Raw genomic sequence first — 72,089 nt, 5'->3', positions numbered from 1 at the left:
GGTCATTACATTTATATGGCAAATGGAAGGATAAAATTTACTTCTGCTGTTTGCATCATATAGTTTATTATTAGGTTTCTTAATGGTGATGGGACAGAATTCCATGCTAGGAAAATGATATTTTTGCAAATGATGATAGAAGCTGGCTATCCAACTTCAATTTTAACACAATATAACTGTAAATAATTCTGTCAGAATTTATTCCAGGTCAGAGAGAAATTAAAACTAGAAGATGTAAGTTTGGGTTTGCACCTACCTTCCTTCCTTCCTTCCTTCCTTCCTTCCTTCCTTCCTTCCTTCCTTCCTTCCTTCCTTCCTTCCTTCCCTCCATACAAGCCATTTGAAATACATAAGATTTTATATAGTAAAAGAAGAGTAAACCCTGACAGACAACCTTTGGAGTTTTTTCATGACTGAAGGCATAATAAAACAAGAAACTGTTAAGCTATATTGTAAATAAGCTATCTGACAAAGTAAGGCATTTTTATGATAACAGATTATTTGTGAACCAGTACAGGTTTCTACAAATGTATTATTTAGCTGTGAATAGCTCCCATGGAAAAATGAAATAAAATGCAGTCTGTGAGTGTTCTTACACTTCTGTAGTTATTCCCTATTGCCATTTTCTGTTTCAGTGCAGGACAGTTCACCTAGGTGACACATAATCTTTTTTGTGATTGCGTAACTGAAACTCTTAAAATGGGAAAATAAGCAAACGAATAATGAATAACAAATGAAAAAAGAATGCAGCTGTCCACATGAAAAATGAATAGTTTTTAATGAGGATATTAATTCCCTAACTATGTGTGAGAACAGTGTTCGTACAGGATTATTCAGAAAATGAAAAATAAAATGTACAAATATGTCTTAAGTGGAATTTGAATGAATCTGTCTAAAGTTGACTTATGTATTATTCAGGCAGTTCTAATCCTTAATGTTTAAGGATTACATGTTATTTTTAACAATTAATGTGTTATATTTTTTTGCATCTGATTTTGAACAATAGGTAGGAGAGGACTGTTCCCCTCTTTATGAACTAGAATACAGTGAGAATACTCATTTCACAGTGACAAATAAGGGAGTTGGAACATAAATAGCTTCTAGCTATTTTTTGGAAAACACTGTTTTGTTAGATAGCTATGAAAGAACCACTACAAACAATCTGTTGTGTTTTTACAAAGTTGTCAGCTACACTTTTTATGAGTCCGGATTGCTCTTTATGAGTATCATAAAAGCAAACTAGTGTTCATGTGTGTCTTTGGTTCAGTGCAGGCAGTGTAATACTGCAAACATAATGAGGTCTTCGAGTTCCCTTAGTACAGCTGAGTGGCTGTGTTCTTTTTACTCATTATTTTTTCTTATAACTATAAATAAACTTAAAATACACAGAAATAAAATGTATGTGAATGTTCAATATTATATTAATTTTAAGCAACACCACTAACCTCACAAATTACTGAGTAACTGGGAGGTTTTGCTGTTGATACTTTAACTGCACCACTTGAAACATGTTACATATGGCTCTCATACAAAATATTTCTCAGGAAAAGTTGTCAGTGAACACATTTAATTTTATGGGGACTTTTTTTCTTCCCCATTATCTCAGGCAAGAAAAGGAAAATCAAGCTTGTATACCTTGAAATTGTTTTACCTATAAATTTTTGTGCATCATGTTTGACCCTGCATCAAGCTGTTTCAGATCTTTAAATTAAAATACTGGTATGTGAGCCCTCACAATCTTATTGTCAAGTGAGTTCGGCTGGGTTCATTTTCTGTGCCTTCAAACCTCAAATTCTCCCTTAGGCATCTGACAAGAAAGAAAACGTACTGCATTATTAGTATCAGACCAAATAAATTCATATTGTTTCTGATTACAGGAGTTATTTACAATATAAAATAATATTCACAACAAGGTCATAATTATGAGTGTTTGATTCCCTTTTATCCTATTTTTCCAATCATGTTTTAGGTGAATCTAACTACTGATTATAAAAGCCCCTTTAAGGAGAATGACTGCCTGATAGTAAAGACCTTGTCAAGATATCCCACATCTGTATTCTGGATCTCCAATGACTGTATAAGGAACATAAGGTAGCAAGGCTTTTTTATGTGACCTGAATTGCATGAGATGAATGCCCCACTAATGATTCACATGCTAACAAGTCTTCATGATTCTGGATGATTTTTTGTTGTAAATAAAAAAGTAGATAAAATTAATTGACATCAGATTGATACTGCTGATGCAGTTTAGATATTATATCTGTATAATTTTATTTTTACCTATTTCCTACAAAATGTTCTTACCAAGTCTAATAGATATTCAGATATACAAAGATATCCAAAGCACTTCAGAGATGTTGCAAACTTTGACCTCCGTTTAAATCTCTCTGTAAAATATCCAAACTTTTTAATGCTTGGTGGCATGCAGTAGGAATTATTCTATTAAGCACATGTTGTTGAAGAATATATTATGGACAATTTATTGAAAAGGAGATGTGTATATGAGATAGAAATGGGTACAATATAACACTGATAATTACAGTAGTCAGGGCAAACATACAAGAAACATAACTACATGGTCATTTTGGCACAACCCAAAGCCACGGAAAAAGGTATTATTTAAATTTCATGGGTTTAGTATAGCTGGATCAACAGACTGACAGTGCTGTCTCTGGACTTGGAAAGTAACTAAAATTTTCAGTTTTATGTATACCACCTCATTAATTTTCTTCCTTATTAATTTTAAAAGGAAAATAGATAATTATTCATACTTCATATTTTGTAAAATTTTTATTTCTCTCTCCCAAATTATATTTAATGTCTTCAGTTGCTCTGTGCCTAAACCTGGACATAGTATCTGCAGAAAGGCACATTTGAGCTAACTGTGTGAGAACCTCATGTATTCCTATGTGTGCATAATAATCTTTATGACTTTGAAGAAGATACTGATATAACTTATGACAAATGTATGCTAAAAAAATAATAATTGTAATTCAAAATATGATTTGTTGTGTTTATTTGAATAATTGGTAACATGTTATTGTAAGAGTTTCATGGAAACTTACCCATACTTTAGAAGTGAACATTTTGAGCAAGAATATTTAAACATATTTAACTATTTTCAAAAGATAATTGAACTGTTTTATGCAAAGAAAACCACTAATTATTAGAAAATGTTGAAAGTTTAATAGCATTAGTGACTAGATACATTGGTCATTAGGATGCCAGATAGAACAAAGTTGTGAAATGTATTTCTTTTGCAGATGGTAGAATAGATCTTAGTATGTAACTCCTATAAAATAAAGAGCATTTCAATACATATGTGAAATAAGTATATTTTTAATATACAAAATTGATACTGATTTAGTTGAATATATGATGATCTGTCATAATTCTGGAAAATTAAGTCCTCATAAAAATGATAGTTTTGAAATTATTTTTCTTCCCAACTTGTTAACTTAGAATAATACTCATCTGCCAATTAATATTTTTTTTAATGATTGTGCACTTAATATTAGTGTTTGAATATCCATAGTTACTGAGAGATAAAAAGAAAAAATAACCTGCTTAAGGTCATAGAGTTCCCAAAGGGTGCTCTCATTAGGCCAGCTACAAATGTCTGAACCACATTCAAAAAAACCAAACCAACCTAACTAATCAACAACAACAAAAAAGAATAAAAAGTAAAAATTTCTTGTATTAATAAAATAATTTAAAAAAATAAACCACACAGAAAATAGTTTCTAAATTGTTAAAATATATATCAGTAATAGTTATAAAATATTTATTTGTTAAAGTTGCTGTTTCATTAGTCACTTCTTGGAGGCATGATTTGCTACCTTAATTCCCCATTAATTTAATTCACGATGTAGCCCTCTTCCACTCTCATATCAACCCATAGCCACAGTCATACCCCATCCCACTTCACTGTTGAGTGAAATCTTTAATAAAAAAAAACCTTTTTTGCACACACTACTGCTATTTTTCCTCAGTTTCCACATTAAAAACATATACCGCATGTGCTTCAACAATGATTTTTAATATACTATATGTATACTAATTAATTTTATGTGATATCTCTGTTGCTTACTGGATGCATATTCTTTCTAAGATACTAATCTTTTTTAAAATTATTTCTATTTCTGCATGTTCATAAGCATATTTGAAAGATCTCCACTAACTTTTAAAGTCATAATTTCAGTTAGTTTAATAATGTCCTTCACTGTAACAGGCTGATTCATTTATCATTGCCCTGACACTCTCTACATTTAAGTTAGTAAACAAGCCTTGTAAGATTGCTGGTGGCAAAGATATATGATGACTTGAAAAGCATTTATTAGAGCCTTTCACACTGTATCTGCACTAATATTAAATTGGTTTATAAGCAGAAGCAGCTTGTTATTTTGCCAGCAGAGAGGAACAAGAGGAAATCATTGAGTCTGCAGTCATCAAAAACACAGGTTATCTTATCAGTCTATATGTTGTACTAATAGTAATTAAAAGATTATATATTCTTTCACTGCTATAATATTTATAAAATACAGATCTGTTTCTTTTGTTATATGATGTATTTTGAAATAATATGTTAATGCTGTGAGAGCAAGTACTTTTATTTTGTTTCCTATTTTGCTTTTAAAATATTTATAAATATTTTAAAAGAAAAATATTATAAATATTTTAAATATTTATAATATTTTAAATTTAAATATTATAAATATTTTAAAAGCAAAATTCCCTGCTATTAGGGAAATCTGTACCTTATAAGGTTATGTATTTATCCTGTATTCTACATATTTGAGAGTTTTCCAGCCATGCCATGAAGTAAAATACCTAAACTACTTTAGTAATGTCTGCATTGAAAAAGGAACTTGCCCAATTGCAAATTTTCCTCCAAAGACATATTACCCTTGTGCCTTTGAAGCAATGTGAGGGCAGATGATGCCCTCCTAGTTTATTATAGTTGGTACAGTTATGTAATTTTTGAAAAATTAAGGTATGTAGTTTTGAGGTAACTGTTGGCTTTTTTCATATATCCTGTCAATGACCATTAGAAACACTAGTTGTCCTAGGGCATTCACTAATACAGTTAAAATCAGAAGAAATACCGATGTTAATAATTGCACTGATTTTTAACTGCTTCATCCAGAACAGCAAACCAGCTCAGATGTGGAAGATTGAAAAAGCCCTTAACATTACGTTCATTTAAAGGATCTCAGAGAGTAGTGCAACACACTGAAGTAGAGATTTAAAGCTCAGTTCAGTTGCTTAAACATGTCCACCTGGCACCATTTGAGATGCTACAGAATATTCAAGAAACTTCCGGTCACAGACAAATAAGAAAGATGATGCATGGAAAACCCACCCTCCTGGAGAGGCAGCTGGAGGCCAGGCAGGATGAATTAAGAGGTCCCAACGGATATTAAAAACCACCTAAATCTTGGCAAATATATTGTGTCCCCTATTGGCTACAACAGAAGCTTAGATATCTTGCTTATTTCTAGACTCCTACAACAGAAACCTGAATTAAGTTGTCTTAATCTTGAGGTGAATTCCTCCTGAAGCTCAGTTTCATAGTACTATTTAACTCCTCAGCTTTGTCATAGCAGAACTGTCTGCTAGTTCTTCTCTCCTGCAATGATAGCTATGTGTCCTCTTGTTAGCCATATTCTTAAATCTTGGAGGAAAATCAAAAGATCAAAATATGCTGCAATACTCCTGGGGAATAAAAATAGATTATTCTAGACAGTATCTAGTGGAGCTGTCATATATAATCATAAGAATGACTTAAAATTGGATGTATCCTACAGAGCACTAATATCTTACAATAAAAAGTTACAATGGATATTCTTATGTTATCTTTTCCAGACACCTGAGTGCAAAATATTTAATCTGCAGGTCAGGGTACAGGGTTAGAAAGAAACCTAGCCAATTAAAAGGTACATCTAGCCTGCACACAGGATTATTGTTCCAGGGTCAGATTCAGTTCACTGAATGTAGGTATATGTATCAAATTCAAACGCACATTTTAGTCAATGGAGGAAGTAGGCAGGTTTAAGGAGAGAATAAACATGCTCTAAAATAGATATATATAGCCTAGGATAGCATAGTATAGGATAGCATAGTATAGTGTAAGTGAACAACCTCTCTAAAGTGTTATTTTCTCCCTGTTGTCAAGGAGACACAAATAATGTGGAAATCTGAAGATACAAATAGATTAGACAGATAAATGTTATCTTAATAGTTATTAGGACTACCCAGACATTTCTGTATCAAGATAGAAGATGAAATATGGTTATATGTATGCATGTATGTATGTGTGTACAATTGTACATGCACAGTCATGTACACACTCACGTTTACATGCTATGAAAGCAGTCTTCTCATAGATGACAAGAAGCAGTCTGAGATGAAAACTGAGGCTGAGAATAGAATTGCCAAATCATGCCAAATCACGTAAATCAACATGGCTGACTGAAACCAAGACATATGTTTTCAGTTCTTCAAATGGTATGGAAAGGCATCAACAGCGAGGCATAAATGGGAAGGACAGGCAGAGGAAGTGGGGTAACAGAGAAAATCCAGATATTCAGAAGTACCTTTGGGCACACTGGATAAGTGCAATATTAATGCATCTTATTAATTCATGATTTCATTTTCTCTGGGCAAGCAGAGTCTGAAACCAGTTGGTACACCAAATAATGGTCTCAGTTTGTGAGAATTTCAGAAATTCATAGTTCTAGAGTTCTATGAGAATGAACTATGGAGTTCTCTGAGAATGAGAAAAGACTGAAAATCTGTCCCTGTTACATCTGAATGTGCTAAACAAAAGGCAATTAATTCCATCCACCCAAATCCAAATGTGTAATTTCCAAATGAAATTAATAATTATGTAAGTAAGGCCTTATAATTTGGAGGGGCAGAAGGATACTGCTGATGACTTTTTAAAAAGTTTGGCGTTTATTGCTTCTTGGAGGCAATGGTTCCTGGTTTCAGCATTAGGGACATTAGGTTGTTTATGTTTCAACCCTGACTACACTGTACATCTGACGAACAGTGGGGCACACAATGACCCTCTGCAAGTAATCATACTTCCTGACTAAATAAAGACATTTGGCCATTCTTATGATGTTTTATAATCCATCATGCAATCCATTTCATAATTGTGTTGGGTTTGTGTGTGTAATCACACACATTGAATTTTATTATATATTTTTTACTATTGGTATATTAATTTGGAAAAAATATTTAATAACATCATTATGAATAATTTGTTCTTTTCATATTGCCTTAAGTGTTTTTTTGCTTTTGATCCTGTGTTGATTTAATTTTCAATGCTTGAAGATCCTCATTGATGATTCAATGCTTATTTTGGACTTTATTGGGTTTTTTAACTAGTAGTGGTTAGGATTTAAATACAAAGGTAATGACACAAAAAGAGAAAATGTAATGGTAGGAAATGTAAATTTTAAAGAATGGAGATTGGAAATAGAATGGAGAGAAGAGAGAAATAACAAAATGAAAATACGTTAAATCATATGAAAAAACATGTACATCAGTTAAAGAATTGTAATGAGTAAACTGAGGTTATAAAGAAGAAAATAGCCAACTTTCAGTTTTAAAAAAATATAATTCATAAATAGTGAATCTAAATACCTGTTAAAATCAGGTATAATCACTTTTTATAGTCCTTAATTTCAACCGTGAAATACCTACCCTAAAACTTTGACATTTTATATCAGGCATATGAAAGTCTGTTTTCAATAAGTGTTAGAAAGCTTATTCAGCAGCACTTCTACTGAATTATACACCAAACTAAATTTTATAGAACTAAGTATTTAATCTATCCTAATCCATAGTATCAATTTTAGTTGGGTTTTTTTTTTTCCATTTTTATAATATGCTTAATTAAATACATTTAAATATAGCACATTCTAAAGAATATATCTTCCTGAACTACTCTGGTGGGTTGACCTTGGCCAAAGGCTAAGCCCCCACCCAGTCACTCACTCACTTCTGCAGCGGTGGGATGGAGGAGAGAATAAGAGCAAGAGCTGAATACTCATGGGTTGAGATAAAGACACTTTAACAAGTGAAACAAAGCTTTATACACAAGCAAATCAAAAAAGGAATTCATTCACTACTTCTTTTCAGCAGACAGATATCCAGACACTTCCTGGAAAGCGGAAAGCTTCAGCACACAGAACAGGCACAAATGACATAATCACGAACATGCTCCCTTCCTCCTGAGATTTTACTGCTGAGTGTGATGTCATATAATATGGGATATTCCTTTGGTCAGTTGGGATCGGCTGTCCTGGCTGTGTTCCCTTCCAGCCTCTTGTGCACCTTCAGCCTAATTGATGGTAAGACAGGGGGAGAAAAAGAAAGTCCTTGATGCTGTGTAAGCACTCTTCAGCAACAGCTACAACAAATATTGTCAACACTTCTTTTGTTACAAATCCAAAACACAACAGCACATTGGCTGCTATGAAGAAGTTTGACTAACCTGCTCACCCCCTGTGAGTTTAAGGAGAAAATTTGAATAAAAAAATAATGTATGTTTTCTTTTGTTTTGTACTCATTAATATCTTCCAGGTCAGCATCCAAAACACATGTCAGACACTAGACATTATTTCTATTATTTGAGCACCTAAGAATTAAGAGCAGATGAATCTTTCTATTTCTCCAAATATTTTATTGCAGTTTTCACTACATACTTATATTCAAATTTCCGAAGAACCCTCTGTTCCTCTCTTCTGTCTTTCAGAAAAATTGGCCTACTTTTCAGCAGTTTCTAAAAAAGATATTTCAAAGTGCTGTGAAGGAAATGAATCTTAAATTTCAAGGAGACATTACTGTGTGGAATATATGAGAAATGTTAACACCTATCTGCTCTACAACTACTGTCATGTCTTGTAGTTTCATGGCTTAAAATTGATAGATGAGCAGGGAACTGTAAGAGGAGGATTCTCATTTTACAGGCATGCCTGAAGAAAATAAACAGCATTTATTGAATTGGTTTTGGTTGTCATGGATATAAGAAACAGTAGCTACTCTTTCCATAGCCTATAACTGAACAAAAATCAAAGAAGCCAAAAGCCAGTGTAAACACTGTGGCAATGATGAAAGATAATGATAAGAAATATAAGATCAGACTGAATCTTAAAATCAGTGACCTTTTCTGCAGACATGCATGATCCAGAGCCTTATCTTCTGATTACAACAGACTTCTCTGGTCAGCATGAGTTTTTAGGTCACACTTCTTTTCAGTTCTTCAGTCCTTCCTCAGTATTCCTTGTAGGTCTTCTTCATTTTGTTTTGATGTCTAGACAAATACCCTTCCTCATGACTGTGCAAAGGAAGAGCAATTATTTGCTGTAGGTCAAGGACATTTGTTACACATTTTGTTAAAAATATCAAGACATTTATTTCAGATCAGGAATTTATGATTTCTCTATACAGTGGGCTTGACCCTGAATCCACCTTAACATTAGGAATTTTAGACAAAGACCTTGAGTTTGGAGCACCAGATGTTAATAATCAATGGCTTAGCTACCCACAGGCAGAAAATAGCAGACTCCCTCATCTTCATCAGCATGAGAAGACAGAATGCACCCTCACAAATTTGAGAAAAATAAGAAATGTGAGGGAAAGAAAAGACTTGATATTCCAAATAGAAGACCCTCATCCCAGAGAGACTGTGAGAAACTTGAGCATTGAGCCAGTAGAAACCTCATGAAGTTTAATGAGCAGAAATGTAAAGATCTGCACCTGAGAGGGAATAAGGACACACACCAGCAGAGGAGTCTGGGAAGCACCTGGCTGAACAGCAGTCCTGATGGACAGGACAAGGGAGATACAGTGGACAGTAGGCTGAATATGAGCTAACAGTTTGCTCTTATCTCAAATAAAGCAAATCTTGCCCTGCTATGGTACATGAGGGGAAGTACAATCAGCTGAATGAACAAAGTTATTCCTCTCTACTCAGCCCTGGGGAGACTGCTTCTGGAATACTGTGTCCAGTTTTAGGACCTCCCAATCAATAGAAATGTGGAGAAACTGGAAAAGGGTCTCAAGATGTTCTGAAACCTAGAGGACATAAATACAAACAGAGATTGAGAGAGATGGTCTTCCTCAGTCTTGCATACAGGAGGCTAAGGCATGATTTAACAATGGCCCACAGCTACCTGAAGACAGCTTCCAAGACACATTTGATTTTAATTATATTAGAATATAAATTACTGAATAATAATTAATATGCTAACTGCTTTTTATTAAAAGAACGTTATTTTAGTGCATGATAATTGTAGTACAGAGTAATAGTCTTTCGATGTTTTGATATGTTTGCACTACAGTTGAGGACTTTTGCATTATTTATAAAACTCTTGAGAATTGTTAAGAGCAATTACTTCTTTCAGAAAGTGTATTCATGTTTTGGTCCTACATATTCATATTTTTCAGACCCTGAAAACAGAATTATATGACAATAAATGGTAAAAATAATTACTCTGGAAGATGCCCTAAAATTCCTGTTTCCTTCCATCTGAGATAACTTATTCTATTTGTAAGATGATTTATATGTAAGTCTAACATTTTCCTTGGGTATTGTCTCTTATTCTTATCTTTTTGGGGGATATTAACAACCATTATCTGGGGGGCCTATGATAAAAATCACAATATCTCTTATGATTAAAATAATTTATACATATTTTACAGTGATTGTAAATGATAGAGCTTTCAGGTATTTATGGCTTTAGTAACCATTTAGTAGAAATTCTTTAATATATTACATTTTTAATATTATTTGAATTACCTAGATACTGAGGCTTTCACCTTAGGCAATTGCTCCTCCAACAAATAATTTTCTTGGCCAGGTAATTATTCATTAATAATCAAAATCATAAACAGTTGTAATGTTACTTCTATAAATATCAAGATATTATTTTGCATTATATTGTCTTATTCCATCCTGGATAATATAATTTTGCATGCAGTATTTTTTTAACTAATATTTCTTCAGTTAGCTATACAATATGGATGTATTAAAAAGATTTGAATTCTATATTCAGACCAGGTTGAGGTTCAAAAAAAAAAATATCTTTCTATTAAATTGCCTGCCTTTCAGTATAATTTCACCTCTCATTAGGATCTTAAAAGTTCAGCATGGCAGTCTGGGTTGCATTTCAGAACAGAAAGATATTCACCTTGGGAACCCTTCAGATTTGTTTTCTCCCTCTTTCTTTCCCTTCTTCTATAACTATAGAGATAACATAGGTTAACTTAGCTTTGGAACCATACTGAAAAAAATATTTCATTGACTGCAGATAAGATAAACATCAGCTGGGATTTACTATAACTGTTCAGTAAATGAAAACTACATTTTGCACAAGTTAGCAATATCTCTCAATATGATTCTGTTCCAAATTATAACATAAATTAAAATATGAAATATAAATGACCTCTTCCTACAGTTAGACAACCTTCTAATATTCTGAATTAACCCAAGGCAGAGAGGCTCCTTTTGGCTCTCTTACACATTATATACATTCTGAATACACTAACACAGATTTGTCTTTAATAGGAAGGAAGGAAGGAAGGAAGGAAGGAAGGAAGGAAGGAAGGAAGGAAGGAAGGAAGGAAGGAAGGAAGGAAGGAAGGAAGGAAGGAAGGAAGAGTGGGATAGGGGCTGAGTAAAAGAGAGGGAGGCAAGCAGTCACACGGGCCAGCATGTTTGCTCACTCTATGGCAATGGAGCTAGAGTAAAACATTACTAACAAAAAAATCTGCAAAGTATTCCTAATTTGTTAATGTGTTGTTTTCTTGTGTACTTTCTTCTAAACACATGAAAGGGATACACTACCCTAAAGTGCCAAAGTGAAAATTTTCCAAATTACATGCTAGTCAATGCAGGCTCGTGATGTAGTTAAAACCTGTGAAAAACATAAGAGAGTGGATATTAAAAAAATGCTAAACATCTGCAAAACTACTTATGCAATCTAGTTGAATGAGATTAATAGCAATTGATTGAAGTTTTGTAGATGCTAAACATAGAAAATGAATATTACTTTTGCTTTTACTTCTTGACATCCAGCCCCTAGGGAAAAAAAAAAAAAAAAAAACAAAAAAAAAACCAACCAAAACCACACAAAAAACCCCATACAAACAAACAAACTCAACAAAATGCTAAGTGAAACATGGAGACTGACTTTACTATTAGAAATTAATCTTCCTTCTACAAAATGCATGAGTGAGCCCTGTGGTCACAGTGTAGTTTATTACTCAGAATTAATAAATTGGTAAGAACATGCAAGCATTCTTAATGTATGACAAGGTATAGCTTCACCTCTTACTACAGCATGGAACATTATAGACATCTATGGTAAAAGAGTTTGGAGAAATATAGGTTTTTTTCACATTTCCTTATTTTTACACTTGACAGATTTTATGAGCATTCCAATTCCCATATGACTTTCTCAATCATTAATTAACTGTCTTTTTAATATCATGGTCGACAGATGTGGTGGTTTAGGCTTGGCTAGCAGTTAAACTCCCACCCAGATGCACAGTCACTACCCCTCCTCAACAGGAGGGGGAAAAAAAAATAGGATGAGAAGTCTTTTGGGTTTAGAGAACAAGGAGATTGCTTACCAATTACTATCTGAGACATAAAAGGCTCAACTTGGGCAAAATTAATTACCAATTAAAATAGATTCAGGTAGTGAGAAACAGAAAGACAAACATTAAACCAACACCTTTCCTCTACCCTTTCCTAGGCTCAACTTTTCTCTTCACTCCAGACCCTCCTAAATAGTTCAGGGAGGCTGTGGAGGGTGTGGGTATGATCAGTACATAGAAGTGTCTCTCAGATGCTCCTTTTTTCTCACACTTTTCCTTTGCTTCAGTCAGTGAGTACTCTCCACAGGCTGCATTTCTTTCAGGAATACCCAGCTGATCCAGCATGTGGTCCTCCATGGACTGCATCGGGAATATCTGCCTGGCATCATGGAGCATCCCTTCCTTCTCCTCTGAACTTGGTGTTCCCTCTGCTTTTTCTCATTCTTTTTTTTCCTCCTCTTCCTCTGCCTGTTTATTGCTTTCTGGCCTTTCCTAAAAATGCTACCCCAGAGGCACTACCATCCCGGCTAATGGGCTCCGCTGTGCCCTGTGGGGGGTCCATTTTGGAGAAAGCTGGAACTGGCTGTGTCTGGCATGGGGCAGCTCCTGACATCCTCTCATGGAGGCCATCACTGCTACCCACACTACTAAAACCATCATACCTACACCAAATACGGTGGAGTAGACTTTGGAAAAAAAGGGGGGGGGGGGGGGGGGGCGGGGGGGGAAGCAACACTTAAATTTTTATAATCATTTTATAATGAGTATAAAAGAAAGTAAGATTTTATAAAACAAAACATAAGGTACCCAATTCTTATCTATAATCAACATTTCTCTTAATAACTAAGTCAAGAAAACCGTGCTGAGGAATATATGTGAAATGTGCAGCATGTGAAACAGATTTTCTTTATGTAACTGAATGGATGGAGACTATGTAGAGAAGATTTATCTCTTTATCCTAACTGAATATTATTTCATTCCATCGATAGTTTGAAAATTTATTGAAACACTTGTGGCTTTTAGCACTATGCTACATTTAGGAAACGTATTTGAATATGACCAAAACATGTAATAAATGATTCACAGTGACTCCTTGTTACTGAAGGCACACAGCTGAAGCACAAAGGACACCTATAACCTATTTAACTTTCTTGTTTATGAAAATGCTATGATTAATGAAAAATATTTCTTCAGTTCCTGGGCTTTGGGAAGAATGCCGTTATGTATCATTTTGACTGTGGCAGGGTTAGATTGTCCTGATGTGGAAGGTAAAACACAGACACTGAAGAAGATATCAGAGAGATTACATGACTGGCTAGGTCACTAGTGCAGCTGCAGAAAGTCCTCCTGTTAAACTGAAGCAAAAATGTAAAGTGAGGGTGGCCGCTAGGTTTATTGCAGCAAAAAGCAAAAGCTAATGAATGACCAAAACACAGGTCTGGGTCAGTAAAGTCTTTTAGTAATTTCACCAAGCATGTTCCACTGGGATTATTACAATGATTAAAATCACGAAGCCACATCTACATATATATTTATAGCAATAAACACTTGGTGAAATAATGGATTTAATTTAGTAACATTCACAAAACTTTGATGAGTCTGAATGCTTAGAATTTTCCAATATTGAGTTAAAAAATTACAGTATACTTTGTGGCATGGTAACATAAATAATACTGTATCAAGTTCACACATAAAACCATATTCTTCTGACAAAGCAATAGCATGGATGGAGATTTCCGGCACCAGACAGTGATATCTGCTCTACGACTTCAGCTGTACAAAAGCAGTACAACAGTCCTGTTCTTCACAGGAATTTCTGCTCAGAAGTTCTTAGTTCATTAATGGTCAGAACAACTTTTTCAAAACTAATCTTGGAACATACCTACAGCACAATTCAATTGCTCTTAGATATCGAGCCTGAATTGTCTGTGCCTGACAGCCTTCAAAAACACAGTGACTTTTTCATGTAACTGAAAGCTTGTCTATTGTTTCAAACTGTATTTGTTGGTCCAATAAAAATCTTATACGTCTTTAAACCGACAGTGCATAATTTAGACAAGGCATCATTTTCTTAAGCAGCTGGGCTGATGAAACCTGACAGAATTCAAAACATACTAATTTTTGCAGATTTTTAATCTCTAGTTGTCAAAATATCCCCTTGGCATCAGGAATCACTAGTACAACTTGGTTTTAACAGTATTTCATAAAACTTAAAGCTATTCTTTAGCTGATGAGAACAGCTTTTAGCTTTTCATTAGATCTCTATTTGTTCTCAAAAGTACCAAGAAAATATATAATTTAGCACTGAAATATCCTAACTGTTTAAATAACTCTTCATTTGAAAATGCAGCGAATAAATACAGGCACTAAAACACTATCATATTTTGCTTCTGCTAAAAAAAGAATTCAACATAATAGACTATTACTTTATATAAAAAAGTGTGAATTTCAATTTATTCACTACAGTCAGGAATTTTAAGAGCTTTTTAATGTTCCTGTAGATATAAGAATTGAATAACATTACATGACCTCAGTCAAGACATGTTTTGTCTGATGTAAGTTGATACCTTGTACAATTACAACTGAAACTCACAGAATTTTGACCTGGTAGACACATCTTCATATCATGTAGTTCCTTGGAGCAGTTAAAAGATGTATTCATTTTCTTAATGGTCTATATTTTTTGGAGTCTATCAAAACAAATGTAACTCTTTGAAATTAGTAAAACAGAGACACCCACATAAGTAGTCATTCAGACTATCATACAAAACACTCTATTCTCAGAAAAAAGAAAAAAAAATAAAAAATCTTATACAAAACAAAAACCAAGAAACAAAAACCACAACAAAATTAAAACCCCAAATAAGAAAAAGCTCCACCCTTAATCATAGAACTATATAATACCAGGTTGGAAGGGTCCTCAAGGATCACCTTGTCCAAACTTTCTGGGCAAAAGCACGGTATAGACAAGATGGGCCAGCACCCTGTTCAGCTGAATCTTAAAAGTGTCCAATGTTGGGGAATCCACCACTTCCCTGGGGAGATTATTTCAATGGCTGACTCTTCTCACTGTGAAAAAGTTTCCTTGTGTTCAGCTGGAATCTACTCAGGAGTAACTTGTATGCATGACATGGTTTAAGCCCAGAGGACAGCTGAGCACCACACAGCTGCTCAATCACTCCTTCCCCCTCATGGATGGGGAGAAGAAAATAAAACAAAAGGCTCAGCAATCGAGAAAAGGACAGGGAGAGATGTTTCACCAGTTACGGTCAGGGGCAAAAGACAGATTCAAATGGGAAAGAAGGAACATCAATTTATGTGAATACCAACAACAACACTAGTTTACCAGAGTAGGACAGTGAGAAATTACAACCACCTCTGAAAACACCTTTCCCCTCACTCCTCCCTTGTTCCAAAGCTCACCTTTTCTCCCTATTTCTCTACCTCCTCCCTGACAATGCAGCAGTGAGGTAGGGAATTTGGGTTGTGGTCAGTTCATCACCCACTGTCTCTGCTGCTCCTTCCTCCTTGAGGAGGACTCCTCATACTCTTCCTCTACTCCAGTATGGGATCCCTCTCATAGGAGACAGTCCTCTGTGAACTTCCTCTGATGTGAGTCTTTCCCATAGGACTGCTGCTGTTCAGAAACTGCTCCAGTGTGTGTCCCTTCCCACAAGCTGCAGTCCTCCCAGCAACAGAGAACTCCAGCGTGGGCTTCCCTCAGAGTCATGGCTTTCTTGGGTGCAGTCACCAGCACTGATGTGGGGTCCATGAGCTGCAGGTGAGAATCTGCTCCACCGTGGACCGCTATGGGCTGCAAGGGGACAGCCTGCTCTCACCCCAGGCTTCAGGAGAAATTCTGCTTCACCACACCCTTCTCCCTTCCTCCTCCTCTCTTCATCTGACCTCAATGTTTGCATATGTTTTCCTCACAACTCCACCTCTTCTCCATTTGCCCTTCTTAAATATGTTATCACAGAGATGCTGCCATCATCACTAATTGGCTCAGCCTTGGCCAGTGGCAGGTCCGACTTGTGGCCAGGGGAGATTCTAGAAGTTTCTCACAGGAGTCACCTCTGTAGCCCCTACCTCTCTACTGAAACCCCACCACACACAAACCCAGCACAACCTATTACTCCTCGTCTTTTCCATGTGACTCCTTGTAAAAAGGGTGTCTCCATCTTCTTTGTAGACACCCTATAAATCCTGAAACTTGGTGATAAGGTCTCCCCTAAGCCTTCTCTTCTCAAGTCTGAACAAACTCAGTTCTCTGCCTTTCCTCATATGGCAGGCTTCCCAGTCCTTTGATCATCTTTGTGGCCCTTCTCTGGACCCTCTTGTGAGAGACAAGAAAACAGGCCTGTGAGAAACTAAGAAAAACAACCTGGGAAAGCAAAAGTTGAGGCTGATTGAAGAAATGCCTCAAACACTCACAAGACAAAACTCTGAGTCACAGGGTGCATTCTGTGGAGGCTGAAGCTGATAACGCTGCCCGATGCAGCTGGGGGAGAGAGCTCTGTGGAGACAGGACGGCTCTGCTCTGGAGCACCTGGGCAGATTTCAAGGGCCATGTGTCCGGTGAATGAACTTTGCTTCATTATCCACGAAACACATATTAAAGTTAACACCCCACAATATGCTAACGAGGGTTGTCATGATCATGCTAATAACATCATCCCATGAAACACCTTACCCCTCCCTGTACATGGGATACGTACGTATGTGGATTGACCTAGGGGACAGACCCAAGGAAAGTGGGTATAAATCAAAGGGGGGAAGAAAGGGCTCACTCTCTCTCTCTGCCCCTCTCTCTGCGCCCCCCTCTGCCCCCCCCGGCTGCCTGGACAGAGCAGTGAAGTGAAGAAGACAGATGCCAGCGAAAAAGATGGCCGCCTCCTGGAACCCTCACTGGCAGGATCAGTGCAGGAACCCAGACCGGTGATCTGTATTTTCCCATTCCCTCTATCTCCCTCTTCTCCTTTTTCCATTACGAAATGCAAGGCATACTATATTGCTCACCACAACTTGCTATGCACTTAGCCAGTTATTGTGTGTTCAATTAGTACATTGTGGGTAGTTAATGAATGCTTGAACTTGGAGACTTGTTGTCCGCTCCATTGTGGATCTGCAAATCTGAGTCACTTGTCCCCCTTGTCTGAGCCGGACATGACACCTCTCCAGCCTGTCCACATCTTTTTTGTATGGCAGGGACCAAAACTGAACACAGTATTCCAGGTGTGCCCTAAAAAGCACTGAGTAAAGTGGGATAATGACTTCTTTATGTCTGGTGGTTCTGCCCTTGTTGATGTAAATGAAGCCATTACAGTTTAAAAAAATCTTTCTGACAGTGATAATTAATTATTTATGATATTACTACTGTTCCTAAGCCTTTATTTTCAACCTACCTTTTGTGTTGAGTTTACATGGCAAGGTTTTGTTAGAAAGGGGAGCTGCATGGGTAGCTTCTGTGAGAAGACACCAGGAACTGCCCCCGTGTTGGACAGAGCCAGTTCCAGTGTCTCCCAGATGAACCTACCATTGGCCAAAGATGAGCCCATCAGTGATATTGGCAGTGTCTCTGTTATAACATATTTCAGAAAGTGTAAAAACTGCTGGACAACATCAACTAGGAGAGAGGAGAGAGAAAATGTGAGAGAAACAACACTGCAGACACCAAGGTCAGTGGAGAAGAAAGGGGGGGGGAGGTATTCTGGGCGCTGGAGTAAAGATTCCCCTGCAGATTGTGATGAAGACCATGGTGAGTCAAGTTGTCCCCCTGCAGACCACAGAGGTCCATGGTGGTAAAGATATCCACACTGCAGCCAGTGGAGGACCAGATACTGCAGGACATGGATATGCCCTGGAGGAAACTGCAGCCTGGGGAAAGCCCACACAGGAGCAGACTCCTGGCAGGACCTGTGGCTCTGTGGACAGGAGCCCATGAAGAAGCAGGTTTTCTGGCAGGACCTGTGTCCCCCATGAGGGACCCATGCTGGAGCAGTCTTTCTCTAAAGGACTGTACTTATGGAAAGGACCCATGCTGGAGCAGTTCTTGAAGAACTGCAGCTCCTGGGAAGGACCCACATTGGAGCAGTTTGTGAAGGACTGTATCCCACAGGAGAGACCCCATGCTGCATCAGGGGAACAGTGTGAGGAGGAAGGAGACAACATGTTATAGACTGACCGCAACCCCCATTCCCCATCCCCCTGTGCCATTTGGCAGGGAGAAGGTAGAAGAGTCAAGAGCTGAGCCTCGAAAGGAGTGGTGAAGGGAAGGTGGTTTTGCTTTTGGTTTTATTTCTCACTGTCTCGGTAGTGACAGACAAAACAACTTTTTTTGCAGCAGAATCGCCATCCTAATTGTTCCTTCATCTCTTATATACTTTATTATTTTATCCATACATCATTCTTATTGGTTACACGGCTGTTTGTCTACTACTTCATTGGCTACTTTTCTTAAAATCCCCCACTCTTTGGGTATGTGACAAACACAGTGTTTTGATTCTTTCTCTCTATCTTCAGTTCCTTTCTCAGGCTGACACAGCACTCCTCCAAGACTTTTCCAGCTGCTCAGGGGTACACAACAAGCTGGTCAAAGTCAAACTGTTCTCTCTCTGTCAGGCATTCGGCAAGCCCTCTGCTTCCCCCAACATCTCACTATCCTACTCTATTATTAATTGGCAATAAATTACATTAATTTCTCCAAGCTGAGTGTGTTTTGCCTGTGACAGTAACTGGTGAATGATCTCCGTGCCCGTATCTTGACCCATGAGCTTTTCAATCGTATTTTCTTCCACCATCCTGTTGAGAAAGGAGAGTGATAGAGCAGGTTGGTGGGAACCTGGTGGCCAGCCAAGGTCAACACATCATACCCTCCTATTTGATTTCCTTTGCCTGCTACTATCCAGCAAGTCTTATCATCACTGTCCAGAGGACTAAGCTCTTTACATTTTATTTAAATTAATAGATAACTCAGAGATTTTACATTGCAGTAAAATGTCTAACTTCCTTGATTCTGTAAGTGGGAATTACTTTTTCATTTAATATCTTATCAGAAGTACAATAGGAAAACCTTTTGGATTCCAGCACCAAATAGGATGTCTTTTATGGAGACAGATGTAGAAAACTGCAGAAAATTTTCACTACAGGAAACACTAAAATAAGTATTTGTTTTTGTGCTAAGAAGCTGATGTCAGCATATTGCAAATGACATACAACTTAGTTACTTATGATACATAACATATGGTACCTAAATCAGGAACTCATGTTAGTAATCTAATTACATTTTAAGGCATCTTTTTTGTCACTTCATATAGTCTAGAGAGAGGGAAGGGAAAGGCTTTTGCAAGGGATGATGAAAAGCAGAATACCTTACAATCTTATTAATTTATACAGCTCATGAACTTTTATATCTGACATGACTAAAACAGTATAGTTGCTATCTTAGATTCATCAGTCTGCCAGATAAATGAGAATCTTTCTATAGCCATTTAAAAGAAACTCAACATTTTGTCCTCATCCGAATAATAGTAATACCCAATTCTTTATGTTAGTCTTACAGTATTCACACTCTTCATAGCACCAATTAATTCTATAAATGTCTGTTATCCATATGCTCAAAATCTTGTCAAAATTTAATTTATGTGTACATGTATGAAGTTAATACAACTGTGTGAATGAAAAATTCTGAAGTATGAATACTGAGATAAAAGTTTTTGATATGCACATCGAGCCTAAGTATCATGTCTTCGAAACACCAGTATTAACAGCATTCCCATGAAAGTAATAAAGCTATTCACACACACACACACACACACATATATGTGGCAGATTAGAACACCCCTGTCATAGAAGAAAGAAGGCTCAGAAGAGATGAGCACAGGTGATGCACTTGTGAAGCTCGGGGTAGACTATGGGAAGTGATCACAGGTGCTGTAAAGAAAGATTAACTTATCCCAATACAAAGGGGACCAGAGTGTGGCCAGAAGAACATTTCTTAGAATTAATGCATCAGCTGTCTCTTCACCAGTTGGGCAGATCAGCTGATTGTGTAGAAGTCCTTCCCTGAGTTAATCATCAAATGTTGTGAATGTCTTCCTGATTCAGGCAGACCAGAAGGGGAGAAGTGTGTATACGTCTCAGTCAAACCTAGAGTAAAAATTCCAAGCAACCAACAAAATTAATTTTGAAGAGAGCAACAGGCTTGAATCCATGTATTCCTTCCCAATGATTGAGGCTGCACAGTGTTATGATAGTGAGAATACAGAGACTGGTAAAGGGAATCATGTCGGTATTGTGATCTAACTGCATATTACAGTTGCTATGTAGTGCTTATGTTGTGATTTCACTGTGTTGCTGTATGACTCTACTAAATCAAGTGATGCATCAAATATCTTCAAATAAGTAAATTTGGTGTTAAAACATTAAACCCTCTCTGTGCAGAATATCTAAAAGAACCTGGTCAGAGAATACTGAACTCTGACAATGTATGCGTGTTCCCTTTGGGAAAAACAAAATTCACGTAACAGTAATTCCATTAAACCCAATGTATTATTTAGAGAAATGTGATTTTTGCAAGGGCTGGTTCTTAAGCATTTGAATTATTTTGGGTTTTTTTTTCTGTCTTATTTTAATATTTGCTTTTCAGTGAGGCCTTTAAGCACATTATTTTCAACTAAAAGATATTAAAGCCCTACACTTAGTGTAAAACTACTTAATTTTTAGCCTAAAGTTCTTATATTCATTTCAGTAAGTATGAATTTGCAGGAACAAAGATTAAGTTATTTGCAAAAATGTGAAGTATTTGAGTTCAAGGATAGTTATGGGGTTTGCTTTCTTATTCTGTTCTTGTCAATGTATCATATTTTTTTTCAACCTAAGGAAAAAGCCACCTCAACTTTAAAATTTGTAGTATCTGCTGCCCTCTAAACTGTTCCATGGTCCTGGATTAGATTATATCTCTAAAAGAACTCAAGCATAGAGCTAGCCTTCCCATCTCCCCAGATACTTATCTAAATGTTGATTATTTAACACTGAGGATAAACATATTTTTTGCATCAGATCAGTGAAAAAAAAAATCGTACTTAATGTTTTAAAGTTTTATTTTGGCAAATTCCTTAAAAAGGTGAAATTTATAACAATTAGACAAAAATTCCTACGGAATGCTTACTGTAGAACTAAGGTTCCATGAGTATAGTTTTACTGATTAAACATGGCAAACAGTAAACATGAGAATTATATTTAAAGACACCTTACAGATATCAATAAAAATCTTAATTTTCTCATTTGTCTAATGCAGGAGAAGAAGATAATTATATATTTTCCTGGTTTATTTTATTTCAGTTGAAATGGGCTTTTTGAAAAGATTCATTAATTATTACTTCTGCTTACTATCTTAATTCTACTTCTCTGACCAGAAAGTTTAATTTACAATAGATATTTCCTAATTTTGTTTCATAATGACCCAGTAAGAAGCTTATAATCATTTCTGTACGCTGACTTTACATTTTTGATCTTTTCTAAATAAAGATCTCATAAACAGGTCATTTAAAAGGAAGACATGTAATCACCACTGTATGGGTGCATAGTCTGAGATATCATCAAATCTTCCTATGTAACTGGAAGAGCATCTCAAGGGGAGTTCCAGTGGGGCCTCCCCTATATCTCATTTCTTCAGAGTTGTTTTTCAAGTTGAATGATGCCACAGACTCATATTTAAAATTTTTCTATGTTATCAAGCTGAAAAACAATATCAACACTTTTGAGAATGTTGTCAGAAGTCAAAATGCTATTGACAAACTGAAGGCATCATCCAAAATGGAAGTAATGAAATAAAATAAAGGCAAGTAATAGGCTCAAAGTGAAGACATTAAATGCTGATTTACCAAATATGGAAAAACTGCCTTGGGAAGAGTGCATGCAAAAAGGATTTGTTGATTAGACTGATAAAAAAGATTAATATTAGGCAATAATGTGTGAAAACAAAGAAAAAACATGGAATAGCATTTGGGGATGTAATACAGTAAGTGCTAAGAAAAAGCAGTTTCTCCCTTCTACATGACATTGCTGAGGACCCTGAGGGAACACTACACAATAATGATTGCCACTTACAGAAAATATTAGCAGGAAAAAATGGGACACAATCTAGAGGAGAGCCAGAGAAATACTATGAGGCCTGGAAAACATGACCTAGGTAAATTGGTGGAGAGGGGTGGATATCATGGGGGTGATGAAGAAGCTTCCTGGAAAAGAAAGAGGCAAAGGGGACATGATAAATTTTCCAAAGCACAAACAAAGTACCAGTAAACCTGCCTGAATTCATACTTATTCACACACATACATACGGAAGGGAAATGTAAAGGAATTAACTTGCTATATTCAAACATATCCCATGTTAACTAGCTGCAACTTGACCTAAATCAGAGCTATCTTCCTCTCCACTGAGGACTCTGTCGTCCTGAGAGAGTCTCAGAGCACACACTCTTCTGCATTTTCAGTCTCCCACTTCTGGGAACACCTCCAGAAAATTGGAAGCTTTCTCATCCTGAAGGAGTTTGCAAGCATGAATTAAATCCTGAACGTTTTGCATTATTACCTAATGAAGAACAGAAATTCAATTAATGGGTCCTTGTGACTGGGTCTGTATTCTTAAACAAACAAGCTGATCCTTTGGCACCGCAGACAGCTGATATGCCACAGGCCTTGTCTGTAAAATTAAATTCTCCTTCCTTGCCCTTCCCTAAAACAGTGACCCTGGATGTGTTGTCTACTAGCTATAGTTTCTGGTCCATGGTATTTGTTGAATCAAGTTCTGCTATTTCTATTCTGTCTGTTGGCACTGGTCAAAGACACTTTACCGATCTTTTTAAGAGCATTCCAATCCTACTGTTTGGTAGTTGTCCTGTTTAATTTGATAGTGTAGAAATAATCTTCTGTTTATAAAGTCAGTATGATTTTCACTCTATCAACAAGGATAAGGTTCTTTCCTAGCAGTTTCTGCTTCATTTTCAAAAAATTCTTTCTTTCATATAGGTTTCATTGTTCTAAACCATTGTACTTTACTAGGTTTTCTCATATAACGATGGGCTTGATTTTATTTGGGATTTTTTTTCTGGTTGGTTATTTGGTTGGTTTTGATTTCTTTGTCATTCAAGTAAATTTTTACATATTCATTTTACTTGTTATGGTGTGTCTGCTGAGTGAATCATCCATTTTAAACTCCAGAGTAAAAGTGGAAGATTCCCACATTGAGAAAAGTACACTTAGATGCAGAGTGAGATATACTTCATGGGAAAGTGTGTATCACAGTTGCCATCAACTATGAAATTTTAAACTGAGTAAAATTAACAGAAAACATATGTTCCCTGCTAAGGGAATGAATTAAAGAATCATAGATGTCAAAAATGTTCTGAAAAATTAAAGCTGCCTGTAAATTCTCTTATATATTTACAGTGTGATGTACAAGAAATGAAGACAGTATTTGATATTAAAACATAATGTTTCATCACATAAACCACATATGCCATTTCACCATATTTGGGTGTTCAGATTCCAGTGGTGCTCACAGTCATGACACACCTTTCATCACATCGCCTTCTCATGCTCAGTCTCCTTCAGAGTGTCCTGGCAGTATACAGGCTAATTTTACCTCCTGAATTAGGATTTAATCTCAGCTAAGAAATTAATCTTAAAGAAAAAGGATGTCTACATCAACTTTCAGACCACACCACAATAGCCAGTGGAAATAAATAATTATTTTTCAGAATAATTCATTTTGTCGATAACAACTTATCCAGATGGTGAAAAATGGATGGATGAAATATCTATTTAAGAGTTTTCTTGGGCATTTTTTTTTTTTCACACACTTTTGCCTCAGGTTCAAATGAGGACAGGTTCTCTTTTTTTTCTCTCTTTTTTTTTTTTTTTTTTGGCATCACCATTTTCCATATTTATCTTGTATACTTCAGTTATCTAATTCTGGGAACTTCCTTGTAAAGAAATTCCCAGAATCATGGAATTTTTTGTTATTAGCCACTTTCATTCTAATCAGTAATAATATGTTGCATTTCTTCAGTAGAACCAGACACATATCATATTTTTTAAATTTATTTTGTATTTTACAGATATTTTATTTTGTGCATTGGAGTATATAGAATCATAGAATCATTTAAGCTGGAAAAGAACTTCAAGATCATCGAGTCTAATCATTAACCTAACACTTCCAAATCCACCACTAAACCATGTCCCTAAGTTCCACATCTACACTTATTTTTTTAAATACTTCTGGGGATGATGACTTAACCACTTCCCTTGGCAGCCTGTTCTAGTACTTTATAACCCTTTCAGTGAAGAAATTTTTCCTAATATCCAGCCAAAACTTCCCCTGGTGCAACTTCCAAACCCCACTTCCAGTCAAAATCACTCCCTGGTGCCATTTCCTCTCATTCTATCATTTCTTACTTGGTAAATAAGACTGACACTGAACCTCCTTTAAAGGAGTTGTAGTTGTAGAGATCGATAAGGTCTTCCCTGAGCCTTCTTTTCTCTAAGCTAAACAACCCCAGTTTCCTCAACTGCTTCTCATAGGACTTGTGCTCTAGACTGCCCACCAGCTTTCTTGGCTTTCTTTGGACACACTCCAGCACCTCAATGTCTTTCTTGTAGTGAGGGGCCCAAAACTGAACACAGGAATCAAGGGGTGGCTCACCAGTGCCAAGTACAGGGGTAAGATCCCTTCCCTGTCCCTGCTGGCCACGCTATTGCTGACACAAACCAGGATGCCATTGGCCTTCTTGGCCACCTGGGCACACTGCTGGCTCCTGTTCAGCCAGCTGTCTACCAATACTTTCAGATCCTTTTCCACTGGGCAGTTTTCCAGCCACTCTTCCCCAAGCCTGTAGTGTTGCACGGGGTTGTTATCACTCAAATGCAGGACCAGACACCAAGCCTTGTTGCACCTCATACAATTGGCCTCAGCCCATTGATCCAGCCTGCCCAGATCCCTCTGTAGAGTCTAACGTTATCTCCTTCTATGAAAGCCTGACCCACCTAGTGGATGTTGTCTATCTAGTTTTAGTAAAGCCTTAGACACTATTTGTCAGAGTGTTTTGCTGGAGAAACCAGTTGCTTAAGGCTTGGATGGGTATACTCTTCACTGGCTAAAAAATCTGTCCAAAATGGCCAGGCCCAAAGAGTGGTGGTGAATGGGGTTAAATCCAGTCTGTGGCTGGCCACAAGTGATGTTCCCCAGGGCTCAGTTTTGGGGCCAGTTCTGCTTAATAACTTTATCAATGATCTGGACAAGGAGATTGAGTGCTTCCTCAGTAAGTTTGAAAACAGCATCAAGTTGAGTGGGAGTGTTGATTTGCTTAAGGGTAGGAAAGTCAAGCAGGACCTGTCTTTCATAAACCCATGCGGACTGGGCCTGGTTCCCTGGCTGTCCTGTACGTGCTATGTGATGGCACTTAAGACGATCTGCTCCATAACCTTCCCCCACACCAAGGTCAGACTGACAGGCCTGTAGTTCTCCAGATCCTCCTTCAGGCCCTTCTTGTAGATGGATATCACATTTGCTAATCTCCAGTCAACTGGAACCTCCCTGGTTATCCAGGACGGCTGATAAACGATGGAAAGTGGCTTAGTGAGCCACCAGTAACTTCAATACCTTTGGGTGGATCCCATCTGGTCCCACAGGCTTGTGTGTGTCTAAGTGGTGTAGCAGGTCACTAACCATTTCCCCTTGGATTATGGGGGCTTCATTCTGCTCCCTGCCCATCTGCCAGCTCAGGGGGCTCCGTGCCCTGAGAATAACTGGTCTTACTACTAAAGACTGAGGCAAAGAAGGCATTAAGTACCTCAGCCTTTGTCACTATTTTTTCCCTTGCATACAATAAAGCCCTTCTCTTTTTGTTAATATATTTATAGAAACATTTTTTATTGTCTTTTACCACAGTAATTTATTGACATAACCTTTAGAACTGATTACTAAAAAGCGGATTTTGAAGCTAGCACCTATGGTATTAATTCACAGTCATCAACACTGTACAATTTGAAATACAAACTATTAATCTAATGACTTCTGTGTAAAAATCATGATACATGATTACCGAAGTCTATCAATGTTACAAGAAAACAATTAGCAGTAACAACCTGCCAGGAAAAGACATGCAAATAAAGATGTCATGTAAATTGAAAAATGAAAAAGAGGAAGCATTTTGTTCTCCTGCCTCAGCATGAATGTCCTTCTGTCCCAATTCTGGAGAGCAAGAAAGCATGCACTTGTGAAGAATCGATGAACAGAAATAGATCAAACCAAACAAGTCAAGAAACAAACTGCTTGTAAGCTTAGGGACAATCAAAACTACAAAAAATCTGTGCCCAGGAGAAGCTGCCTTGGGTATACCCACTTGTTCTATTAGAAAATGAAAACAGAATGGTTACAAGTTAAAGGACTAGCCCAGTGGTGAAATCAATATCAATTACAGGGGGAGATGACTTGGTTAAGAGGCTCACATTCTGTGCTAAGACCCCAAGGCAGGAAAAAAAGGATTTTTTAAATATAAATCAATAACTGCATTTTAATTTCTTACATTTTTTTAGTGCCTTTTACAGCTGAAAATGCCCATGGGCCCAGGACCCCAGAGCTGTCTGTTCCCACACCAGCAACAATGCAGCAGAGCTGATCTTCAGCTCCACCCCAGCTCTGACCTGCCCAGCCATGGAGGGGTTTGACCAGAGCAGAGTCTGACCCACATGCTGATGTCACTACCTGGCCCCATGGCTTTGCTGTCCTGGGACTGTGTCTGACCCTGTTTCCCCTTGTTGAATCTGAACCTGACCCCCACCCCATGGACTGACATCCTGGATTGGCCTTGGCTTGGCCCCATCCTCGCTTCAGTGGGCAACAAGAGAGATTCAGATACCCATGCTCTTCTCATAGTATAAACATTACAGATGAAAACAAACAAACAAACAAACAAAAAACCCCAAAACTTAGAGAAGTAGAAATTATTAAAGTATGAGAAACAATTCACAACAGCAACCCTCTTCCCTGCATATCTGCTACTTCATAATGTTACACTGGAGTAACAGCATAATGCTTTGATTTGCAAAGTGGAAGAGAGATAATAGCTAGAAGAATTTCGTATGATCAATTTCAAACAGGAATTTTTGGAAGCTTCTTACTCTACTGACATGCAAAGATTAAATTTCAGAATATGTACTGTATCAAAGCAAAACATTTCCTTAATAATATTCTAATAACAATAATTAAAATTTGTGGTTATTTTCCTCTTCATTAGATTAGTAAAACATATAAGAGAGGACATTAATATATTGTATTAGTGCAATAAATACTTGCATCATTGAAATTAAATATTTAATAATCATAGTCTAAATTTATAATTAAAATGTGTTATGGTTGCAAAATCAGAAGTTAGAACATGCCGACTTGATCTTCTCAATAGTATTACTTAGCTCCTTTGTGCAAATGCTGTTACAGTACAGCCTTTAGTTATACTATATTTACTACAGCATCTTTATCCCTTACCAGTAATTCAATGAGTAGAAGTGTGTAACCAAATTTCTAGAAAATACCGATGTTTTCCTTACTATGTTTTGAATCAGTTATTGTCAGTAGAATAGTTTTAGATATATAGTTGTAGATAGATAATAGTTGTAGACAGAGGTGATTCTCCCCCTCTATTGTGCTTTTGTGAGACCCCACCTGGAGTACTGCATTTAGCTCTGGGGCCTCCAGCAAAATAATGGTATGTACCTGCTTGAGTAGGTCCAGAGGATGCCATGAAGATGATCAGGAGGCTGGAGCACCTCCCTTACGAGGACAGGCTGAGAGAGTTTGAGTTGTTCAGCCTGGAGAAGAGAAGGCTCTAGGGAGACCTACCTTATAGAGGCCTTCCAGTACTTTAAGGGGGCCTACAGGAAAGATGGGGAAGGACACATTAACAAGGAGTGCAGTGAAAGGTCAAGAGGTAGTATTTTAAAACTGAAAGAGGGTACATTTAGATTAAATATACAGAAGAGATTCTTCACTGTGAGGGTGGTGAGGCACTGGAACAGGTTTCCCAGAGAAGTGGTGGCTGCCCCCTCCCTGGAAGTGTTCAAGGCCAGGTTGGATGGGACTTCAAGCAGCCTGACCTAGTGGAAGGTGTCCCTGATCATGGCAGGGTGTTGGAACTAGATGATCTTTAAGGTCCCTTCTAACCCAACCTATTCATTCTATGATACAATGATATAAGAAGTTGAATAAAAGAGGCAGGAGCAAAACAATTTAGTCTTGTAACTGGGGAAGCCAACTGTTGTAGAGGACTGTTCTCTTCCACTGATCTCTTCTAAAGAAATATGGAGTAATTCAGTCTTGTGTGTGTGTGTATTGTTTTTTTTTCTTTTTGGTTTTTTTTTTTTTCCTTCTTTTGCCTCTTTCTTAATCCTATGAATAATATACAAGAAATAACAACTGCATATCTTAGATCATTAACTTTTCAGCTTTGTTGAAATTTTTGTGCTTTTGCATTATAGATCTTTGGGTGGTTTTTTTTGTTTCAACAGTAGATAATTATCCTTGCCGTCCTTCATTTAAGATAGCTGGGGAAAAAAAAAAAAAAAAAAAAAAAAAAGGAACAAAGATAAATTTGCTGAGAAAATAAAATTGTAAACACTTCATTTCACATTTAGCCCATGTAATTCCAGGCACCAAACTAAATTGACCAAGTTTTGAATTTTATTAACCAAAGTTCCCTCTATGGTCAATTTAGAGAGAAAGGGACTCCCATCAAGAAGTTCTTATATTGACTAAATGACCATCTGCAAGTAGTTTGCTGTCAGCATTGGATGAGTCTCTTAATACACGTTTTGATGAAGCACTTAGAAAGAATTTTTGGTGTGTATTGCTTTCAGCTACAGTGCATGTGGGATGGAGTCATTTTAGGTGGAGGATGCTGAAGAACCCTGAAATAATGAGAGAACAATTTAGTCTGAACCATCAGTGAATCCTGGTAGAGAAAAGGTTAATACTGTATATGTCAGATGCTGCCTCTGCCCAAGTAGGATTTTCTAAATGGGACAGCCTTCTACTCTCCAACGCGGATGAGAATGTGAATGTGAATGGAAACCATATGTTATAACAAAATTGTTGAGCTTTCTGAGGATTCTGATTGTCAGGAATGTCTTCTTTGGAGTTTTTGATGTCATGCTAATTATTTTGTCGCAGTGAATCCAAAGGTATATAAAATTAATGACTATTTTATTGAATATGCTAGTATAAACAAGAAAGCAAATGGTCTGAAGAAAAAATAAGATGAACGGGTAAATGTGGACTCATTAGCATAAAGGAAAGTAAAATGAACTCAAATAGCTTCAATGATCTTATTAATTAAGTGAAAATGTGCATGACAAGAAGTGTTGATATAGTTATTATAGTGTTAATTTGACAAAGAGACAAGCAGCCTAGAGATTTGTTTTAATGGACTTAAAAGCCATTAATGGTACTGATTATCTCTAAGGAGCATTTCATTACTAATACCAGCATTTTAGAGTTTGACCCTGAGATGGTATTTCTTTTGTTTTCTTGAAGGTTTTCTTGAAGTCACCACAACATAAAAGAAAGAAAATGACTATTCTCTTCCCTGTTCTACAAAGTGAGCTGTATGTTAAAAAGGTAGGCACCATCTTATGCATTATAAATGACCTAGTGTTAGTATTAGATACTGGTAAATAATTTGAGAAGTAGTGGTAGGAATTATATTTTGAAACTTTTAATCTCTAGGGTATGTAACATTTTTACCTTTTTTTTTTTTTTTTTTTAAAAAAAAGGGGGATAAATAGATTCTATGTACCACTTACATTCATTCTTACTTCAGGCACTATTTTGACTCTGTTCTCTTCTGTCCATAGATATTTATTTGTTTGTATTTGCAAGACTCTGAGTCAGTTTTAAGGCTTTAAAAGCCTTTTAAAAGCATATTTAAAAAACAAACAAACAAAACCAACCTTCACTGTCTTTTTATTTTCCAGCTTTGTGTTAAATGCTCTGCTGCCATTTGCCTACAAATCTCTTTTGATTATGATGTTTAACAACTTGATTAGGCTGTAATTGTATTCTCAGCTTTTTCAAACATGACCTCAAAGATGAGAAAGATTTCTCCCAGACAAATACAAACACACAGACAAAACCAATCAGACTTAGGGCATGGTGTTTCTAATATAGAGAAAAATAGATCTAACTTCATTATCTTCCTGGGACTGGTAACTAAATATATCCTTTATGTTCCTGGGAATTCAAAATTTTCACTGTTGCAAGAATAATGAATTAGTGGCTTTGTGCTTCCAGGTGGATGACTTCCAGGACTGATAGTGAAAGGCCACAGCCAAGAAGAGAAGGAAAAGAGGGAAGAAGGGAAGGAAGATGGGGTGCATTTACTTGAGATCAGAAAAATGAGCAGGTAGAGAATATTCTTCTCCCTTTTGGGAGTAAAACATGATAGAAAACATGAAGACAGCTGCTCTTAGATATTAAAGAATAAATGCTTTACATGCTATGATAATTTATTTGATTATTTTAATAAACAAAATTAAACCGATTAACAAAAACATTAAAACCAAATGAAACCCAATTTTTTCATTCAAAAAATTTAATAATTCTTTACTTACAATGCCTTACTTATTCCTACAAAACAGAAAATTAGTTAGTTCCACTGGACAAATTATATTCATAATTATTATCTTTTAACATCTGATAATATCCTGGGCACAGACTATTGTATTTTGTCTTCTATGAAAACAACCCGTGTAGTGGAAGAAAACACAATAGTAATATAATGTGGTCATATTAAGTAAATAATTCCATTATTGAATATTTTCATAGTCTGCTTAGGTTTTACTCAGTGTTTGGCCCCAGCCAGCTGTAGAACTCTTGGTACAGCAATATTTACAACTAACAGCACTATTATCTTGAATGAGGAAAAAGTAATGCCACAATTTTCCTTCTTGTAAGAAATTCTATATATCTGTATTATATACAACATAGGACAGCTCTCATGTATAATGGATAATTGAATTTTCCCAGACTTCTTCAAAACTTCTTCAAAAAAAAGAACAAACACTTTTTTGATTGCCGGGTCTTTGAACATTCACATTTCATCATCTGCCTCATACTGATCCTTTTCTAGAAAGTTTCATTTGAGAATATTGAGCTCAAATAATTTTAAGATTTTTTTTTTTTCCTACCGCAAAACATTTTTGCAACCATTTTGTGGAGCAATACTTATAGACTTGAAATATTGATAAGAGGGACAACTTTCCCTCGAGGGGAACTGAGAGTAAGAGGGTGAGATTAAGTCTCCTCAGTGGTCTCATCACTCATGCAAGAAGCAGGAGGGGGAAAGCAAATTGATTTCCCTATAGTTAAGAGCACTAAGGGGCGAGGAAAAGCAGCTTGGCATGGACATGAAGATCTGGGAGGGTGTTTTTCAACAATCAAGGTTTACTAAATTGCAGAATCATCAAAACAGAAGAAATAAAGGCAAAACCTGGAGATGGAGAGGGAAGAAAAGTTTGAGGCTACAAGCTGAGGAATAATGTTGGAGATGCTTGCAATGGCTAGACTGGGAGCAAATCATGTACAATTATTCAGTACATTGTCTTTCAGAACCTGGAACTAGATTTAGCAATTTACACAGTATGTTACTGATCTCTCTTTGCATCTGTTCCATACAGAAGCCACAGCCTGCAGCTTTTATCACTTAGACGATCATCTTAAGCAGCAGTACGACTCTATATTGTAAGTTCAAATGTCTAAAATTATCAGATGATACAACTTGGAAGGCACTTAACATAAGAAAATAACAGTAAAACGACTATAGTAAAAAGTCTACAGTTTCAGATCATGAACTCAATGACCATAAATTCCAGAGTTAAGTTTTGCCTGTCAACAGTAATTGCCTCTGTCTTGCCTTACGTTTAGATGTCTCTTGAAAGCAGCATTAATTACAGAATAAGAATGGTTGAGGTTGGAAGGGATTTATGGGCATCACATAGTCCAATCTCCCTTGCTTATAGGGAACCTGTCCCCTGCCCTCCACCCTGCCCCATTGGGGCCCCATAGAACAGGCTGCCCAGGACCATGTATAGATGACTTTGGAATATCTCCAGGGATGGAGACTTCACAACCTCTCCAGGCTACCTGTGTCAGTGCTTGGTCACCCTCACAGTAAAAAAGTGTTTCCTTACATTCAGATAGAATCTTCAGTGCTTCAGTTTGTGTCCATTGTCTCTGGTCCTGCCACTGGGGACCACTGAAAAGAGCCTGGCTCCATCTTCTTTGCACCCACTTCAGGTACTTATATACATTGATGAGATCTCCTTGAGTCGTCACATCTCTAGACCAAACAGTCCCAGATCTCTCAGCCTTTCCTCATAGGAGAGATACTCCAGACCCTCAGACAGCTTAGTGGCCCTCTTTTGGTCTAGTATGACCATGTCTCCCTTATACTGGGATGTCCAGAACTGGACACAGCACAATGATGAATAAAGGGGAAGGATCACCTCCCTTGACCTTCTGGCAACACTCCTCCTAATGCAGCTCAGAATACCATTACTCTTCTTTGCAGCAAGGGCAGGTTGTTGATTCATGTTCAACTTGGTGTCCACCAGGACCCCCAGGTTATTTTCTGCCAAGCTTCTCTCCAGCTGGTTTGGAAAAATTATAGCACCCAGAATGTACTGGTGCATGAGGTTGTTCCTCCCCAGGTGCAGGACTTTTCCCTTCCCTATGTTCAACATCATGGGGTTCCTGTCAGCCCATTTCTCCAGCAGTTACATGATCCAATATTGTTTTCCACATAAACTCCAGATTTTTTTTCACAGTAGAAAGGTCCAAGATGTTTAAGATTTATGTAAGAAATCAGGCTTAAAATTGCAGAATACTTATTCTAGAAACTGTAAAGTTTGTACTCAATGTGGTATGAAGAGACAGTATTCTCTTACTATCCATATAGGTAGAGGGTTTCTGTTGAAATGCTGCTAAACACTTACAAGAGCTACTGAAACTTATTTTAGGTGTTTTTCAAATACAAAATATGATCAAAGAATACTAAAGGCCTGTGGTGGATTGGCCTTGTATGGCTGCCAGACCACCACCCAGCTGCTCTCTCACTCACTCTCCTCAACAGGGCAGGGGAAGAAAATAAGTTAAAAAAAAGTTTGTGGGTTGAGGTAAAGATGAGGAGATCATTTAGCAGTTACCATCACAGACAAAATAAATTTGACTTGGGAAAATTAACTTAATTTATTGCTAATTAGAAATAAAGTAAGATGAGTATAAAAAAAAAAAAAAAAAAAGGAAAAAATTAACCACCTTTCTCATACCTCCTTTTATCCATGTTCAAATTCACTCCTTCATTCCCATCTCCAATATTCTCCCTGTCCACTCACCGCAAGTGACATAGGAGAGTAGGAAGTGGGAGTTACCATTAGTCCATAACAGTTCCTCTTTGTCACTCCTTCCTTGTCACACTTTCCCCTGACATCCTGCCTCTTGGTCAATGTTGCCACATAGGCAGGATGCCTCTCACATCATCTGAGATGCTGTGTAGGGCACAATACTGACATGTAAGGTATGATTCTCTCAAATCACACTACCATTGGTGGAGTGAAGGGATGGTACAACTCCTGTCTGCATTCAAAAGACATTTGCACATTTGACTTTTCTGGTCAGATGACCCGGACATCAAGTGTCCTTTATAGTCTGCATGACTTCACTCACAATCTTGTGTTTGCTGTTGGTGATTGGGTGAGTCGCTGTGTGGGCATGTTGTTGCTCATCTTTCTTACTAACTCAGTAAAGTTTAGTTTATGACATGTTGTCTGACTCCATTACTGTTTGGACCACACCCGTGCTTCAATGAGGAGCCTTCCCATAGGCTGAAGTCCTTTGGGATAAACTTTCAGCATGGGGTCTCCACAGACTGCAGTGTAGACATCTGCTCAGATGTGTCCTCTCCATGGACTACAGGGAAATGCCTGCTCCACCCTGGTCTCTTAAAAAACTTCCACATGCTGTGGGGCAATATCTGCTTGGGTGCTGCCTCCCACTCCTTCTTCGCACTTGGGTTATCTTCTCACTTCTCACACACTGCTGTATGGTATTTTGCCCTTTCTTAAATATGTTTACAGAGAGGCACCCCAACTTCACTGACAGGCTCAGCTGTGTCCTGTGGTGGGTCCATTGCAGAGCTGCTGTGCCTGGCAGTGTGCAACTCCTGGGTGCTTCTCACAGAGGCCACCCCTGCAACTTCCCAGCTACCAAAACCTTGCCACCTACACCCAATACAGGGCCTTAACAGTTACAGTCTGTGCCTTTAAAAAATGCATTTGTCATAGAGGGAGCTACTACAAACCAAGAGAAGTCCCAGAAATTTAAAAAAAAATGAAAAACGAAACAAGACTAGTCAATCCAGACTGAAAGGCCTTATAACAAAATATTGTACGTTAGATGATTTCATGCTGCCTTTATGTACTATCAAGCATAACTGATCAGGTACTTGGCAAAGTGATATGTTGTCTGTAGTGCACGTGTATTTCCAAAAGGCTTTTAACAATTATCAATTATCAAAGACTTTAGAGGAAACTAAACAGCTATGGTACAAGAAAGAAATTTCTTACTAAAATAATAGGAAGTAGACTATAAAAATAAACAAAAATTTCCTATTGTGTGGGGAAGTGACCAGTAAAGTTCCATAGAGATCTGTGATAGTACCTGTGGTTTTCAACATATTCATAACAGTTTCAAAAATTATAGGGTTAGGTTTTTCAGGATAGTAAAAATAAACCACTGTGGGGAAACGAAGGATCTTGTGATATTCATTGAGTAACAGCAAAGAAAATAAAATTAACTACAGGAAAATTTAAAATTATGTGAATAGGGGGAAAAAGTCCATATTTTGCATGTAAAGTTATGGGCTCTAAGCTGATCATTTTCATTCTGAAAAAGTTTGTGATAGTTATGACAGATAGTTTTAAGGAATATCAGCTCAGTGTTTGGTAGACATTTAAAACAAAAATTATTAAGTATTTTTATGAAAGAAAGTGTGAAGGCTGCCTTGTGAGGTAAGTTTAGGTAAGCTGTAACTCTGAAATCTAGAAAAGATAAATAAGACTGAAGTCACAAAAATAATTAGTGGTTTGAGAGGATGAATAGGAATTGATGAATACTGTTCCTTCTAATACAAGAATTAGCATAGTGTCTAATAAATCTAATTAGGTTAGGTTTTCATATTGGAGAAAAGGAGGTACTCTTCATTAAATAAAAAACACAATTATGGGAAATGATTATTATATCTGTTGTGAAATGCATAAATCTACCTAACACTGCATAAAAAGGGTCCAGTTTGCTCTGTTTGAAGATGTATGCTACTGGTTTTGCCAGAAACTGTCCTCACAATGCCCAGGATCCACTCCTTTGAGCTTTCTCCTCCTGATTGTGCAGATAGCCAACTTACTTTGAGTCCAGAGAAACTGACTCTGGGTGGCCTCACATGGAGGAAGTGTGAACACAAAGGTGGCAGAGAGCCTTGCAGAGCAGCAATGCGTTGGAGGAAGGGGCAGATCAAACTCCCTGGCATGACGAAGTGTGAAAGAATGAGAGAACAACTAACAGTAAGGGTTCACTCAGCCATGGCCCTACCACCCATGTCAGTGTCAGCATGTACATTGTGGATGGCAGTGAGGGGGTGGTAGTCTGCAGGTAGTCTCCTTTGTGGGACAGGTAATGAGGTGTAATAGAGAGTCTAGACCCCAGAAGAGCTCCTCTTTTGTCATCAAAGTGGCATTAGTTGTAGTCCTTGGCTTCTACAGTATGAGAAAGTGAAGAGTTACAGCTCAGAGAACTCAGGCAGTACATTTGGTGGAAATATCACCAGTGATGATGGAGGTTTCAGCAGATCTATGAAGCTGACACAGTTCAGCATTGTTGGTGCTGCCCCTTCCATGGGCACTCACCAGGAAAAAATGGAGGTAGAGCTGCAAGGAATGAAAGATCCTGCTTGTGTGGCAGTGAGTGGCTGGCAAAACCTAAGGAAGTGGGTGGGAATGGTCACTCTCTCACTGCTGCCCATATTGGAATCAGGTAGAGACGGGTCCTTGATATGAACCTGGATGGCCAGTCCTTATTATTTTTAAACTATGTTATAATGAAATTAAGAGCCACTCTAAGTATATATGCTCCCACATAATATCTACTAGAATGAATACTCTATGTAATGACTTTATGAAGTCATTAGACAAGTTTGTCTAGAATATTTTGAGCTACAAAACCAATATAATTATATATTTTAGGCATACACTATAGCAGTAATGGTTTATGTAAGTCATTTTCTGAGACATTCAGGAGTTTCTCGAGGAAAATGGGAAATAAAATGCAAACAATATTCCTGTAAAAAGAAAATCATAAATGGCTTCAAAATGGTTGAGGAAAGAAAATCTGAACCATTAAATAATGAATTGTCCTTGGCTAATGACAATAAAGAGCTTTTATATTTTTATATTTTGAGACAACGAAGGAAGTTTCTTATTAAATCCTAAGGTCTTGAAATTTTTTCTTCAATACTATACTGGCTTATTCCTGAAAGAAAGGAAGAAAAACCTAAACAGCCAAACAACACAATAGCAAAATGTCAACAGGTCCTGTCTAAAACTCCTTTTACCTTTTATATCTGATGAATATGTATCATTAAGATTCAGAGGAGTTGAGAAACAGATTTTAAACATATAGAACTATTTTAATCATTAAGGAAAAAAGTGCTTAAATATCACAAGTGCAGATCCCAAGTGAAATCTGATTTGCACTTGAAAAAAGATTTTTACAAAAGATGTTACAAACTCCAGACCACCCTGATTTTTCTCCTTCTTTGCTAGATTTCTTCACACCAAACTTTAAATACTTATTTCAATACCAGTCAGACTATTAATTGAATGATTTTTGAAATGGAGATTATATCTCCTTGGCAAACTCTGTCAGGAGAGTGCTTTGAAATACTATATTAAAAAAAAACAAACTTGTTGAGTATCTGAAAGGACTAACCAGTTCACCTACATTTTCTCTCTATGTGGAGAAAGGACCAGTTAAGTGGGCACAAAATCCTGACCATAGATTCCCTCACAAGTTATACAGCTCAGGTGTGTGATCATGAACACAAGAGTGAAAAGGAGGTCTTCAATTTCAGTCTGAAAAGGAACCAAACTACTGTTGCACTGCAGCTCCTTTCTTTGTTTTCTAATGAGGTATTCATACAACCTATATACTGCTTTGTCAAAGCACTGTGGAAAGTGCATGTGAGTAGGGAGTGGCATACATTCAGGTAAACAGAGTTTACATTAATGATAAGCACAAAATCATAAGATAATCCACGTTGGACAGAACCTCTTTTGGTCCCTAGGTCAATCTCCTGCTCAAAGGAGAGTCAGCCACTGAGATTGCTCAGGGTCCCGAACAGCTGTTTTGAATATCTGCAGGGATGGATGCTCCACAGTCTCTCTAGGAAACCTGAATGAGCATTTGACTACCCACATGCAGAAAAACTGTTTCCTTAGAGTCAAATTTTCCCATGTTCCAACTTGGGTCATTTGCTTCTTGTCCTTCCACTGTGCATCTCTGGAACAGTCTGGCTTGGTTTTGCTCTGTACCTTCCCCAAAGACTAAGTTGTAGACAGCAAAAAAAGGTCTCCCTGGAACCTTCTTTTCTGCAGGCTGAACAAACTCAGTTGTCTCAGCTTCTCCTTGTATTTCATGTGCTCCAGACCTCTGACCATCTCAGTGGCCCTCCACTGGACGCACTCTAATATGTCCATGACTTTTCATATTGAGAAGACCAAAACTGGTCACAGTACTCATGATGCATACGCTCTTGATTCTGGGTATTCTCACGTCCCTTGACCTGCTACCCTCTTTCTTTTACAACCCAGAATGCTGTTGGCCTTCTTTTCTATAAGGGTACATTGCTGGCTCATGTTCAACTTTATGTCAACCAAGACCCCAAGTCCTTTTCTGCAAAGCTGATTTCTAGCCACTTGGCTCCCAGCCAGTACTGTTGCAGGGGGTATTGTGACCTTGGTTTAGGTGTTTGTCACTGTAGAACTGCATAAAGTTCCTCAGACTATTTCTACATCTTGACTAGCTCCCTCTAGATAGCAGTCCTATCCCTCCAGTATAATTATGTGCTTTCTACAGCTCAATATAATCTGCACACTGACTGAGAGTCTGTTTCTGTCTGTTCTGTCCGTTCTGTCACACCATCCCAGTCTTTTAACAAAGCTATTCCACAGCAGCCCCACTATAGATCCCTGAGGGATGTTATGAACAATCAGCCCATGGCTCAGCAGTTCAAGGGAAGTTGTGCAAATGAATGACTGTGAATATATCCCTGCCAGCTGAAGATGAAGCGTTGCATGTGATGAAGTCTGAATGTATAGAGCATATTATACATCTGACTCAGTACCAAGTTGGATTTAATTTGTATTTTTCTATGTACTGCATGGGCTTAGTTGCTCTGGTCTTTAACATTTGAAACCACTTTATGGATGGCATTCACAGAGGTAAAAGAACCAAAAAAACAAATAAAAGAACCCCCAAACCTGAAATCCAAAACAGGGTCAGAGTAACTAAATGGCAGCTAGATAAACCATTCTGGATCAGGAGCAATATGAACATTATGAACCAGATCAGTATATCAAATTAGACAAGGGTTTGAGGAGAGTCATTATAATTTTACATGCGGCACAAATTTGGTACAGCGGAAATGAACAAACTTATATATCTTTAATAGTATAAAATTCATCCCTAATCCTCTGTTATGCATTTTCCACATAGTCTTCATATGGGAAAGAGTAGATATTTATCATTATTATTACTAGTCTCATGAATGATGTTCTTAGAAAAATAGCAAGAAGCTGAGAGTCCAGTTGGCTCATATATCTTCCCTCTAATTGTCTGACTGTATCTTTCCAAGATAATGACATAAAAGTATAATGTGACTTATTTCCTTATTGTCCTACAGCTTCAGTGACATAGATTGCCAGGTCTCAGGATTTAAAGCTATACACAGCTATGCTAAGTGGCTAAGAAGAACATAGGTTATTTTAAATGCTAGGAAGAGTGATAATGTTGTGCACTTGAAAGCAAATTCTACTGGCAACATTTTGTATAGTCTATTGTTTAAATATGCAAATAATTTGTAATGAAAGTATGAAATGCAAGTACTCAAGGTGGAAATAAATCATGAAAGTACAAAATTAATTGATTTGTCCAGTGTGTAGATTACCCATAGATAAATTTATATTACTCAAATCCTTAGCCTAGATTCCATCTCACTAGAGCCACTTAAAAGAGGCAATCAAGGCAGGAGTTTATTAGTCAATGTTCCTTTTCAATCAAAATAAAGTGATTGGAACCTCCAAAGGGCAATTCAAAAAATGGATGACGTAACCTACCCCTTAGAGATGAAAGGTTTGGCAAACATCCAAGTGGCTCAGGGTGAGATATTACATGGGGTTTTTTTTCTGCTGTTTTTAAAGATATTTGAAATGAATTCCATCTACAAACAATGGTGGTACGGGGTGTTCGCTTCTGGGTGAGGAAAAGAAATAAGAACAGATTCTGAGACATATCTGGGTCCTTAACATAGGGATATTTTTGTCTGTTGAATTAAGACCTTGCTATTTTTTCCCCGTGTAATTGAAAGTGTTATATAGCAGGTAAAGACCTGAAGTGGAAATACTGCATTAGAATAGCAAGTGTGATATGCCTAAAAGTCACTGCACCAGATACCAACATAGATAAGTGCCAGTTTGCATTACACGAAGACCATGTCATGCTGTAAATAAGTTATTGTACTTTCATTTATCCAATCACACTGTAAAAAGCCTCTGTGTACCAGAATATGGGTGACCACAATATAAAGATTGTATATAGGGGAAAATATATTTTTTAACAGCCCCAGAATTTCAAGTCCCGCATACTGTTGTCCCAGATCTTGTTCTTCTGAATGTCATCTCCACTTTCTTTACCTTTTTTGAATAATTTCTTTTCTAACAATAAATTTTCTGTTATCAGTCAGACGGCCTGCATCCTTCATTCCAGATATCCCAGTCCTCTAAAGAAAATCATCCTCTAGATTTAGCTTTTTGAACCTTTTCCAAATGTTGCAGAGTTTACAGAGCCTGCAACTGTATTTGAGGTGCATATAGATTGCTGTAATGCACATACTGCTCTATATAATGTTCAAGAGGAGTATATCACATTCATCTACAGTGATCTGCTTTGGAGGGGACAGGGAAAACAAGGGAACAGGTGGAAGCTAGACGTGTACCTTCTACTGAAGTTCTATATTCAGACTTGAAGGGTGGAAAGCTAGGAAGCTAAAAACAAAGCAGACTTGTTCCAAGCAGTGTTAAACTGGGTAGAGATTATTCCTGAGAACTCATAATTTCTAGAATCTTACCAAGCTCCAAAAACTGCAAAGAAGCCTGATAAATACTAGGTGACTCTAAGTGCTTTGGTGAATTCTGAGTTAAAGACTTGAAGACAATAAGGTTATAAAGGTTCATTCAGAGGTTTTAAAAGCAAAGTATGCTATCACACATTTTATTGATGCAGTCTGCAAGCGGCACCAGCAAGTTGCTCATTTTGTCAGAGGGGTTTTAAAAGAACATGTCCTTTTGAGACTGTGGATAATTATTTTTACCATTCTGTCACAAGGAAAAATTGCCCAATTTATGTGGCTTAACTGAAATCAGGATCGAAGCAGTTTATTGATTTATTAATAACATGTAACTGACTAGCAATCCTTTAACTATATATTCAGAATCAACATCCTTAATACAGCAGAAAAATCACAAGTATAGATAAATTAGGAGATGCTAATAAACACCTACAAATGTATAAACAATGCTGTAGAGCTATTCCTATGAAGGTTTAGCCCCAGCACATACACACAGACAGACACTTACATACCCCTGGATGTAGTAGGGGTTGCTATTACCCCTTCCCCACTTTTGCATGCCTCTGCCACTCCTGATGAACCTGATTGTGCAGAGGCATCTTGAGAGGTGTCTCTGCGCCCTGAGGTGGGGTCTGTGTGTGATTTCCCCTCTCTCCCAGCCCACTGCCCCACAGAGAGCTGCAGTCCTGGTCTGGGCAGGGGTTGGGGTGTCCTGGGGACGCTGTTGGCTGTGACAGCCCCCCTCTGATGGCTGCTGCTTTCTCTCCACTGTCTCCCTATGTCACAAATGTCTGTGTTTCTTTGATACTTCTTTTAAGACTGACTTCTTCAGAAGTGTCTCTCATTTCCTGGTTGCTCTTTAATCCTGTTAATGGTCATCTTCCTCTCTAATACCATTGTTTCAGGCACAAACCCTCTCAGTTTTGTGTGTTCCACGTGTTCAAAATCCCCTGTTTACACTCACATACTTGACAGCTGCTGCTAAGTAGGTCATTCAACGGTGGTGGGATTGTGGGTGTCTCCCCAACAGCCCTTTTCCTTCATGTGAGTATTTCACAGTCAGGGGAGGTTTGATGGGGGCCAGCAGGACTTAGTAACAGTTACACTTAGCTTGAGAATGCTTACTCACAAAGTAAAATTAAAACGTTTTACCAGAACAAGTACTGACAAGAACTATCTGTCTCCTAAACAAGTAGGTTTTCTTTAATGTGTATTCATGTACTGTTTTTCCTTTGTCCCTGTTCCCTTGTTCGCTCATTTTGTGTGAGTGAAAATTGCTGAGGAGCCTATTCTCTAGTTTCCTTTGGTTGTTGCCATGACATCTGTGCAATATATTTTTTCTTTGTAATTATGTTTTTGCTTTCCAGTATGTTCGTGGTTCGATAGTAAAGGGAGAGATACAAAAGGTGCTACTGCAGTCATCAATTCTTTTCAGTGGACTTGGTTCATTACAAGAGAGTAATAGAATGACTGACAACATGTTTTAGGCATGTTTATAGTCTAAATCTGGTCACTCTGTGTTTCAACCAAGAGCTCTGCTCCCTAGGTCCTTTCCACTGGGCTTATGCCAGTTTGTTCCTGCATATTCATTTTTAGTAAACCAGAAAGCTTCTTTCAGGAAAAAAAAAAAAAAACAAAAAAAACAAACACAATTGTTTGCTCCCTACAAGCAATATGGACATTGAAAGACCTAGTTTAACACTTCCCACCCAATCTTCCAAACTCTTTCACTTCCAACAGTACAAGGCAGGACACTTCCCTTCTTTCATACAACACCCCCATGAACACACCTCACACATTGTATCTGTGAATACGTCTCTATGCATTCTGTAAATATTATTCCTGCAGGCTGTAGAGCATCCTACTTGTTATTCAGCTAGCTGGTTAGTTTGTCGACTTGGTGTTAACATCTATAAAAATGTGATAATGACTAAAAGGCCAAGATACATGACTAGGACTTTGAGAAAAGAAGGTTGTTCATTTTTATGTGCCTGGATCACAGCCAGAAGCCAGTGGCTAAAATGTTTGCTTAACTTTAAAAAAATCCCTAAATAGGGCATATGAAGACTCACAATAAAATGTGTTGTTCTGATGCATCTCAGCATGCAATTCACATACTTACCTGAGCTGTGATGGCTTCTAGAAGTTTGGGCACCTCACTCAACATATGCACCCTTACTTTGGCAGATATCCTAAACTTTGGCTGTTACAATCTACGGATGAATCTCACTCACTTTGTTTCAGTGTATTTTTATCCTTTAGACTAAGTCTTTTAGGGAGAGGGAAGCAATACAGACCTGTATTTTTCTGTGTATTTTGTATAAAAAGTAATATACTTACTTTTCTCTGTAGGTATTCATGAGACCCTTTGCATACTTCTCCTTCCTTTGGGAAGAAGTATGGATCATCTTCTCAGGATAGATGGCTGAGGACCAAAAGCTCCCTGAAGGTCTCAAGTCTGAAGAAGTAGAAGTCTCAAGAAGGTGTAGGAGGACAGCAGATGCAAGAAAATTATAATTTATTTCAAGGAAAGTTGATTCTCAAGCTTAAGAACAGCCTTCCGCTGTACATACCTGTCTCTGTTGTAGAGTCATAAAATTACTGAGGTTGGAAGGGGCCTCTGGAAATCATCTAGCTGAACTGCCCTGGTCAGAAAAGAGTTAGCTAGGTCAGGTTGCTTGGGTTGCTGGACACCCGCCATGGCTGGGCAGGTTTTGACTGGCTCCAGGGATGGACATTCCACCACCTCTTTGAGCAACCTCTTCCAGGTTTGACTAACCTGTTATGATTTTTTTTTTTCTTTTACATTTAAACAGAATTTCCTGTAGATCAATTTGTGACTATTGCTTCTTGTCCTGTCACTTGATACCTCTCAGAAAAGTCTGACTTTGTCTTCTTTACTTCACTCTATCAGGCATTTATACACATTGATTTGATCCTCCCTGATTCTTCTCTTCTCCAGGCTAAACAGTCCCAGCTCTCTCAGCTTCTCCACATACGACAGATGTTCCAATATTTTATCATCTCTTTTTTCCTTTGCTGGACTTGGTCCAACATGTCTATGTCTGTCATATACTGGGGAGCCCAGAATTGGACACAGTACCCCAAATGTGTCTCATCAGGGCTGAGTAGAGAAGACTTCCTCAACCTGCTGGCAGTCCTTCTAGTGCAGTCAGGAAGAAGGGCTGTTGGTTTTCTTTGCTGCAAAGACATTGTTGGCTAATGTTCGACTTAGTGTCCACTTGTCATGGTTCGACCCCAGCCAGCAACTAAGCACCATGCAGCTGCTCACTCCTCCTTCTCCCGCAGTGGGATGGAGAGGAGAACTGAAAACAAACAAACAACAACAACAACAAAAAGCAAAATTTGCTGCTGGTTGAGATAATAAGAACAGTTTAATAACTGAACTAAAATAACATCTAATAGATGCAGAATGCAATTGCTCATCACCTGCTGACTGATGCCTGAGCAGCAATCTGCCCCTCCTGGCCAACTACCCTCCAGTTTATATATTGAGCATGGCATTCTATGGTATGGAATGTATCTGTGGCTAGTTTGGGTCAGCTGTCCTGGACATGCTCCCTCACAGCTTCTTTTACACCAGCTCACTGCCAGAACATGGGAAACTAAAAGATCCTTAAATTAGAATAAGCATTAATTGTCCTACTTATAGTAACAACTTAAACACTGGTGTGTTATCAACATTATAGTCACAAAGGACCAGGACCTGCAAACATAAGATTTCTGCCAGGTGTATGAAGAAGGCCATGTCTATCTTTTCTTCTTTGTGCTGGGTTGGCTGGGATGAAGTTCATTTTTTCCATAGCAGCCCATTATGGTACAATGTTTTGGGCAGGTGATCCAAACAGTGTTGATAATACAGCCATGTGAGCTTGCAACAGCATCAAGACTTTTTCTGCTTCTCATGCTGCCCACAGTGATTAGGCTGGGTGTTCATAAGAAGTGAGAGTGGGACATAATCAGAACAACTCATGCAAAATGACCAAAGGGATACTCTATGCCATATAGTCATCTTCATCTGTAAAAACTGGAAGCAAGAGGGTTTTGGGTAGTACCCATTGCTTAGGGACTAGCTTGGCTTCAATCTACCGTAGGAAGTGGTGAGTGATTGCCTTTGAATGACTTGTTTGGTTTGGTTTTCTCCTTTTATTCCTCTTCCTTTTTAATTCACTTATTGAGCTTTTTTTTATCTTAACCATCAAGTTGTGGGATCTTTTGCTCTTCCTATTCTCTCCTCCAATCCTGAGGGGAGAAGCGAGGAGTTAGGGAGTGGCTGTGTAGGGCTTAGCTGCCTGCCAGGGTTAAACCATTACATTCTTAAATTAATTGGTGAAGGAAAATACCCTCACAAAGGTTAATGGAATTGCAGAAGCAAAGCCAAATGTCTAATTTATATGTATGTGAGGAAGGAATTGAGTGTACTTGCTTTATTGTGCGTGAGTATAGAAGGGATTCGTTTCTGTTAGCAGAATTTAAAAAGGGCTTGGTTAGCATTTATGATTCATTTGTCTGGGGGAAAAGTGTAAAAAAGGGGTTTATGAATATCTAGATATGGCTCTTGTAATTTAGAGACCTCGTTCTCTGACCATGAAGACTCAGAGGTTGTCTGTCATGCTCTGTTGTTGCTTGTCTTGAACTAAATGACTGATAACAATATTATGTACCTAGCTCCCTCCCTGAAGCTGTTAATCACAATGGTGGCAGGCTAGGACCTGATGTTTAGGACCCGAATAATCCTGCCTTGCTGAAATTAATTCATACAGAATAACAAGTTAGCTTCATCAAAAAAAGTGTTCCTGTAAACAGCTAAACATGGTGACTGATGCTATCATCTTGAATTTGGAGTTCAGCCTGCTCAACAAGATGGCTGAAATTAGCACTCAACTTTAACCTTGCAAAATTTTAGAGTCTATTTGGAAAAAAAAAGTGTGATACTCATCCACTTAAGTGTGCATGTAAGAGAAGCATAAGATAGTTACAGACACGCTCACCCTGGAGGTTCTGGATGCTGATGCCTTGAAGATTCTGACAGGAGAATCTCCCATCCTGTTCCCAGTGTCAGCCTACACCCACAGCAGACAGTAAACTAAATTTAGGTCATAATAACCTTAGTTTCTTCTGTCCCAGTCCAGTATATCTCTAGTGGAGTTCCCCACAATGAATGATTTCTTACTGCATAGTAGGAGTCCAAAATAGCCATAAGACTGTCACAGATAGTCTCACTAAAGTAATGTATTCCTAAAACATGGTAAACTCACTGAGCTTCCAATAGAGGACTTCAGATATGTCCCACTATATGCTAACATTTCAGGAGGAACACATGGGATAAAATAATTTTAGGAGTTGTTTGCTTGGCCTAGAATCTCTCTTCTGTGAAAAGCATGCAATTTAGGACTGAAGTAAGTGGCTTCAACACTCAGTACATGTTTACAACACCTTCTATAAAGCAAAATTTACATCCCACAAGGAGCTTCCACTACAGACTCATTGTGACCTCCTAACAGTGGATGGTCAAATCCTACAGCAAACATCTGATATCATGGACACAAATCAACTGCTTAAACACAGTTGCCTAGGGCCACTTAAAATACTCTAAGGCATCCTAGACATCCACATCTCAGATGTGACACATGATTTATGAGACACCTTTACTGCAGATAGATGGCCAGGCATGCATCTAAATCTACACATCTTCAAATGACACTAAGCTGTATTTTGGCAGCTACATTGAACTCCATCATTTAACTCTCATCCAAGGAGTTTCATCCACCTGTGATTCATGGAGTCATCTGATGCAGCACAGCTGTGTGACCATGGCTAATTTTAATAAGAAAATGAATTAATATGTGGGAACATAAGTGAGCTAAGCCTTTCAGGATAAGTAAAAACACAGAAGTATAACTGTTCAGACAGTGACCAGTCCAATTCAAGCAGTAATAGAGGCTGACTCTCACCCTGCTTATTGAAGATTTTGGTCAGCAAAGGTGTATTAGAAGCATCACTTGTGTGGTGAGTGTAGTAGTGCTTTGCACAGTAGCTGGCTAGTCCTAGGTGGTCTTATTCCTTGTCCTTTTGCTGTTGAATTGTGTATATCCTGCTTGCAGGGTACCTTTACATTGTTTAGGTTTTGTAAACAGAAAGACCCAAAGGAAGGGTTATAATGAGTGATATGATCCTCCCCTTCTTGTCACTTTTGTTTAGGAATCTTTTACCATGCAGAGAGACAATAGGTCTGGAATCACAGCAGGTGGGTCAAACTCTGGACCAAGAGTTACATTGTCACCTACATTTACAAAGGACCATAGGACCACATTGCAAGAAATAGGTTCTCACAGGAGATAGAATATAGCAATTGGTGTCCATCAACATGTTTCTGTATTATAAAGTACTGGATGCAGTCATGTAATGTGCATGGAATGTGTAAGCAGCGGAAAACGTTTACAACGTATTACCTAGCAAGGAAAGAAGGGGGAAAAGTTTACAACAGTATCATCTGGTAAAGAGAGAAGTTTTGATTGCATAAAGTATATATTATGATTTTTAATAAATTACATTGATCAATAGCTTGTGTATCAATCACAGCTGTAGTGGGTAAAATTACCATTTAGCACTATTCAACTATAAATATAAGCTAGACCATAGTAATAGACCACTACAATAATGACATAACTGTGAGATAAGTATGGTGAAGACAGTGTACACTTCTAAGAAATGTAACCATGTTGTCATAGAAATACTAGCAGTCTAGTGTTACGACTATGACAGGCAGTCCCCAAATCCCCAAGGTCTCCCAGTCCTCTGCCTGCAAGGCTCATCTCTTGTTCCTGACAGTCCACGTTCCTGACATAGAACATCCAGGTCACCTTCCTGGTGTGCCAAGGTGCCCTGGAAAGGGTGCTTTGCAGTAGCTGATTCTTAGCCATTGGGGTCTTCAGTGTAATCCTCCTCTACAGATTCTGCTTAGGTAATCTTTTACATTGTCTTTTGTCCCCTCCAGACACTATGGCCCCTGCCTTTTTGTTCCCTAGACCCTCATTTTTCCAGACTGATCATTATTCTTTTCTGTTAGGTCAGTTCTCAAATCCAAAGATAATTAGTTACTGTGTCCTCCAGTCACTATGTCCTTGTCCTGAAGCTGTTTCTCTGGAGGAGTTGGTTCCCCAAAACAGACTTGGAGATGATCTTGCCTTTCCTGCTTGTTCTACAGCTTCCATAACTGCACTGTTATTTCATTTCTTATGTTTCATTCTGTTACCTATGTATTTATTGTCTTAAAACAGAAGTTTGTTAATTCAGCACTTTTATTGTGGTTTATAGGTATTCTAAGGGCTTATAGCTACAGTAGATCAGTGTTTTGGGGTACTTTGTTGTACTGAAAATAATGCCAAATAATATTTGCCACAGGCAAAGCGAAATTATATCAAGGCCCATTTTTATTTAACAGCTCTATCCCCACCATGGTATTTAGTGACATAATTCTAAAGGTTCACATCTCAGCTCAAAGTTATTTTCCTTGGTTACAGACCTGATACCTCTTTGTTTTTCTCAAATTTCTTCTTCCAGAATGAAAAAAATTATTTAGCACAGTGGCTGTTGGGAGTTAAACAGGTCTGTGAGGTCAAAGAACTGTAGAACAGATGTCACACCAGACATCCCAAATGATGTCACCAGACTGCTTCACACGATGCAAGACCTGGACATAAGGAGTGAATATTAGTCCATCTGATCTAGGAATTAATGCTTAGTTGGTCTTGATATAGTTTATAGTGTAAACTGTGACTTGTTTCTAGTTATGTTATAGCTATTGTTTATGCTATAACTTAAACATAACAATAACGTATTTAACATATAACAATATATGCTTATATAACAATGTATCAAGTTATGCTGTAGCTTTCCATCCTCAAGTCCAAGTCTAACATGTGAAAAGTAATTTATTATGACAATTTTTAAAATAGTTATTAATAATTTTTATCTCAGTGCAATCTAACAAGTCACTACATAAACACCAGAAGACCAATCTTTACTTGAATGTCATATGCTCTTCACATAGAAAAAGTAGGATTATCCTAGCTTGCAGATGGACAGAGGCATAACATAATTAGACTTATGTTACACAGAATGATTCAAGGACCACAAGCAGATCTGCAAGTGTATTTGCTCAAAAAAAGAACCACACATTTTTTAATAGTCCAAAAGACACTTGGACATCATCTGCCTTTAATGGAAAAGCATTGTGCTTGACCTAATAAGGAATTTCTGAAGAAAATACAGCAGTGGCTGGTGACTATCAGCCCCTGAGATTAAAACTTGACAGTCTAGACACAGATACAGCAGGCATATCTCTCTTTGTAAAAGAACAAGATATAGCAAATTGCTACTACTTCAGCATGGCCTACCTGCAGTAGCTTCAACTCCGATTTTCTCGGTTTCTAAATACATGTGGTAAACATGCCTGCAAGAACACGATCCATAAGTATAAGGCCTTTTTCACTTTCCTATACTTTTGACAAAATTTTCATGATAATGTTTTCAAAGGGGGACTGCTTTCCCATGATGTCACACATCATGCAAAGTCTAGTTTTGCCCGTTCAGCTTAGTGCAGTTGCATTCCAGACTCTGGCAATGAATCCTGAATTTATCAAGGGATTAACAGTCTCAGGTAGTCTAGTACATCTAAATTAATTTTTATATTCCCTTTTCAGGTGTAAATCTTCAGTGGGTTGACTTGCACATGGTTAAGATGAAATTTATCCGTGAACAAACCCACCTATGCAATTAAATCTTTTAAGTTGTTTGGTTTCACTTAAGTACTTCTGCGTTGTTACACAAGTTTAACTCTGTAAGTACATAACCACCTGTAATACAGTATGCTAGAAGCATATATTGTACAAAAGGAAAACAATATGTTAATACTTCTGTCAGAATCCAGTTATGTCAGAAAGCATTGTGGATAACTAAGTATTATGCTAAAGTGTGCAGGTTAGGTACCGCCTAGATTCTACTTGATGGATTACAGAACTCTTTTCACAATGTTCAAAGTGCAGTGATGTCTTTCTTTTTCATTTACTCAGAACAGTTTCAACTACCCACTTCAGTTTTGCTTTGATTTGCAGGGACTGGGTTTTTGTCCATTTGTCTTGTTTTGTTGTGGGGTTTGTTAATTCTTAATGTGTTTTAAAATATGTGATGTTGCTCACTGAGTAGAAAAAATTGTGGTTTAACTCAGGCATTTGCTGTGTAAAAAAGAATTCACATTTCAGTGCCTACAGTTAGCTTAAGTCTCTAGGAATTTGTAATAGTTAAGAAAAGGTCTCAACATCTGTTTCATGCTAATTATGTAACTAAATGAAAGATAACAGGTGTTCACAATAGTATCAGATCCTGGGTTTAAGTCTTTAAAAATAAGAATTAAATTTGGGAATTTTTTGGCAGTAAATAAAAGTTTGAAATATTCTACCAAGTAGGATGTTTTTCTACATCTGTTTCCAAAATGAAATTTCCATTTATTTAAGTGTTCAAATATATTGTTATTCTCTGGAGTGACTTTTAAGGCACTATATAGCATTTTTTTCCTATATTGCACATCATTGTATTTATTAATATCTGTGGAAATATTGCAGTTTTCATATACTGCTTTCAAATAAATCTTTATGATTTTGCAGGCAGATAGGGAATTTCAGCTATTCCTTGGTGTTAATAAAGTACAAGACTTTTTTTCTTTCACCATTTTATTAATATTTTTTTTCCCATTAAAAATATTATCTGTAGCCTATGTATGTCATGTTTTCCTGTTTATTTTAAGTCAACTAAGTAGGAAAGCATATAAGAACATTTACAAGGCCATACATTTTTATAAACTACTCTAAATATGACACCTTCTGAATCACAATCAATATGAAATGGAACTTGATCTCATGCTGAACATCACCGAGCTTGCTCCAACAAACCAGATGGAATTTTGACCTTGTACATTGTGTTCTCTCTGATTCACCATGTACTTTTCACAATTGGAAACAATTGTGAATTGTTCTGTTCTTTTGCTAATAAGGAACAATTCCCATTATCAAAAAAGACACAGTACTGCAAGTTCTAAAGGTCACTGCCTCTTAAAAATGTTTTGAAGGTACACAAGAACTGTGGGCAGAGTTGTATTACTTAGTACCATCCACCTACTTTGTGAGTAAGAGAAGGTATTGCCACGCACAAGCTACACACTGTTGGAAAGTCACTTTTTTTTTTTTTTTTTTTTTTCCTAGAGCAGCAGGAGAAAATCTTGTACACCATCTGCCTTCTAAGAGGTGTGAGGGAATTTCACATGACAGGGCACAAGTGACTTCCTCTGCAAAATGAGGAAACAGATTGCCATAATTTTTTTCACCCAATAAGTTATTGTTAGTCACTGGGCTCACAACGCCCGTGGTAATTATCAGACATATAAGATTTATTTATTTATTTATTTATTTATTTATTTGCTTATTTATTTCACCAAAGGGAATGTTCTGTCCTTCTTGTCCAGAATGTTTTTTAAAAAATCAAACCCAAAGCAAAGTAAGACACAGATTTACCAAACACTCAAAAATACTTTAAACTTGAGGGCAATAAAAAAACTTGCTTAACTCAGCCGTGGTACTTAATTGCCATATTGACTTTCTGCTGACTTTCTGAGGAACTGTAAATGACTATAGGAAATAATATGCATCCTACACTTGTGATCATCTGAGTAAGTAAATTCGATACAAGATAATTTTTTGTTCAACTTATTAAATAGTACCCAAAATAATTAATGTTACTTCACAATTTTCCCCATCAACTTGGAAAATATACAGTTAAGAGTTCTATGCATATTTTCATTAAAATCTTAGAATGTCAAAAAGCTAGAGACAAAAAGAGAGAAAATATATTTTTCATCAGTTTTGGCAGTTACTTTGTGCATAAGTATTCCAATTAGGGAATGATGGCCAAAAAAAATAGCTTTACCATTTGATCTTTTCTTTTTTGGGGGTGTTTTGCTGTTGTAATTGCTGGTAATAATACAAGTTTGAAATATTCTTCATAAAAGCAAAAGAGCTTCATTTCAACTTCTATAATGATTCACATAAGAGCTCCATTTACGAACACTTTAACACTGTGAATCATTAATCACTTTGACAAATTGCAACACAACTCTATTAGGTTTCCTGTTATGGACTTTAACAGATGTCTAATTAGAAACTGAAAGTGAGTTCAGATTAAATCAGTACTTGGCATATGTATAGTATCAAATCATTAGTTACTGAGATAAACACTTTCTCAGGGGCAAGACAAAATATTATTATTTTTCTCCATTTACAATTTTCAATTGAAGTAAGAGCATTTAAATATTGCATACCCACAGCCTTAGTTGCTATGGATCATTTTAGAGATGTAAGTGAAATATTCTGTAAAATTCCTGTCAAAACCCTGTTGCGGCAACAATTAAAATTCTTCTCTTTAATAACTTTCTAACTTTAAATGTATTTCTTAACAAAAAATAAGAAACTGTGATGAAACAAAACCTTGCTTCTTTCATTACATAAGTATCAATCAATTATTATATTACTGTATGATGTTCTACACCTTTGTAGGTCACTGAACATATATAAATATAATTTGTCAAACATTTGATTTAATAACTCTTTTTTGTCAATAATTGGTATATTTTATTTGTGAATTAATATATTATTCTTGCAACCTCACACTACTATAATACAGAAAAATTTCTAAACACTGTAACTGACTTAATCCATCACTTGTGGACATAGAAAACTTAACACAGCAGTGGTTAGTATCCAGATACACTTTTTTCATTATCAGACATAACATATTTCTGAGCTTCATCTTGTCACATGAAAGCCAAGGGCAGGTTTATTATTGGATGCAGAAATTATGCCTAGAATTTGGCACCTTTTCTACTAGAATCTTTAATTGTTTAAATAGATTATTAAAAGAAATTATTAAAAAAAACACCAGTTCTTAGGGACAGACTCACAAAAGTAATCATGAATTCAAGTCCTATAGCAACATTATTTCATAATAGTTTTGAGCTGAGGTTCTGAAAAGATTATCTCAAAAACACTTGCCTTTGTTGTATAGAGGTTTAGTCCAAGCTAAGTTGCCTTAGGCCACATCTACATTAAACTGTAGTTTGGAACAGAAATGTTTTTGAAGAAATTCTCCTGATCATCTCATGCCACTTACTGGTTGGGTTTTTTTTGAAGCAGTTTTAATGAGGTTTGAAGAAAGTGAACTATTATTTTTTGCTTTCCTTTTTTTTTATTCCCCAGAAAAAACTTCTTCCTATTGAGAAAACTTAATTGGAAATTCTGTTCCAGGTGCTCATCAAATGCCCTCCAATACCTAAAGCAGAAATGCCTGATCTTCCATACACCTTTGAACAATATGCGTAATGATCAGTCCAAGAGATCAACCAAATCTATTCCAAAGGAAAAACAAGCAACCAACCAACTAACACACTGTAGATGCAGAGGCCTCATAAAAGTGGTTTTGATTTACTGATCAATTTCTGCTAAAGAACAAGATTTTCTGTGAAAAATATCTTGCTATTGTAGATAAAACTTTAATCTTGACAGCAAAAAGACATTTTCAGGATATTCCTAATCTCAGTGTTTCCTTTTGTTCAATGTGAACAATTCAGTACGCTGATCCTCATACAACTCACTTTTAAACATATTTCTCAGCCGCTACATTACTCAGGTAGAGCTACTATTTAGGTATATAGACATATTTCTCATAAATATTTCAACATTCAGTACAAAAGTAATTATTTTTAAAGTACCTGGCTTCCATTCAAGAATCCAAAAGCTCTGCAATCACACTCTGTGTATAATGTGTGGCAACATGTGCTTCAGCCCAGAAAACCACTCATATCCTGGGCTGCATAAAATAAAGTGTGGCTAGCGGGTCGACAGAGATGGTTGTCCTCCTCTACTCCACTCTGGTAAGACCCCACTTGGAATACTGCATCCAGCTCTGGAGTCCTCAGTACAAGGAAGGCGTGGACCTGTTGGTGTGGGTCCAGAGGAGAGCCACAAAAATGATCAGAGGGACTGAACACGTCTTCTATGAGGAAAGGCTAAGAGAGTTGGTTTTTTTCAGCCTGGAGAAGATTCTGGGGACACTTTCTTGCAGCCTTCCAACATTTTAAAGGAAGCTTATAAGAAAACTAGAGAAAGAATATTTACCAGGGCCTGCAATGAGGTGACAGGGAGCAAGGCTTTAAACTGAAAGAGGGTAGATTTAAATTGGACATGAGAAAGAAATTTTTTACCATGGTGGTTCTGAGACACTGGAACAGGTTGACCAGAAAAGCTGTGGATGTCTCCTCCCTGGTTGGACGGGGCTTTGAGCAACCTGATCTAGTGGAAGGTGTCCCTGCCTGTGGAAGGGGGGTTGGACTAGACAATATTTAAAGGTCTTTTCCAACCCAAGCTATTTTATATTTCTATGATTTTGTTAGAAATTCAGGAAAAATACTTTCAGCAATCAGTATCATAAATAGAAAATGTCCAGAAACTGATAAACAAGACACTCTAAAACCAGAAATATATATACCAAGAACATATAATCCAGAATTTATGCATCTTAATCTTGGAAGTGATAAGATACATTTGGCCAGAATTTGTACCACGTAATTGTTTCATTGTTTTATCTCATTCTGTTAAAAAACACACCACCCTCCTCCTCCTCCTTCTAAAAAAAAAAAATTTTTTTAAATAAAAAAAAAATCAACATCTATTTAAAAAGTTGTAGATTCCTCTTTTTTGTAAGAGAAGTCATCAAATCTGTGCTCTATCAGGTTTTTGGCAGGTTATGATTTTATGATTTTTTGTGGACATACTTTTATGCAGCTGTTTCTCACTGCATAACAGAATTAAGGATTAATTATTCAAGAAAGAAAGAATTAACAAGATTAGCTATGATGTTTTTGATGTAATGGCTAGGACAATTCTTGAACAGGATGAGATGATGTTTTGATCTCTGCTTCTATATTGGTTTTGTATTTTATCCAGTTACTATTTAATGCAAGTCCATAGAGGCTAAATCTGTATACATATTGGCATTTTTTCTACAGCTATCTGTGAGTACTACACTAGAAACAAACTGCTGAAGTGCACTTTTAGCAGTGTATTGGATAATGATGCCATAAAACCTCCAGTGAATCTATAGCTTAAGTATCTAGTCATGCAAAAAATTACTGCCAAGCAGTTCAAGAGTTTAGCATTTTCCTAATTCTGAACAGGATTTAATTACCTTAAAGTTCATATAAATGTATAATGTCCATTGCTTTTGATAGGTCAGTCCTCTTCTCCTGAGAATAATGATGTCACTGTGTATAAATTCAGAGGATCCTGGTTACCTGGAACTCTTGCAGAAAAAAAAAAAATATCAAAGCTATTTCATTTTAAAAAGGGGTCAGAAGTGTGGCTTTTTTCCTCATAAATTATTCATATTAATATTTATCTTATATTAATATAGCAATGAATATGGATGGCAGTTATTATATTTTTATATAATATCAGTTTAATAATCGTGGTTTAAATAGAATTACTTTTTCCTTGGTCTCCATTTTGTTTCTTTTGGTTCCTCATGAGAGATCATTAATATTTACAAGCCTTTCACAACCTGCGATTATATCAGAATGTCATACATATCAACCTCTTCAAAGCACAAAGATGTTCTGTTATTGTACCATGATTTTGGTACTAGTCTTGTAATATTTTTTTTTCTATATACATGTGACTGGTTTTATGTTATCCCTCTCAATTAATTTAAAAGTACTTGATCTCTGTCATTGATTTATCTTCTTTCTCTGCTGCTTTCGTATTGTTCAGAACAGAAATTTTTCTGTGATGTTGTCTTGGTTGGAGGTGAAAACTGTTTAAAACATATATTTAAATTAAATCATCAAATGACAGAATGATTTGGGTTGAAAGGGCCAGCAAAGACGTTAAACAGCACTGGTCCCAACACTGACCCCTGAGGAATGCCATTTGTCACTGCTCTCCACTTAGTCATTGGGATGTTGACTGCAGCTCTTTGAGTGAAACCATCCAGCTACTTCCTTATCTATTGAGTGGTTCACCTGTCAAGTCCATGTCTCTCCAAATTAGAGACAAGGATGCTGAGTGGGACAGTGCCAAATGCTTTGCACAAGTTCAGGTAGATGATGTTAGTTGCTCTTCCCCTTCACCAACACTGTAGCCCTAGTCATAGAAGGCCACCAATTTGTCAGGCATGATTTGCCCTTAGTGAAGCCATGTTGGCTGTCACCAGTGTTGTGGTTTGACCTCAGCTGGTAGCCAATCACCACATGGCCAGTTGTTTACTTCCCCCCCAACCCTGCCTGGTGAAATAGTGGAGGGACAAAATAAGAAATTCATAGATTGAATAAAAAATAAAAAATTTTAAAAATTAGTAATAATAACAAAACCAACAGTAACAATAGTAGACCCAAAATAGGTAAAAATGCAGCAGTGGCTTACCGAGCATGGCAACAGGTATGCACCTCACCCCCTCAAAACAGCAATCTGACCACATCAGAAAATCCCGCCACGCTGACCCAGAAACAGTAATGGGGTGTGAGAGAGCACGCATCCGCCTATATACTGAGCATGATGTCACATGATATGGAATACTGCAATGATCAATCCAGACCCAGCCCTCTATCTGTGCTCCCTCTCAGCCTAAGGAAAGTTAACTCTATCCTGGCTGAAACCAGGACAAGGCAATCACCTCTTTTTCTATGTGCCCTAGCATAGTTTCCAAGAGGATCTGCTCCATGATGTTGCCAAGCACAGAGGTGAGACTGACTGGCCTATAGTTCCCTGGATCTTCCATTTTTCTTTTTTTCAAAAATGGGGTTTGTTTCTCCTTTTCCAGTTAGTGGGAACTTCACCAGACTGCCACAACTTCTCAAATACAATGGGTAGTGGCTTAGCCATTTCATCTGCCAGTTCCCTCAGGACCCCTCAATGCATCTCATCAAATCCCATGGACTTGTACTCCTTCAGATTCCTTAGATGATATCGAACCTGATCTTCTACAGTGGATGGTCAATCATTATTTAACATTTTAACTTCTGTATTTGTGGAAGACCACAGTATTTATAAGGTGGGGAAACAGACTACCTGTGCAGGTTTAAGTCCTGCCGGGACCAGAGAGCACGTTGCTCTTGCCCTTCCCCCACCCGCAGCCAGTCGGGCTGGAAATTAAACACAGACCCCGGGCTAAAGTAAGAAGAAATAGAACAATCTGAATAGCAGCAGTGGCAATGATAACAACAATAAACAGTACTAACAGTGAACAAGACAAAAGATATACAGAGAAATACCGCAAAACGGTCAAGGAGCAAGCCCGCCGCGTGTGTCGCAACCCCCAAAACCAAAAGCAAAAGTACAAAGGCTCCGCCCCTGGACCTGACGTCAGCATGGTATGAATAACCCGGCTGGAGATCCCTTCCCCCTCTCTCTTTGCTGGGGAAAACTTGACCCTATCCTAGCTGAACCAGGACACTACCATATTATCTGTAGTTATATCCCCATTCCCATAATCTATTTCCCTTTATTATAGCATGATCTAGATTCCTACACCCAAGATTGAATATTAACTGTGTCATGCCAGTGGCCTGTATTTTCCTTTGGGCATATAATCATATTGACTACTTGGAAGACATCATAGTTCCTGAGGGAGCTAGATGTAACACTGTTCAACTCATCCTAATGTTCCTTACATGGGGACAGGCTCACACAGACTAACTACTTTTGAAAAGCTTTCCTTGAATATGCTACCATTGATCAACTTTCACTTCATCCTTTTTTTAAAGAATCTTCCAGAAGCCAAAACAGAATTAAAAGTGAAGAGGAAGTGATTGCCACAAAGACTGTCAAAGGATACACCAATTCAACATACCCCCTAAAGAGCTTATTAGCGTCAGAGCTCTTGGGAAGTCATGTATAATGTTAAATATTTTTATAATTTAGACAGCTTCCTAAGGTACTGGTCCATGGAGAAACTTCTACCTCCTTTTTCTAGGGATAAAACCTTCCTGGACATGGGTGGCCACAGCAGGGAAGAAAGATGTAATTTATATTTGTTGGCATTATCCCAGGCTAATCTAGGTAATAGAGTGCTTATGGTTTTTCTCCATCACATAACTTTTTTTTCTTTTTGATAGATTTACACATTAGTAAGATTATAATAACAACCATAACCTCTTTCCTATTGCCGTCAACTGTTCTACTGTTTGCAATTATTAAAGATACAATGATGATTCCTTGTCTAAAAACATCCAACACTGCTGACAGCTTTATCTAGGAATCGGTAGAATGTCACAATTACTCTTTAGTGATTCCCATCAAAAGCCTTTTCTAAATTCTCTGGACTTTGCAGCAGTATAAAACTGAAATTCCTGAATTGTCGAGCCTTCACTGGGTAAGGCTTTAATCAACGGATATAGAAAAATAAATGATCAGAAAAAAAAGAGTGAAGAAATAAAACTTTTTTCTCCTACACAGAAATCAGCCCTCACAGAAAGCTGATGTGGCCAAAACTTCTCCTTTGACTTTTTTTTTAACCTTGACCCATCTGCTGTATCTACAGTGGTACCTATTTAAGTATCAAAATAAGACACTTAAGCAGTAGGGTTGCCCTTAGCTCCCTATAAAGTTAGTAGAGATAAAATACATTCAATAGCTGATTTTTCTCGTGGAGATTTTCTCTCCGCTGACTATATAGAAAGCTATGTTTACATAAAGTTCCTATAGTTATGTTCCTTACTTACTTAAGGTGGGATATATACTAATGTTCACATGTGTTCAAATATGAGATGTATATATGTGCACCTATTTAAATCATGCAGCAAATAAACACATATGTATATGCATATGCCCATATTAACATATTTTGTTTATTTATCTCTGTAAACCTAGCTATCCAAAAGTACAACAGAAGAAGTAACTTGCAGGAAGTACAACATAACAGACCACTTCTTGCTATTGTATGAATCCTGTCCTACTTTTTCAAAAGCTATTCTATCAACACTAATGCTTTAATATAAAAATACATACAAGATTAGTGCTTCATATTTTTGAAGTAATGAAATAAGAGAATAATTGCCACATGACTGATCTCTTCTGAAGATCTTAAAGAGGTAGAACATATCACTCTATGAGGCTTAGAGATATCTAAAATGTTTTAATATTTTTTATATTAAATAATAGGAAAAAATATATATACCTTAATAAATGTTATTGAAGTTGTCTCTCTGTAAGCCATACTATATATTACAACAATTACCTTTCATCCAATGTCAAAGTATAAGGTAGGATGAAATAGAAAGGGGTTAGTTGGAATTGTCTGTCTCTATTGATAGTCTGAGCACCATTTTATCAAGCTGAAAGGTCCCAGAAAGAAAAAAAAACAAAAAACACACAAACCCACAGAATATAAAAAGTAGTGAATATTCTCAGTAGCTTCTTGTGAAGCTTTATAAGAAGATTTCATTATGAATAGTTATGTGTGCAATGAAAACATAGCTGTTAAAGAACAAAGTGCTAACTAGATCAGACAGTTGTGTAGGCTCAGCACGCAGTCTTAGGCAGACCAAAAGTACTTCTTGTGAAACCGGAGCTCAGTACTTCTCCCCTTTTGGATACAAACAATAGGTTTCATTTTTACTAGGAACACAATATCAATATCATCTGTGTTTTAGCTGTTGAGTATTGGAGGCAGCCTGGGCTGCAGTGATCATGCACTGGTGGAGTTCACAGTCCTGAGAGGTATGGGTCAGGCAAAGAGTAAAGTCAGGACCCTGAAACTGAAGAGAGATGAACTTAATGGATGTACTACTCAGTGGATAAGGAATAGACCGGATGGTTGCATCCAGGGAGTAGTGGTCAATGGCTCAAGAACTGGATGGAGAACAATGACATGTGGTGTCCCTCAGGGGTCTGTATCAGGACCAGTATGGTTTAATATCTTCATCAATGATAGAGACAGTGGGATTGAGTACACCCTCAGCAAGTATGCAGATTACACCAAGTTGAGTGGTGTAGTTGACACACCTGAGGGACAGGATAGCATCCAAGAGATCTGGATAAACTCAAGAAGTGGTTCCATGTCAACCTCATGAGGTTAAACAAGACCAAGTGCAAGGTCCTGCACATGGGTCAGGGCAATCCTGGATATCAATAGAGGCTGAGGGATGAATGTGTTGAGAGCAGCCCTGAGGAGAAGGACTTGGAAGTTCTGGTACATGAAAAGCTGGAGATCAGCCATCAATGTGTTCTCGCAGCCCAGAAAGCCAGATGTGTCCTGGGCTGCACAAAACAAAGTGTAGCCAGCTGATCAAAGAAGGTGATTCTGCCCCTCTACTCAGCTCTGGTGAGACTTCACCTGCAGTACTTAATCCAGCTCTGGAGTCCTCAAATTAAAAAACAAAAAACAAACAAACAAACAAAAAAACCAACACAAAAAAACATGGACCTCTTGGAGTGAGTTCAGAAAAGGCCAGGAAGATGATCAGTGGAACGGAACACCTCTCCTATAAGGAAAGACTGGATAAGAGAAGGCTCTGGGGAGAATTTATAGCAGCCTTCCAATACTTAAAGGGGGCTTATAAGAATGATAGGTCAGACTTTTTAATGGGTTCTGTAGCAATAAGACACAAGGTAAAGTTTTAAATTGAAAGAGAGTAGATATAGACTAGATATAAGGAAGATATTTTTTATAATGAGGGTGGTGAAACACCTCTCTGGGAACAGGTTGCCCAGAGATGTGGATGTCCCATCCTTGGAAACATTCAGGGTCAGGTTGAACAGAGCTCTGAGCAACCTGATTTAGTTGAAACCAAATTATTCTACGATTCTATTATTCTATGATTTCTATTACTCTATAATTAATGGCTGATTATTTGTTCATAGTAAAAATTGATAGATAAAATATAGCCGCTTTTTGAAATTTTTATACTACAGTTTCCTGATGTAATTGTGAACTATTAAGACTCCAAGCACTACACAGCAGAAGTGATACATATGTCATAAATCCTGAGAATTTATCTTTGAAAAAAAAAAACAAAACAAACCAAACAACACAGAAGAAAATGTATATATCTACATTTGCTAAAGCATATGCAAGCACATATGTTTGTGCTTTTTATATAATTATGTGCAAAAGCATGAGAAGGGCAAAATCTGTTTTAGATCTGTAGCCTAATAATCTGTCTTTGAAAGATACAGTATTTCAAGTATTTCTCACAGTGTTTTGTTCCTGCAATATTTACACTATTGATAAACTACATAACCAAATACATTTATCTAAAAAAGCTTATCAGTTTTATGTACTGTAAACCTGAATTTTAGTAGCAGTGGAACAGCATTTAATCTGTGCATTTAGGGGTTTCTATATTTGCCATCACTGTTATTTTAGGAAGTTTATAAAAAAAAACTTAAAGCATTTTTTTCTTTCACAAAGCATTTATTAGGTCAGTCCTTTAAACAATATGCCTCTGGAATTTGGATAATAATTTTACAAATAATATTCACCTTTGCAGACTAGTCTTCCATGTTATCTTTGTTCTCCTAAATTAACAAAAAATATAAAATTCTTGCAAGGGAGGAATTAAAAGAATCTTTTCTCACACTTTTTTTTTTTTTTAATATATATTTGACTATATAGCTTCACTAAAAAAGAAAGTCTGATGTTGTTTAGCAGTTTTTCCCTGTCCTAAATGTCCAAGTGCTGTATAAATATGGTCTTTCCATTAGGGTAGTGTTTATTCAATTTGTCTTCAGGCAATTGGTTTTGAAAGCTATATTAGAAACATTCAGAAGCACTCTCACGGTAAAGGAAACCTGGACTTTCAGTGAGATAAATCACTAATGTGTTCTGAAATCTACATCATCACTATCACAATCATCTACACTTATAAATAGTATAGATGGAGTAAGTATGTTAACAGTGTTTCTAGTGGCTGTAGCTATATGATCATTATTCCATGCCTGTTTGAAATGACCTCATAGAATCCCTCCCTTTTTTAAATTTTAAAACCTCTTGCTTTCGACCATTATAATTAAATTGTATTTGTTGGTATTTTGCAGTTTCTTTTTTGTTTCTTTTTTTTAAAAAAAAAAAAAAAAAGAAAAAAAAAAGAATAAACTCAGAAAACTTTTCTCTTGCAGGACCTACTAAGACAACAAAGAAACTTAGACAATTTTATGTTTTAACATCATAGAAGCCTTCAGTCATAGAATGGTTTGGGTTGGAAGGGACCTTGAAGATTATCTAGTTCCACCCCCCCTGCCATGGGCAGGGACACCTTCCACTAGACCAGGTTGCTGAAAGCTCCATTCAACCTGTCCTTGAACACTGCCAGGGATGAGGCATAGATAATTTCTCTGGACAACTTGTTCCAGTGCCTCACCGTGCTCACAGTAAATAATTTCTTCCTTATATCTAATCTAAATCTACCTCTTTCAATTTAAAACAGCTACCCCTCAACCTATCACTACATGCCCTGTAAAATTGCCTCTCCAGCCTTCTTCTAGACCCCTTTAGGTACTGGAAAGTAGCAATAAGGTCTCCCCAGAGCCTTCTCCTCTCTAGGCTGAACAACCCCAACTCTCTCAACTTGTCTTTGTAAGGGAGGTGCTCCAGCCCTGTGATCATCTTTGTGGCCTTCTCTGGACCCACTCGAGCAGATTCGTGTCCTTCTTATGCTGGGGGCCCCAGTGCTCCAGGCAGGATATCATAAGAGTGGAGTAGAGAGGAAGAATCACCTCCCTTGACCTTCTTTCTGGTCATGTTTCCTTTGATTCAGTCCTTGATCCTCTTGGATTTCTGGGCTGCAAATGCACATTGTTGTTACTATTATCATAGTAATATTTTCAGCAAAAGAACAGTCTAATGCCAAAGGCAAACCCGATATAACACAGAAATTACTGTATCTGTAGAATAAATTTGTAGATTTTTTGGTTTTACTTGTTTTTTACTCAGGCTTTTCTGAAATAAAAATCAGGCAGCTGCAGTCACACTTTGAATAAATGTGATGGCACCCAACGATGATCAGACATTCAAAGGAGAGATATAAATAGTCTCATGGATAAGATTCTGCCACCTGTCCTACACAGGCTGATACATTACCCCGTAGTCTCACTAATTTTATTTGTTCTGGTAGGACTTCAGAAAAAATTTTAATTTAAGACTAGTAAGACTGCTTGGTGCCATCATCTTTTCTAGAACGTGATCAGAACCAAACAGTTACAAAAAGCCATTTGAAGGAATCAGAACTGCCATAATCCATTTTTAATCAATAGGTCCTGTATCTTACTTGAGTTCTCAATTTGATTTTGATTTTAATCTTTAAAATTCATAGAAGTTGATTTTTGTACTGAAGAGCACTCAAGTATACGTCAGCAAAAGTAATTATTTCTCTTATAATATAGTATGATTTGCTTACTGTGTTGGAATATAAACACAAATTACATGAAATATAAAGGTCATTTTCTTACTCTGGTATAAATCAGGAATAACCTTCTTACCATTAGTCAGACCAAGGCAACTGATAGAAGTAAGAGAACTGCATATGGATCACTTTATAGTAATTCAGTTATAACTATAGAATTGAAAACCTGGCATTTTTATAAACTCATTAAGAAATGCCAATTATTATAAAAAATAAAAAAAAGTAAGAATTATATTACTAGCAGCTCCATTAAATGTTATTTACAGCTGCTTTGAAAGAAAAGGTTTTATTTCCTCTCAGTCTTCAGGAAAATAGCTTCTGTCCTTCAGTATAAAGATCAAAGTTGGGTTAACAACAGAAGGAAAAGGAGAGATTTTGGCTGAATAAATTTAGTGTTGAATCAGGCAGTTTAGCTTGAGACAGCAGGTTTCAGAGATATTTGTCATTAAAGGATTTTGCTATATATGAGAAGAAACTGTTTCTCACAGTTATGTTAGCAGCTAAGAGGATCATCCTTTCTTTCCTTGTGGATAAATACATCCATCCCATATATAACTCCCCAGAGTAATGTACTCTTACAGATACCTAAGTGCAGTGTGTCTGTTACACATTAAAAAAACTCCATATTTATGGGCACTAATAGGAAAACTTTTTGTGAGCTGCATGCTTATTTATAATGGAAGGTGTTAGCAATGCTATTCTAGTTTAATACTATCAGATGCTTTTAAAAGCATAGCTCATACACTTTCAATAGTTATTCTCTTGCATTTGGTTTTCTTTAGCTTTGACAATAAATGCTCTGGTGGCATCTCTGTGATATTTTTTACTACTGTCTGGCATAAACTGCCGGTGTTGTGTGTTTCCATTAGATTTTGTTTCTTGTATACTCTTCATTGTCCATCTAAGATCACTTAACTGATCAGCTAAAAGGGAAACACTTGGATTTTTTTTAAATAGGGACTCTGTGTACTTGGCCATAAAGCTATAGTCCTGGCTTTCTAGGGAGCTGTCTGCTTCTCCAGGAGCCTCAGAAAATTAAGAAAGTGCCTCAGAAGTTAAGAAATTTTAGCTCTTTTTGTGTGGTAAACAGCTGCTCCTCAGAGAGTCCAACAGTTCAGCAGACTGTTTCTTCCACTAGTGGAAAAAGGTTGATTATTAATCTTTATCTTGTTATATTAACTGCTAAGGTCATTGGCCAGCTTTTCTCAAACTTCAATGCACTTTAGCACTGCTGAAAGATGGCAGTCTCCCATAAATATGCATCTCTATATATATATACACACATAAATATATTTTCATATTAATATATGTAACTGTTAGACTAACTTGATCTTATTATATGACAAAGTGACCCACCTAGTGGATAAGAGAAAGGCTGTGGATGTTGTCTACCTAGATTTTAGTAAAGCCTTTGACACCGTTTCCCACAGCATTCTCCTGGAGACACTGGCTGCTCGTGGCTTGGACAGGCGTACTCTGCTGGGTGAAAAACTGTCTCAATGGCTGGGCCCAAAGGAAGGTTTTGATTGGATACTAGGAAAAATTTATTCACTGAAAGGGTTGTCAAGCATTGGAACAGGCTTCCCAGGGAAGTGATTGAGTCACCATCCCTGGAGGTATTTAAAAGACCTGTAGAAATGGTGCTTTGGGACATGGTTTAGTGGTGGACTCAGTGTTAGGTTTATAGTTGGACTCGATGATCTTAAAAGTCTTTTGCAACTTAAACACTTCTATGATTTTATGATTCTATATAAATGTGGTTAATGCTCTGGGATTAGGTGGAAGTTTGCAAAGATTGAAATGCTAGTTTTGTAATATTTCACTTCTAATTTTAAAGTAGTGTTTCATGTAATATATTATTTCGGTCTCGGGTGTCTTGGTGCATAAACAAATTACATTTTTGGTTTTATATAACATTATAAGTGCATTTGGATTAAATTTAATTATATTTTAAAATTTCTTTTAGCAATGTAATTTTAGGTTTTTGAAAACCTGGAATAATCACAAGTGTCAAAATGACATTTAAAAAAGAAGAGTAGTACAAAGATAAATGATACAATGGATACATATTTAATTTCAAACAAAATGGTGTATACAAGTACTTCATAAAGGACCAATCTGTTCAATTAATGATAAACAGAGGAAAAATGAAAGGTTATCAAGTAGGTTGAATGAATAAACATATTAAAGGAATAAATTTGGTGCTCCTTGTTGATAGTGAGGCCCTATTTAGGTGAAATCTTCATAAATTAATGTATGAAAGGGAAATAAATCTGTCAGAGGAACAGATTTACTCTGTACTCCAACTATACATTAAAGATATTTCAGATATATATGAAAGAAAATGAAAGTAGGTGCTATTTGACCTTTCTTTCTTTTTACCAAGTATTTTCTCCTCTTCATTTCTTGCATGTTTTCTCCTTCTTTTCCACTAGGAAATTAAAATATAATGATCACTGGATATTATTTAGATGACTAACGTATTTATGGCTTTAGAGTATAGATGTTGCCATAGGTAGACCATTATTATTCCACACAGACCCTCTTCTTGTCATTGCAAAGGCTGGTCTATTCAGTGTTCACTCACATCTTCATCATCAAGTAAAACTGTAACAGCACACGACCCATATATTAAATGATGATCCTGGTTTGGTTTCTGGGTTTTTGTTGGTTGGTTGCGGGTTTTTTTAAAGATTAAATCTCACTTCCTCCACAGAAAAATGGTGGATGAAATACTGAATTATAAGTACTTTAAAATTTCTCTCCACAGTCAGTTTCACCCCACCTACTCAATAGGTCTCATGTGTCCAAGTCATCATGTTGAAAGGTGCTCAGAGGCTTGCATTGAGCATGTTGCATGCTTACTGCAAATGTCTATGCCCTGTGACTGTGTAACAGATTCCGAAATCTTGTGCACAGTTTGCAATCTTTTGCACATGTGTATACACAATGCACAGGACTTTGCCAATTTAGTGGACAAACATTTAATTTTTATATTTAAAATGCAAAGTCTCTGAAATTAGGAAATATATTTGGTAAGTGTATATTTAGTCTCTGCATGTATCTTAAAGTATACTTATATATTTGAATCTCTTTTTTTTTCAGAAATGTAAACAATAAATAAAATATTTAAAACTCTTTTTTTTAAACATTGTTTTCATTGACAAAAAATATATCAAAACTACTTCTGAAGATTGGTTGTTCTTCACCTCAGTACCACTTGAGGTATTCCTGAGAATTTATAGAATCTTTCTAGCTATAATGAATCACTATTAAGTAGAAGTTGTTCCCTCATAGCTGTACCATTTCAATTATTACATGTATTGTTCCACACAATATTTTTTGTAGCTGATTGTGCCCTAATAGGAATACTTTATAACCCTATAAAAATTCTATAATCTTCACCTTCAAATATCAGCCATATATTTTAAGTTGAGCATAACATATGCTCATAAACAGGAGCATAAATGCCTCTTTAAATTTAGCTTAAATAAACTTTTTAAACATAATTTCCAGCATGACATATGTTTAACTGGATTCATAACTGTAAAATGGCCTGCATTTTATGTTGATGATAGAGGAGAAAAACTATTTCAGAATAGACACTTATGTGCACTGTCTTGTAAACCTGGAGATTTTATGTGTTACTAAATTTATACAAAAAAATGCTTGCTTAATAATTCTCACAATCGAAAGTGAAGTACTTCTAACAGGGAATGATGACAGAAGATATTTTCCAGAAAGCTTAAGATATGCCCATAACATTTTTATATCTTTCTATATCACATTTTGATATAACACTGAGGACCAGTTTACTTTACAAATAATCTTCAGGTAACAAGACATAAAGCTATTGTAAACCATCAACAAAGACCTCTAGCATGTCCTTGTATACATTAGCTACATTTTTTGTTTTTCATTACAACAGATATACATATTAAAAAGTATTGTCTTTAAAAAAAACTCTAACCCCTGGGAGTTGTCATTAGACCTGCAAATAAAATGTTGTCTTAATTGTGATTTTCTATTTATTCTTGTGTTTCCAATAAAATATAATTAACATAAAGCTAACTAAGTTGCTAATACCTATTATATTTCTAGATTAATTTTAAAAGAAATGCAGCACAAGCATACCACAAAGACAATGCTTCTTATAAATTCCTGCATTATATTTTATTCAGATTGTAATTTCAATTTAACTTTAATTTAAATTAATTTAATAAAGTAGTTCCACTGAATAATTGATATAGTAATTGAAATGTGTTTATTTGTCTAGTTCAAATGATACTTCTATGACTAGAGTGTTAGAATGGAAGGATACAGGCTCTTTGCGATAGACAGGCAGGGAAGACAACAAAGGAGTGTCACCCCCTATATCAGTGACCAGCTGGAGTGCATGTTGCTCTGCTTGGGGATTGATGAGGAGTTGATCAAGTGTTTATGATCAGGATTAAAGGGAAGGCAGGGACAGGAATATAGTGGGGGTCTGCTACAGGCAGACTAGGAAGACTAACCAGATGAAACCCTCTATAGACAGATAGGAGCAGTCTCATATTCATAAGCCCTGGTCTTCATGGGTGACTTCAGCCACCCTGATATTTGTTGGAGGGAAAATACAGCAGGGCATAAACAATCCAGGGAGGTTCCTGGAATGCACTGATGATGACTTCCTTCTCCAAATGATGGAGGATCCAATAAGAAGAGGTGCAATTCTGGACCTTGTTTTCACAAACAAAGAGGAGCTAGTGTGAAGTTCAGTGGCAGCCTTGACTGCAGTGACCATAAAATGGTGGAGTTCAAGATCCTCAGGGCAGCAAGGAGTGGGCACAGCAAGCTCGCTACCCTGGACTTCAGGAGAGCAGGCTTTGGCCTCTTCAGGGATCTGCTCCAAGCTCAGGAGCATCCTGACAAAGAGGAAGTCAGGTGAGACTACCAGGCAGTCTGCATGGATGAAAACAGAACTCCTGGACAAACTCAAACATAAAAAGGAAGCATACAGAGGGTGGAAGCAAGGACAAGTAGCCTGAGAGTAATACAGGAATCGTCTGAGCAGCCAGGGAACAGGTTAGGAAAGCCATAGCCCTGATAGAATTAAATCTGGCCAGGGATGTCAAGGGCAAGAAGAAAGTGTCTATAGGTATGTCGGTAATAAAAGGAAGGCTAGGAAAAATCTAGGCCCTCTCCAAAAAGAAACAGGAGACCTGGTTATCTGAGATATGAAGAAGGAGGTAGTCAATGACTTTTTCTTCTCAGTCTTCACCAGTAAGGGCTCCAGCAACACTGCCCAAGTCACAAAAGTCAAAGACAGGGTCTGTGAGAATGAAGAACTGCCCACTGTAGGAGAAGATCATGTCTGAGACGACCTAAGGTACCTGAAGGTGCACAAGTCCATAGGACCTGATGAGATGCATCCATGGGTCTTGAGGTAACCGGTGGAGGAAATGGCTAAACCACTATCCATCATATTTGAAAAGTAGTGGCAGTCCAGTGAAGTTCCCACTGACTGGAAGAAGGGAAACATAACCTCCATTTTTAGAAAGGAAAAAAAAGGAAGACCTGGGGAACTGCAGGCCAGGCAGGGGATAAGGAACAGGCTGGATGGTTGCACTCAAAGAATTGTGGTCAAAGGCTCGATATCCAAGTGGAAAGCAGTGACAAATGGTGTTTCTCAGGGGTTGGTATTCAGACCAGTGTTGTTTAACATCTTTGTTGGCGACATGGAGAGTGGGATTGACTGCACCCTCAGTAAGTTTGCCAATGACACCAAGCTGTGTGGTGTGGTCAACACACTGGAGAGAAGGGATGCCATCCAGAGGGACCTTAACAGGCTTAAGAGACGGTCCTGTGCAAGCCTCATTAAGTTCAACAAGGCCAAGTGCAAGGTCCTGCGCCTGGGTGGAGGCAATCCCAAGCACAAATACAGGCCAGGACAAGAGTGGATTGAGAGCAACACTGCAGAGAAGGACTTGGGTATATTAACGCATGTAAAACTGACTCTGAGCCAGAAATGTGCAATTGCAGCCTAGAAAGTCAACCGTATCCTGATCTGCATCAAGAGAAACGTGGCCAGCAGGTCAAAGGAGATGATTCTCCCCCTCTGCTCCACTCTTGTGAGACCCTGCCTAGAATGTTTGTCTGTGTGGCCCCCAACAAAAGGACATGGACTTGCTCAAGCGGGTCCAGAGGAGGGACATGAAGATGATCAGGGGGGCTGTAGCACTTCCCCTGTGAGGACAGGCTGAGCGAGTTGGGGTTGTTTAGCATGGAAAAGAGAAGGGTCTGGGGAGACCTTATAGAGGCCTTCCAGTACTTAAAGAAGGCCTACAGGAAAGATGCGGAGGGACTCTTCATCAGGGAGTGTAGTGATAGGATGAGAGAAAGCTGTTTTAAACTGAAAGAGGTAGATTTTGATTGGACATAAAGAAGATTTTTTTAACAAAGAAGGTGGTGAGGCACTGGAACAGGTTTCCCAGAGAAGTGGTGGATGCCCCTGCCCTGGCAGTGTTCAAGGCCAGGTTGAACGGGGCTTTGAGCATCGTGACCTAGTAGAAGGTGTCCCTGCCCATGGCAGGGGTGTTGTACTAGATATTTAAAGGTCTCTTCCAATGCAAACCATTCTATGATTCTATGACTTGCTGATATGAAACTCTGGATAAAAAAAATATTTTTTAAAAAAATTTGTCACATTCAATGTTATAGATGAATTTATGAAATGTTTTCCTTAATTTCTGTATGTGATATTTAGTCTGGAGAAGAGGAGGCTGAGGGGAAACCTCATTGCCCTCTACAGCTACCTGAAAGGAGGTTGCAGACACGTGGGGATGAGTCTCTTTAACCAAGTAATAAGAGATAGGACAAGAGATAATGGTCTCAAATTGCACCATCGAAGGTTTAGACTGGATATTAGGAAGCATTTCTTTACAGAATGGGTTGTTAGGTGCTGGAATGGGCTGCCCAGGGAGGTGGTGGAGTCCCCATCCCTGGAGGTGTTTAAGAGTAGAGTCAACATAGCGCTGAGGGATATGGTGTAGTTGGGAACTGTCACTGTTAGGTTAATGGTTGGACTGGATGATCTTCAAGGTCTTTTCCAACCTAGACGATTCTGTGATTCAGTGATATACAGGCTCCATAATCATATGTATTTGCAGTAACTACTTTATGACCATACATGTGATTTTTTATCCATCACCTGAGTTCCCCCAAAAAATCAGTTTTACAGATAAGCCACATATAGCTAAACAAATACTTGTTTCTATAGAAATACAAGTTGGGGTACAAGTGTCTGGACACCAGCCCCTCAGAAAGAGATCTTGGGTTTTGGGTTGATGGCAAGTTGAATATGAGTCAACAGCATGCCCTGGCAGCCAAAAGGACCAACCATGTCCTGGGGTGCATCAAGCACAACATAGCTAACCAGTCAAGGGAGGTTATTATCACTCTAAACTGCACTGGTGCTGCTCTACCTTGAGTACCGTGTGCAGTTTTGGGTGCCTCAATATACAAAGGACATCAAACTAGAGGAGAGACACCAAGATGGCGAAGAGCCTCAAGGGCAAGAATCATTAGAGTTTAAGGAGCTTCTGCATCATGCTGTTACTCATATGGTTTAATTTCAGGTATTCCTGTGAGGAGTAGGGATTTGGACTCAGTGATCCTTACGGGTCTCTTCCAGCTGAAGATATTCTATGATTCTATGATAAATATGTATGTGTGTGTGAAGTTAATGTCTACTCCTAAGCTAAATAAAAAAGATAACCAGTGATTAGTCCCTGGGGCCTAGTGGCAGGCAGACTTCTTTCTGTACTACTAAGGGATAGCCCTTTCTATGTCAAACTACTCAAGATATAGGTTATTTGGGAGCAGTCTAAAACTGAGCCAGGAAGCAGTCTAACAAGTAATCAAGGTTGTTTATCAGGAATGCAATACAAGATTCATTCATGTAAATTAGGCACCTACTTTTATTTCAGAGTACTAAGTATCTCTAAGGGTGCCCCTAGCTGGGTGGGGCTGTCAACAGAAAGCAACAGTAAATTGGTTGCCTGTGTCTTCCTTTCCTCCTAATTGTGGACAGTGGCACAAATGTATGGCTGTTATGCTCCATTTGAAGGGAAGGTGTGCTGGGTTTGTGTGTGTGGAGGGGTTTTTTGATAGTGGGGGAGAGGGCTACAATGGTGGCCCTCTGTGAGAAGCTTCCTGAAGCCTCCCTGACTCCAAGTCAGAGACACCTCTGTTCAAGGCTGAGCCAATTAGTGATGATGGCCACACCTCTGCGATAACATTTAAGAAGGGGAACCTGAGAGGAGGGGGTTGGAGTTGTGCGGAGGAGTTGCAAGGAGGACAGCTATGCAAACACCAAGGTCACTGGAAGAAAGGAGAAGGAAGTGGGTGAGGGGAGCCAGTGCAGAGACCCCACCCCGTAGCCCACGGTGAGACGGCAGGAAGCA

Source organism: Athene noctua, chromosome 1, assembly GCF_965140245.1.
Source record: "Athene noctua chromosome 1, bAthNoc1.hap1.1, whole genome shotgun sequence".
NCBI classification, from domain to species: Eukaryota; Metazoa; Chordata; class Aves; order Strigiformes; family Strigidae; genus Athene; species Athene noctua.
This window is presented reverse-complemented; position numbering follows the sequence as displayed.